The sequence below is a fragment of the Nicotiana sylvestris genome, chromosome 10 (assembly GCF_000393655.2).
Source record: "Nicotiana sylvestris chromosome 10, ASM39365v2, whole genome shotgun sequence".
NCBI lineage: Eukaryota > Viridiplantae > Streptophyta > Magnoliopsida > Solanales > Solanaceae > Nicotiana > Nicotiana sylvestris.
Genome location: NC_091066.1, coordinates 153,257,362 through 153,329,450, shown reverse-complemented (window position 1 = coordinate 153,329,450; position 72,089 = coordinate 153,257,362). Strand labels below are relative to the sequence as shown.

Here is a 72,089-nt window from a genome sequence, read left to right as displayed (position 1 = left end):
ATTCGCCTCTGTGGGCATCATCATCATCATATCGTACCCGGCCATCATCATCATCATATCGTACCCGGCCATAATAGGCTCGGTAGAATCGTACCCGGCCACGTGGAGCTCGGTAAAACCCAACTGATCAGTGGTTGCACAATAGGTGTCGTACCCGGCCAACTATAGCGTGGCTCGGTAGAGTAAAATAGATACATATATATAATGCATGCTCGACTCATGGAATCACATTCTAAACCTTTCGGAGTGACGTAAGGTCGGTATCCTCTGTACACGTTATTAGGACTAACTCTTCACTATGAACCTTATAAGAATCAGGAAGTACCAACAACATTGATAACATAAGAATAAGAGAAGCAACATTAACATCAATCGTTCCATAAGAGGGAAAACAATGTAAGTACTGCTAGCTTCTAAGAGTAGAGTATCTTGGAAGCTCGTTCATTACATTATGTACAATCAGAGTCGTGCAAAAGAAGGAAAGGGATAGCCTCACATACCTTGTATATACTGCCCCAATCTCAAGCTATGCAATTGTCAAAACTCCTTAGTCTACAATAAGAGAAACGATACTATCGTTATCATTTAAGCGTCATAACTATTATGTATCGACCACAACCTATTTTACGATGAAACGGACAACACCTCCCCTATATATATGACCTCACACCATTCAAAACAATCACCAAACAGCCCAAACAACATCAATAATAAACATATTGAGCCTCCCAAAATAGTCCACACACAGCCTAATCACTCCATACATACGACGACCACTGTAGTCGTGTCAAACAACCTGGAAATGTTACGAATAACTATCAGCCCATAACCCTACATATATATGGTGTTTATCCACACCCTTCCTCCTCCAAAACTCCACAATATAGTAGTAAAATACGCAGCCCAACAACAACGCAAAACAGTCCACAAAACAATAACATTACTACCAAGCCTTTCGATATATATCTCACAAGTTCTAGCTTCAATGGCTTAGCCGCAACTTGGATAATCTTAAATAAATATAGAGTAAGAGGTTCCTTACCTTTATACAGAAATAACAACTCCAATTTGACCTTAAATTTCCATGAAATATCCCTCCAATGCTGCCACAACAACAAAAAAGCGAAACTAGCGATCAATTAGTGTTTTTCGGCACTAGAATCACTTTAGAAGGCTTGAAATCACCTAGGATTGATATTAAGAACATGAGGGAGTATTTACAGAATATAAACCCTTTAAAACAACCTCCCACACGAGCTGGAACGACACAAAAATGAGCAACAACAAGAAGAACAAGAGACTTACTAGCGCCACGGAATTCCCGACACTTGATTTGTGTTGTTTGCCCTTTTTTGGGTCTTGAATCTTGAGAGAACCTTGAGAGGATGTTCCTAGGGTTCTAAGGTCTGAAAATAGTGAGAAGAAATGACTTAAAACGGGTTGGAGGCATCCTATATAGGTCCAAATATCTTAAACCGCCTTAGTGGGCCCCATAGAGAGGTGCTTGGCGCAGTCTCGCGAAAACGCGAATATCTCTCTACTCCGAGATCATATCGATGAACGGTTTAATGCGGTGGAAATTAGACTCATAGATATTTAATTTGGTTGGTATATCACCCCTTAATTCCTTGTAAATTATGAGAAAAGATTAGAAACATTTGACCTAATGTTTAAGTAAAATTATGAACCTAAGTTGCGACAACTTTTGTCGACTTTTGTTTCATAACTCGTTTGACTTCAAGACTTATGATACGGATATTATATGATTAAAATACCTTAATAAATGACCTCTTGAGTGTATTAAGCACCGCTAGATTACCTGAAAATACGAGTTACAACATCCTTGATTCGTTTAACTTCTAATACTGGTTAATCACCCTTATACACTCTTGTATCACTTAAGACCAATAGGATTGACTTCTTATCATCTCAAAGATAATTCCTTCTTGGATTTATGTTAACTAATATATGGCATGAACTAACACATGTGGATATGGGTTGTAACACCCTCCCCCCCTTAGGAACATTCGTCCTCGAATGTAAGGGTTTATGGGGAGTTTAAATCATCGTGGATTCCAATGGAAATTTCCGATCAATTTTCCCCTATAAAATGGTCACTAGCAAAACTTGCAAGTAATTAAGCCCAACATATGGCTTCACAAGGCTACACAAAGCATTATGCGTATTTACATTATCTACATATCACCATTTTGTATTAAGGAGGAGTATTCTCAAATTATTGCTTACCTCATAAAGCCGTTTCTTCTTCCAATGTATCCTGTCTTCCACCAGCATCCTTGTTATCTTCATTCTGGAATAAGTAAGGGTATTTAGACTTCATCTCCTCTTCTACTTCCCATGTCATTTCTTCCATATTTTTGTTCCTCCACAATACTTTGACGGAAGCTACATCTTTTGTTCTCAGCTTGCGGACTTGCCGATCTAATATCGCCACTGGCACTTCTTCATATGATAGGTCCTCTGTAACTTGTACATCTTTGATAGGGATGACTCGAGAAGGGTCTCCAATACATTTTCTCAACATAGATACATGGAATACCGGGTGGACAAATTCCAATTCGGATGGCAATTCTAACTCATAAGCAACCTGTCCAATCCGTCGAAGAATTTTATACGGCCCGATATACCTTGGACTCAGCTTACCTTTCTTCCCAAAACGCATAATACCCTTCATTGGTGAGATCCTCAGGAAAACCCAATCACCAACCTCAAACTCTAGATCACGACGTCGGACATCAGAATAAGATTTTTGCCTGCTTTGTGCCGTCCTCAATCGCTCCTGTATCACTTTCACCTTCTCAATAGCTTGGTGAATCAAATCTGGCCCATATAATTCTGTTTCACCGACTTCGAACCATCCAACTGGTGATCTACATCTCCTCCCGTATAGTGCCTCGTATGGGGCCATTTTAATACTGGAATGGTAGCTATTGTTATAGGCGAATTCTATGAGTGGAAGATGATCATCCCAATTCCCCTTAAAATCTAGAACACATGCTCGTAGCATATCTTCCAGTGTCTGAATGGTACGTTCAGCCTGTCCGTCAGTCTGCGGATGAAATGCAGTGCTGAGATTTACCTGTGTGCCTAAACCCTTCTGGAAAGACCTCCAAAAGTTAGCCGTAAATTGAGCTCCTCGGTCTGATATAATAGATATGGGCACACCATGAAGCCTAACAATCTCCTTGATATACAACTTTGCATAATCTTCAGCCGTGTAAGTTGTCTTCACTGGCAGAAAATGGGCACATTTTGTAAGTCGATCAATTATCACCCAGATGGAGTCAAACTTATGATAAGAGCGAGGTAATCCAATAATGAAGTCCATATTAATCACCTCCCACTTCCAGGTCGGAATCTCTATATTTTGAAGCAATCCACCGGGTTTCTGATGTTCTATCTTTACTTGTTGACAATTGGGACACTGGGCTACAAATTCTGCAATAGACTTCTTCATATTATCCCACCAATATTGCTCCTTGACATCATGATACATCTTTGTCGAGCCGGGATGGATGGAATATCGGGATTGATGAATCTCATTCATAATCTTCTCTCGCAACCCTGCCACATTAGGCACACACAATCGGCTCTGGTATCTCAGTGCCCCGTCTTTTCCGATCCCAAAAGCCATACTTTTACATTGTTGAATGCTTTCTCTTAATCGTACTAAGATAGGATCTTCATATTGTCGTGCTTTTACCTCGGCTACCAAAGATGATTCTGATGTATTCTGTACAGTAACACCTCCGTCATCAGAGTCTAATAATATGATTCTCATATTGGCTAGCTGATGAAGCTCTTTAATCAACCCCCATCTACCTGCCTCAATATGTACTAAGCTTCCCATTGATTTACGGCTGAGAGCGTCTGCCACAACATTGGCTTTACCGGGATGATACAATATCTCGACGTCGTAGTCTTTCAATAATTCAAGCCACCTACGCTGCCTCAAATTCAACTCTTTCTGCTTGAAGATGTATTGTAAACTCTTGTGATCTGTGTAGATGTCAACATGGACGCCGTATAAGTAGTGCCGCCATATCTTCAAAGCATATATTACTGCAGCCAATTCCAAATCATGGGTTGGATAATTCTTTTCATGCTTCTTCAATTGTCTTGATGCATAAGCAATCACATTCCCACGCTGCATCAATACGCACCCCAAACCTATACCTGAGGCATCACAATATACCACATAACCTTCTGTTCCTTCAGGAAGAGTGAGCACTGGTGCAGATGTCAATCGATTCTTCAGCTCCTGAAAACTACGTTCACAAGTGTCAGACCACTGGAATTTGGTAGCTTTTTGTGTTAACTTAGTCAATGGTGATGATATAGAGGAAAATCCTTCTACAAACCGCCTATAATATCCTGCTAGCCCTAGGAAGCTGCGGACTTCTGATGGTGTTGTAGGTCTCGGCCAATTCTTTACTGCATCGATCTTCTGAGTGTCGACACTAATACCCTCATCAGATATCACATGGCCAAGGAATGCTACTGAGTTCAGCCAGAATTCACATTTGGAGAGCTTAGCATATAACTTACGATCCTGAAGCGTCTGTAATACTATCCGCAAGTGGCCCGCATGTTCCGCCTCCGAACGAGAATACACTAGAATGTCATCAATGAATACAATCACGAACACATCAAGATAGGGCCTGAATATAGTATTCATGAGATCCATAAAAGCTGCTGGGGCATTTGTTAGCCCGAACGACATCACCAAGAACTCAAAGTGCCCATATCTTGTCCGGAAGGCCGTCTTTGGAATATCCTTCTCCCTAACCCTCACCTGATGATACCCTGAACGTAAATCAATCTTAGAGAAATACTTGGCACCCTGGAGTTGGTCAAACAGGTCATCAATTCTTGGAAGTGGATACTTGTTCTTTATAGTAGACTTATTCAACTGTCGATAGTCGATACACATCCGTAACGACCCGTCTTTCTTCCGCACGAATAGGACTGGTGCACCCCAAGGTGAAGTGCTAGGCCTAATAAAGCCCTTATCCAGCAAGTCCTTCAACTGCACCTTCAACTCTCGCAACTCTGCCGGGGCCATTCTGTATGGAGGAATAGAGATCGGTTGAGTGTCAGGCAACACATCAATGCTAAACTCAATCTCCCTTTCAGGAGGAAGGCCTGGGAGTTCATCTGGGAAAACATCTGGGAATTCGTTGACCACAGGGATTGATTGTAAAGTAGGCGGTTTCGCCTCCGCATCCCTAACGCGAACGAGATGATAAATGTAACCTTTTGAGATCATTTTCCTTGCCTTAAGATAGGAAATAAACCTACCTTTCGGTGTAGCAATGTTCCCTTTCCATTCAATGACGGGTTCACCCGGAAATTGGAACCTAACCATCTTCGTACGACAGTCAACATTTGCATAGCATGAGGCCAACCAGTCCATTCCCATTATCACATCAAAATCAACCATTTCTAACTCAAATAAATTTGCCGAGGTTTGACGACTACAAATCATCACAGTGCAACCTCTATATACCCTTCTAGCAATCACAGAATCTCCTATCGGAGTAGATACCGCGAGGGGTTTACTTATCAATTCAGGTTCAATGCCAAACTTATTAGCCACAAAGGGTGTAACATATGATAATGTAGATCCCGGATCAATCAGCGCATATACATCATAAGAAAACACAGATATAATACCTGTAACAACATCTGGAGACGACTCGAGATCCTGTCGACCTACTAGAGCATAGGTTCGATTTTGAGCACCACTCGAACTCGGCACTGCACCTCTACCCCTACCACGACCTGTCGACTGCTGAAAACCCCGTGCTGGAGGTCGAACTGATGAGGAAGAACCAGACACAGATCCAGTCGGCTGAGCCATACCATCACCTCCTCTATTAGGACAATCCCGCATCATATGGCCAGGCTGCCCGCACGAATAGCATGCATCAGAACCTCGACGACACAGTCCAAAGTGGGCCTTGCCGCACTGATCACAATGTGGTGTTGGGGGTCTCATCTGACTAGTATCCCTGTGATGTTGCGAGCCAGATGCCCGCGAACTCTGACCTGGACCAGAATAGGATCGATCATATCGAGGCCTCTGAAACTGTGGAGGAGCACTAGCTACAGGTGGCGCCGAACTCCTCGAAAACTGTGGCCTGATGCGGCCTCTGAAGTCATCAGAATACCCTGCAAATCTCGCCCTCTTATGCTGGCCTCTATCCTGCTCCCTAACTGCCCTCTGCTGGCGCTTACGATCCTCTAGGGTCTGGGCATAAGCTTGAATACGGGAAATATCCATGCCCTCCACCAAGGAGGCTGTCGTACACTCATTTATCAGATGTGGTCCCAACCCATTCACGAACATATGCACCCTATCACTCATCTCGGCCACCATATGGGGAGCATACCTTGCCAAAGAATCAAACTGCATATTGTACTCTCGCACACTCATATTACCTTGTCTAAGGTTCAAGAACTTATCAGCTCTAGCTCGTCGTATCTCAACTGGCAAGTAGTGACGAAGAAAGGCCTCAGAAAATTCCTTCCACACAGCTGGAGGAGGGTTCGGACCCCTGGATCTCTCCCAACTATCATACCAGAGAACCGCTAAATCCCGTAGCCGATAAGAAGCCAACTCTACTGCCTCTGTATCACTAACATGCATAACCCGAAGTGTACGATGAACCTGGTCAATAAAAGTCTGTGGGTCCTCCTTGGGGTCTGATCCGGTAAACACTGGAGGGTCTAAATTAATAAAATCACGAACTCTTGTACTAACTGGTTTCTCAGCAGCACCTGTATTCTGCCTCTGAGCCTGAGCAGCTACCAAGCTAGTCAATAACTGCAAAGCACTCCGCATATCCTGGTCTGGAGTGCCAGACGGAGGAACTGGAGGCGCTGGGTGCCTTCTAATATCCTCTGGAGGAGATGGAGTAGATGAGGTATGAGAGGGCATCTCACTTTGAGCCTCACTTTGTCCTGCTCTGACTTGGGGCACCTGACTGGTACCCTCTCCCGCTGCTGTATCAAGCCGTCTACTAATCGTTTGCTTCCTAGTCGAAGGCATCACTGAAAAAAACAAGGTGAATATTAGAGACGAACACTTACGACTCAACTCTACGCACGATCTAGATTCAGGAAGAAGGTAACAACCCTAGATGTCATGTAGCCTCCTGATTATAAATGTGGCGCGCTACACATCCATAATCAAGACTCTACTAGACACGGCTCATAGACAACCCCTAGGACAGACTTGCTCTGATACCAAGTTTGTCACGACCCAAACTGAAGGGCCATGACTAGCACCCGACCACACTTGCCGAGCACCAACGTACATTTCATCTAACCTTCATTATTATCTTTTAGGGCTGACGAGATCAATATAAATGGTAGACCTAGATCATGGACAACCAGCAATAAAATATGACGGCATGAACATACATAGCAGGGGATGACCAGACAATCAAGAAACTACATATAAGGTATGAGCTACCATGCTACTATGAAAGACTATACAACAAAAACTAGCCGACAAGGCATACCAAACTATACATGAGCCGACACCTGTCTATGAGCCTCTAAAAGAACATAAGTGTTGCAACATAGCCGGAACAGGGCCCCGACATACCCATAATGTCTATAACAAAAATTGCATACCAAGACCAAGGCAAGTCCGGAGAAGGGATCTCGCCAATCACCGCTGAACTGGACAGTCTACTGTGGTGGGGGAGCTGCACCTGCCTGTCTATCAGGACCTGCAGCACGACATGCAGCGTCCACAAATAAAAGGACGTCAGTACGAATAAAGTACTGAGTATGTAAGGCAAGGAACCATAAATACGATCAGTAATGTAAGCAAGGATAGAGAATATACAACCTGTAACATCTTAGTACCTCTGAGGGCTACTTACATGAAATGCATGATACATATGTATAAATACATAAACCTTTAAAGCATTCGCCTCTGTGGGCATCATCATCATCATATCGTACCCGGCCATAATAGGCTCGGTAGAATCGTACCCGGCCACGTGGAGCTCGGTAAAACCCAACTGATCAGTGGTTGCACAATAGGTGTCGTACCCGGCCAACTATAGCGTGGCTCGGTAGAGTAAAATAGATACATATATATAATGCATGCTCGACTCATGGAATCACATTCTAAACCTTTCGGAGTGACGTAAGGTCGGTATCCTCTGTACACGTTATTAGGACTAACTCTTCACTATGAACCTTATAAGAATCAAGAAGTACCAACAACATTGATAACATAAGAATAAGAGAAGCAATATTAACATCAATCGTTCCATAAGAGGGAAAACAATGTAAGTACTGCTAGCTTCTAAGAGTAGAGTATCTTGGAAGCTCGTTCATTACATTATGTACAATCGGAGTCGTGCAAAAGAAGGAAAGGGATAGCCTCACATACCTTGTATATACTTCCCCAATCTCAAGCTATGCAATTGTCAAAACTCCTTAGTCTACAATAAGAGAAACGATACTATCGTTATCATTTAAGCGTCATAACTATTATGTATCGACCACAACCTATTTTACGATGAAACGGACAGCACCTCCCCTATATATATGACCTCACACCATTCAAAACAGTCACCAAACAGCCCAAACAACATCAATAATAAACATATTGAGCCTCCCAAAATAGTCCACACACAGCCTAATCACTCCATACATACGACGACCACCGTAGTCGTGTCAAACAACCTGGAAATGTTACGAATAACTATCAGCCCATAACCCTACATATATATGGTGTTTCTCCACACCCTTCCTCCTCCAAAACTCCACAATATAGTAGTAAAATACGCAGCCCAACAACAACGCAAAACAGTCCACAAAACAATAACATTACTACCAAGCCTTTCGATATATATCTCACAAGTTCTAGCTTCAATGGCTTAGCCGCAACTTGGATAATCTTAAATAAATATAGAGTAAGAGGTTCCTTACCTTTATACAGAAATAACAACTCCAATTTGACCTTAAATTTCCATGAAATATCCCTCCAATGCTGCCACAACAACAAAAAAGCGAAACTAGCGATCAATTAGTGTTTTTCGGCACTAGAATCACTTTAGAAGGCTTGAAATCACCTAGGATTGATATTAAGAACATGAGGGAGTATTTACAGAACATAAACCCTTTAAAAAAACCTCCCACACGAGCTGGAACGACACAAAAATGAGCAACAACAAGAAGAACAAGAGACTTACTAGCGCCACGGAATTCCCGACACTTGATTTGTGTTGTTTGCCCTTTTTTGGGTCTTGAATCTTGAGAGAACCTTGAGAGGATGTTCCTAGGGTTCTAAGGTCTGAAAATAGTGAGAATAAATGACTTAAAACGGGTTGGAGGCATCCTATATAGGTCCAAATATCTTAAACCGCCTTAGTGGGCCCCATAGAGAGGTGCTTGGCGCAGTCTCGCGAAAACGCGAATATCTCTCTACTCCGAGATCGTATCGATGAACGGTTTAATGCGTTGGAAACTAGACTCATAGATATTTAATTTGGTGGGTAGATCACCCCGTAATTCCTTGTAAATTATGAGAAAAGATTAGAAACATTTGACCTAATGTTTAAGTAAAATTATGAACCTAAGTTGCGACAACTTTTGTCGACTTTTGTTTCATAACTCGTTTGACTTCAAGACTTATGATACGGATATTATATGATTAAAATACCTTAATAAATGACCTCTTGAGTGTATTAATCACCGCTAGATTACCTGAAAATACGAGTTACAACATCCTTGATTCGTTTAACTTCTAATACTGGTTAATCACCCTTATACACTCTTGTATCACTTAAGACCAATAGGATTGACTTCTTATCATCTCAAAGATAATTCCTTCTTGGATTTATTTTAACTAATATATGGCATGAACTAACACATGTGGATATGGGTTGTAACATGGAATCTAGAGGAAAAACGATATTTGAGGCTTGATTTTGGCCGTGGAATCGAGGTAAATGTTGTGGCTAACCTTAGCTTGAGGGATTAGGTATTGCTTGCCCTATTTGCTACTTGTTAGTTGTTGAGTACGGCGTATAAGTGTGGTGACGAGTACCTATATATTGTTGTCGGGTCATAGCATGCGAGTGAGTTCTATACTTGTGACAGTTGTGTTTCTTTATACGTATTATTCCCGCTTAAACTAGTTATTATACATGTTAACAAGTTTTACTATGTTGTTCATGGTTTAGGTATTGGATGAGTATTGGCTCAATTTGAGATTTCTATTGTGAAATTAAATGACGAGACAAAGTTGTTTGATTGTGATGCCCTTGTCGGGTTGTTATTGTTTCTGTTGTTGTTATGGTGAGGAAGAGTGATAAAGCATAAAGGGTGATGCCATGTACATTTATATTATTCATATGGTGAGGAAGAGTGATAAAGCATGAAGGGTGATGTCGTGCACATTTATATTATTCATATGGTGAGGAAGAGTGATAAAGCACGAAACGTGATGTCATGTACGTTTCTATCATTGATTGCATGGTGAGGATTGGGAGTAAAAGTACAAAGGGTGATGACGTGCAATTTCTATTTGCTGTGTTTATTGTTATTATTGTTTCAAAGTGTTTTAGTTGTTTAAATTACTTCATTGTTGTAATTCTTTATGTTGGAACCCCCAAAGCATATTGCCCCTTTCCATTCATTTCTGCTTAACTTTTATTATTGTATCCTGTTAGTATATTGATTAACTGCACAGGTTTATGATGTTTGTCGTGTCATATCCTCGTCACTATCTCGCCGAGGTTAGGTTCGGCACTTACCAGTACATGGGGTCGGTTGTACTGATACTACACTCTGCACTTTCTGTGCAAATCTCGGTGCTGGACCTTATGAGTAGAGTTTGGGTTGTTGCCTTCAGTCCACAAGAGACCCAAGGTAGATCTGCCGGCGTTCGCAGACCCTGGAGTCCCCTTCCCTCTATCCTAGATTTTCCTGTCTCTTTTCATTTCGAGAACAACCATATTTCCTTTAAACCAGTATTTGTAGAAATTCTTAGATGTTCGTGAAATTGTGACACCAGATCATTAGGGTAGACTTGTTTTAGAGTTTTGGATCTATTATAAAACTTCCGCACTTTATATCTGTTTAGCTGTAGCTATTATTTTCTTTACTGTTTGAGTTAATAATTAATGTATTAGATTCGTATCTTTTGGCTTGCCTAGCTTTCAAGAGTAGGTGTCATCACGATCCCGACGGTGGGAAATCGGGGTCGTGACATACCCGCTCGGTGGCATGATGCTCCATAATATCAAGACACATCAACGGGACAGAAGAGCAATAATCGAGAAAGCTAGCTATCAGCGTGTCGCTGTATGGCATCCAGATGAACTATTAAGTAACAACAGAAAACGTGAGTATACGCAACACATGTGAAGCTATGATAAGTAAACTTAGGTATACATTTACCTGTGCGCCCTCTAGCAAATCCAAGATATCCCTGCACAAGGGGAGATTATGTCGAGCCTCGTACTCACGCGTATATCCCTTCCGGAGAACCCACCTCTTAGCTAGAAGGAGCAACAGAGGTGGTACATCCGGAGCTAATGGTGGTAGAGGTGGTTGTAACCGCTCCCAGGCCCAAACCTAATATAAAAGGTTGACGTAAAATTTAAGATATATTTTTACTAGGTATATTAAAATTAATAGAGTATTCAAATATGTTATCACCTGTAGTAGCGGCAAAAAACCAGCACCGTCACGCTGGGTGTCCATGCTCGCCCGCCACATCTGCCTGTACAAGTAGGCAAGAACAACAACACTCCAGCTGTACTGGGGTAAATCATCTAGCCGCTCAAGATAATGAAGAAATCTCAAGCTGAATAGGTTTCTCGAAGTGTTCGGGAACAAGACCCCTCCAAACATAAAGGGTAACAGCAACCTCGTATATTGGTGAACATGATAATCCGGTGTATCGCTATTGATGTCAGGATGCAATATCTCCAAATAGTCTCGAATAGTCGTCAACGGAAAATGACTGGCCCCAGCCAGTGCATTCTCATCCTGTGGTCGGAAACTAGTGAGCTGATGCAGCATGTCCAGGTACTACGCACTTGTTATATCTCTCATGGCCTGCGACAGAGCAACGAGGTGTCCATCAACAGGCAACCCATATATAACCTCCACGTCTTGCAGTGTGATGGTGGCCTCGCCAATGGGCAAGTGGAATGTGTGTGTCTCCGGTCGCTACCGCTCTATCAGGGCCATGACTAAAGACCAATTGAGCTGCAACCGCCCGATCTCCAAAATCCTGTAAAAGCCCGTATCCTGCAGGCGTCTGACTACACGGGGATGGAGAACTTTGCCCTTCAGAAAGTCCCACATGCCGTCCACTCTCCTGAAACGGAGAGTCTGGGCCAGTAACTCTCCATCCCATATGTGGGCGGGCGTACGATCGCCCTGTAATAACAGTAACTCATCGTTGGAAGGTCTGGGATAAATAGGCGGCACCTCCATGTCATTTACTGTAAATTAAACAATATTAATTACATGTTAGTTTTATAATTTTATATGTTTGTTTGTAAATTAAATAACTAATTTTTATAATTATACAATATTTAATTATTATGTAGTCACATAAGGGTTCCAGACTCGATATTTGAGGCCCAGTAGCACCAAGATATCCTGAATTCTTGTATGTATTAGTTTTCTTATTTTATATGTTAGTTTTCTAATTTTTTTTATATGTTTATTTTTAAATTAAATAGTTAATTTTTATAATTATACAATATTTAAGTATTAAGTATTCACATATGGGTTCCATGCTCGATATTTGAGGCCCAATAGCACCAATATATCCTGAATTCTTGTATGTGTTAGTTTTTGGTTAATATTAGCCCGACTCGCATGGACTTTCGGTCTTTCTTAGTTGACAACTTTATTACAATTTTAAGTTCTCTAGTTACTCCTGCACAAGCAACATCAGTTATGGATCTGATTAAGGAGCGCTGGGAAGAATGGATCGGGGAGATGCCCTTGAAGATCACTTACCCAGCTCTGGAAGGACATGAGTGGAGAATTGTCACCGGATTTGATCCAATTTATTATTTACATCTTAGTTTTATAATTTTATATGTTTGTTTGGAAATTAAATAATACATTTTTTTAATTATACAATATTTAATTATTATGTATTCACATAAGGGTTCCAGACTTGATATTTGAGGCCCGGTAGCACCAAGATACCCTGAATTCTTGTATGTGTTAGTTTTATTATTTTACATGTTAGTTTTATAATTTTATATATTTGTTTGTAAATTAAATAAGCAAAATCTTTATAATTATACAATATTTAACTATTAAGTATTCATATATGAGTTCCAGGCTCGATATTTGAGGCCCAGTAGCACAAAGATATCCTCAATTCTTGTATGTGTTAGTTTTATTATTTTACATGTTAGTTTTATAATTTTATATGTTTGTTTGTAAATTAAATAATTAATTTTTATAATTATATAATATTTAATTATTAAATATTCACATATGGGTTCGAGGCTCGATATTTGCGGCCCAGCAACACCAAGATATCCAAAAAATATTGTTCTTTTCTCATGTTATTTTCTTACGATCGTTGACTATAATTGGACAGAGTTTGTGTTTGATTTATCAATTATTTTGACGTATTTTTAAGTATAAGAGATATTTAAACTATAGGGATACTACACAAAAAAAACACTATATTTCACTACCCTAAAAGAAAATAAATTTTACTACCCTAAAAGGGCACGATATTACTATTGTTTAAGCAAATAAATAATATAAACCAGATAAAAATAACAAATACATTTAATCACGAAACATTCACGAAAATACATATACAACAGTAAAAAAAAACTTATTAATATTTTTTTAACAAATAATAATGATTTCTCAATTTTTACATATTTTTTTAGCACACTAATAACTAAGTCCGGATAAAAATAGCATACCAGTTTAATCGCAAAAAATACACAAAACAACATAGAACATATTTAAAACAACTAATACGCATTTTTTATACGAGTTTCGACAAAAACTAAATCGGAATACCTCGATTTATGTTTTTTAGAAAGTTGAAGAATTGAAGATTTTAGTCTGAAACGAGCAACCACAACGAGAGAAGGCCTTAGCTAGGATGTGGGACCAACACTTTTTATTTTTTGTGGTAAGGGTGGGGTCCACTCGTGTGTTTTTAGGTCGTTAATTGGGGGGGGGGGCTTGATCGATTTTAAAATTGTGGGGGGGGGGGGAAGGGGAAGCTTTTGTTTGAACGTAAGGAAGGGAGGGGGTCGGGTATTTGAAGATAAAAAGCGTGGTTTATTAAGGCATTTTATATATAGCGCTTTATTAAATTATATGAACGTCTAATCAGCTTCAGGTAAAATGTATCTTGAAAATGCGTTTTATGTAAAATGCCGTTTTAAAACGCGCTTTACCTTAATGTCCAAAATGGACGTTTAAGTAAAGCGCTCTTCAAAATCGCGTTTTATATAGTTTGGTCACTTAATTATTTTTTCACTTATTTCGGTCTGTTGAGTCCAAAAAGACCACATTTAGGTTTTGGACTCCAGTCTGGTGCATTAAGCTCCCGCTATGCGCGGGATTCGGGGAAAGGCCGGACCACAAGGATCTATCGTACACAGCCTTACTCTGCATTTTTGCAAGAGGCTATTCCACGGCTGGAACCCGTAACCTCCTGGTCATATGACAACAACTTTACTAGTTACGCCAGATTCCCCTTCCACACAAATGTCTTATACTTCGCTTAGTAATCATATACAGAAAGAAAATATTGAATAATAAATAGAACATTGCAGTTTTGTGAAATGATTGGACTCTGGGATTAATATAGCAAGTGAAAATGCAAAAAGGAAAAGAGTATAAGTAGTTTATCAGTCTACTATGTTTTCTTCAAAGAAAGAATGAGATTAAGGAAAATTTAACGATCATTGTTGACATGAAGAAAGCTATAAATATGAAAGTCAAGATAGATAACGAAACTTTTGGATTCTTTTCCATTTTGGAGCTCATAATTATATATAAAGATTTTCTAAATATAGTCCTCGAAAATGACATGTAGATTCTATGCATGGTAAAACTTGTACATTATTTGAAAGAAAAACAAAGCGACCAAAAAAAACTAGTTAAAAATCAAACGAGGGAATGAACCCCAACAATATCTACCATAACACGTGAAGGAATGTTAAAAGCACAAGCGCATGTCATTCAAAACGAGACACTTAACTAAAGGTAAAATTGGCTAAATCATTAGCCTCCTTGTAAATATTAGAAATATAGATTATAGGCCACACAGTTCATAGCCAAGAGATGACAAATGCAATTCACAATATTACTAAGTCCGATGAGAGACAAACCTTCTAGATTGCAACATATAAACTACACTAGAGCTTGTTAATTAGTAATTAGAAATAATTACATTGCTTTATGATATTTGCAGTAAAAAATTTTAGTCCTTTAATTTGTGAATGTGAAAGTAACACTAGGTCGGTCCAATATTCTGATCAGAGAAAGACAGCTAAAAATAAACAAATAATAAGTGAGAGGTTGGTCGACAGAGAAATAATATGGAAAATGCAGCCATGAAGCAAGGAAAATATAATTAAAAAAAATACACCTCTATTTTATTTTACTCCCTTTGATTCATTATAAGTGAAGCTATTCTGAATATTATTATGTTGTCTTATAAATAGTACTATTTTTTTGAAATTAGCAAATATATAAAATTTATTTAAAGTATTTACGTCAAAATTAGCATTAAAAATTAAATACTTTGAGTTTCGTTTTTCGAACCTCTAATGTATATTGAGATCTAGGGATTTATACACACAAGAAATCTGAAAGTGTTATTTTTTTCTATTCAAATTGTAGATGTTATTCAATTTTAATATATCAATAACATGGAAATTTCAAATATATTAACAATAATCGAAAACTATGAATTTGATCGGAACATGGATGGAGGATTATATATCAAAGAGCTTTTCTAATGGATTATTTACGTGAAACCATGAAAAGGGTATTCCAATTTTCTTTTACATTTAAATTCCTACTATGGTTTTACAATTTATATTTACAGAATTTGTCATAATTAATTTCTTTTATAGAAAAAAGTCATTTTAGAGGTAACTTATCATCCACTAATAGTAAATGATAAATGATAAAAAAGGGTACTTAACTTATATTTTACTTTTAATTTGTTCTCGCTTTTGCCTCTCAAACACATCAACTGCAGACCAAATGAAAATGACCTTCCTAACATCAGAACATACGATATAGTGTTGTAAATTGACCTAACCATTTTTGTCATTTTCTTTTTCGAGACAAATATAAGCAAGCAAAAAGGGCATATTAATACCCAACTCAGGTACAGATTAATTTGACTGAAACATTCTTGAATAAGCTATTTATTTAATATCAAATTAAATGAATGAACCCTTTTCGTCAAAGATGAGCAACCTTTAATTAATTATAAATATAATTGGTAAGTAAACAATAAAAAAATTATATCAAAAGGCAAAGAATTGGATGTTTTTGGACAACCTTTTTGAAATCTAAGCCACCGACTTCTTTTGAATACACTTAAATAAAGCTTCTTTCCCATCTTCTATCCACCCAATTTATTATGTTTTCCAAGTAAAATCTTTGTCGTCCTTTTTGAAAAGGGAATAGAATAAAAATGACTTTCTATAGGATTGATCTAAAACTAAAAATGCTGAAAATATTCCCTGGTAGTGTATACATGGATCGGTTGGTTCGCTTTTTAACAAAATCAAACCAAACCAACTATATCGGTTTGGATTAGTTCGGTTTTATCGGATTTTTCAGGTTTTCAGGTTTTTTTTTTTGCATAAATATTATTTCAATCTTACTTTGTTAAAGTTATAGATATAGTTTTGATAAGTGAATATATGTTTAGTAAATATTGAAAAAATTGACAAACATAAAATCTATTAAAATATTCTAATGGGAGAACTTTTTTATTAACACATGACAGTTATTTTCGTAGTCGCATAACAATAATTTTTCGTTAATAACGCTTTCAAGGTTAACACATGATAGTGTCCCAAATATATCTACATTTTTTTAAAGAAACTTCAATATAAAGTCTTAAATATATATATATGGATTTTTTTATTCAATACCAAACCAAATCAAATCAAACCTAGTCGGATTTTTTAATCGGTTTAGTTTGATTTTTAAATTTGGTGCGGTTTTCCAGTTCGATTTGAACATCCCTATTCACAAGTATATATGTATTGAAAATTAATCATATGTCCGTAGAAAATACAAAAAACTTCTAATGCTTAGCAAAACTAATCTTTTACAATATTAGTTTTAGAATATTATAAATGAAGCGACATAAAGGGGCGGATCTAGTGTAACGGCTACGGGTTCATGTGAATTCAGTCATTTTTACTTAAACTCTATATTTGTAAGAAAAGTTCATTAAATTATAAAAATATTTAGCTTGGAACCTAATTCTTTGGTCCAATTATCATTGTATATTAACTTAAAATCGTTATAAAAACTCATAAACTTAGCTAGCGTTTGGCTATAGATTCCAAATTTATTTTGAAAAATCTGATTTGGGCGAAGTTTGGTCTGAAGATGAAAATGTGTTTGGACATACATTTTCAAAACATATTTTCCAACTTTATTTTGGAAAAACATGTATATAATTTCCAAGTTTTGGGATTTTGGCCCAAAATCAACAATTGGGGTGATTTTGGGATTTGAGATTTGGGATTTTGCCAAAATATGGGCAAAATTTATGGCCAAACATGAGTTTTGAAAATAAATCCCAAATTTATTTTGGCAAAACTCACGACCAAACGGGGCCTTAAAATTCTGAATTTGGCTCTTGCGACATGAATAATGAGGACTCGTATCCGACTCTCAACTTAGATGCAATTGAGGTTCACTTGTTATTGTAGTTATTGTTATTGTTGTAATTTCTTATTTAATTTAATAAATAAGTTGCTCTTTTTTTCTAATTATTCTTTTTAGTGCTTTATAAAAGTCTTGTTTTGTCATGTATTTGTTTTTCCTTTAATTTAAGATAGTCAAGATTACTCAGTTATCCTTAGTTTTAGCGTGACAATAGAGCCAATTTAGTGCAAAAGACGTCAAAACAAATTTGGTTATATTAAAAAAATTCATAAATCAAATAATAAACGAACAAAGAGAGATATATTAATCATCTTTATGTTCCAACTATTTCCTGAGTTTCCAATAACGGATGATGTATATAAGTTCGTTCATTAGAGAACATCTGATGAAAAAAGAAGATATTACACAAATTTAAAAGTTAATTTCTCATTCTTTTGAGCAAGAAGCACAAGGCAAAGGGAAAAAAAAAACTACTCAAACAATATAGTGGTCACAAATGATTTTTTCATTCCTTAGTATTTTTTCCCAAAGAAGAGTGATTTCATCATTAAGAAAAATGGAACAAGAAGAAGAGACAACGCTTGGTAACATTTGAATCATGTAGCACTTTTCAGTGAGGTCGTAGTAGGATGGATAAGATCCCTTCACCCTTAATCAGAGGTTTCGGATTTGAGTTATGAGTTTGAATAAAATCCCGACAGAATAGATTTTCGTCATTTAATGGACCTTACGTGATGCAAATTCAAATTATTTGAAGCTTGGATGTGAATATCAAAAATTGCTTAAGAAACCAAAAAAAGAAAAAAAGAATCTTGCACCACTTGAATATTATGTAAAACTATAACCACTAAACTGCATATCAGTTTCAACCACATAAAGTCAGAAAACACGCAAATAAATGTTAAAAATAAATATTTTATTTTCTTCACTATTTTTCTTACGCGGTTGGTATATTCCTTTGCCTTTAGCATATATATCCAAAGGCCAAAGGGGGGGTGGGGGGGGGTGGACCCCTACACCCACTATATCCAGCAAATGACACCCTTAATTATTTGTCACTATTAATCATAATTAGAGAATCCCATATTCACATGTCTCATTTGTTTTGGACAACCAATGAGCGTGGGTAAATTTTGAGCAATACTACTACATTGATGTGTCCATAACTTTATTACATAAAATCACTTGAACAATTCCTTGTAACCAAGAATTCACTCAACATTTCCCTAGTATCATAAAAAAGTCTTTCTTGTTTTCTCCTACTAGTTTTATGTGATAAATATGCAAAGTAAGGGTATCTAACGGGTAGGCCGGGCCAGGATGGGTAGGGAAATATTGAAACCATACGAGTTACGAATCGAGCCGGTTATGAGTTAGGAGTTACCGAGCTTAACGGGTTCGGGTTCATCCGGGTAAAAAATGAACCGTAAGGGTTACGGGTACAGGGGATCGGGCCGGGTTAGTGTAATTTTTTTTTGTATTTTGTATAACTATTGTAAGTTATATTAATATAAAGTAAAAATATAAAGAATACAACGAAGATGAGAAAAAGTTGCACTTATAAATTGCAAGTGCTACATTTATTTCAAAATTACAAATTAAAGTTTGCATATAACAAGTAAATTAACGAAAAAAGAGTAAAACTAAATTTTCATGCATAATAATACTTCAAATTAATCTAACAAACTAAAACATTAAGCATAAATACGTCTAATAATTTTAAAATAGCACAAATTGTCTCAAATCAACTTAAATACGAATTTCTGGAGGACGCTCAAGACAACTTTTCATATGCCTCCTTGAACACCCTGTGCCCAGACACTTTGGACGAAGATTTAAGACTCGACCACAGTTCTTGCACTTTACTTTGTGAACTTCTTCATTTTTTTCTACCACCTCAAAGTGTTCCCAAACATATGAGTGCACTCTAAAAGTACGGGGCATGATTTAACTTGAATTGAGAATTTGAGTTTGAGAAATGAGAGATGAGTGAAGAAATGAAGGGGGATGAGGGGTGTATTTATAGTTTTTCAAAGGGCTAAATTAGTAATTACAAAAGTGTTAAATTTAAAAAAAAATTGGCCCAAAAAGGGCTAACTGTGCAAAACAGTCGGTGGGCCGACGGTCAGAAAGTAGAAACACTAAAAAAAATAATTGAAAGTAGCCGTTATATCGGTCTGGGCTGGTCCGGGCCGGTTCACCGGTTCTACAGTAAATCGCGTTGACCGGGTTTGACTGGTCTAGTTAACCAGTTGCACGAAGGTGAACGGACCAACTCCCCTTACCCCATTAACCCAACCCACCCAACCCCCTTTGTATTGGTTCGGGCCGGTTCCGGTTTCAACCAGCCTGGGCCGTTCCGGAAACGGGTTGACCCGGCCCGTTAGACATCCTTAATGCAAAGTTGAATGACTTTGGGTGTGTTTGATACAAAGGAATATATTTTTTAGAAATATTTTCTAATTTTCTCATGTTTAATGGGTTGACTTAAATATTTTAAAAAAATACTTTTCTTATAAAACTTAATTCCTCCGATTGGAGAAAATAACTTTCCTATCAAGAGGAGAAAAAATATTTTTCAAAACTCTTTTTAACCCTTCCCCACTCCCACTCCCACCCGCACCCGCACCCCCACCTCCACCGACACCCCTACATCCTACACCATCCTACCTCGCCCCCATGCCTCGCCCTAACCTTGCCTCTACCACCCTCGCCCGTTGACCCCGACCAACCACCTTCCCTCCTCCCCTCTCCTTACTCATTTCATCTTCTATAATGTTTGTCTAAATTTATAATTTTCAAAAAATATTTTCTGCTACCTAATAAAACATAAAAAATAAATAAAAAATTACTTATTTTAAAACAATATATTTTCAAGAAAAATATTTTCCTTCGTACATAACTCACCCTTTACATAACTTTATTCTTCAATTTCTTCATTCATTTGCATATGCCTTTTTGAAGCCCATAAGTCATTTCATTCTTATCGGCCCAATATTTTGAAACACAGACAGGCCCAATTTACAACAAATCCAGCCCAAAACAATATGCAATAAAACCCATAGATCTATGTTACACCAAATTACCCCTCAACTTTTAGATAATAACGACAACACCCCTTATAACCTTTCTCTCTTCCCAACAGCATTTCCCAGTAACATCCTTAAACCCTAGCAAAAATATTCCCCCGAAAACTTACACTTACAATGACACTTCTCACTCGATCACGACCGTTGATCAGAACTTTAACAAACTACAGATCAATCACCACCGTTCCTTTCCTCTCACAAGAACCTCAACTCGCCGGAATTCCGCCGGAAGTCAACACTACCCCATTACCCCCAAACCCATCCTCCGGCAGCCCACTTTACAATGAAAACTGGCGGTCCCCGTTTGCATCCACCGCACCCTCCTCCTCCTCAGTCGTCCCACTATCATTCCTCCGCCAATCACCAGCTGCACGCGTTCAGGCAATTTCACAAACACATGATGTGCAAGGTTTAATGAACCTTTTTGCTGATTGGATGACAACACAGCGGTGGGAGGATATGAAGCAGCTTTTTGAGCTTTGGATTAGATCTTTGGATCGAAATGGGAAGCCCAATAAGCCTGATGCTAATCTATTTAATCATTATTTGAGGGCTAATTTGATGATGGGTGCTACTGCTGATGATTTGTTGGGATTAGCTAGTCAAATGGAGGAATATGGGCTTGTTGCTAATACAGCGTCTCATAATTTGATCTTGAAAGCTATGTATCAATCTGGGGAACCATTGTCTTGGGTTGATAAAGCTGTCAAATTGCTCGAAAGGTTCGTATTTGATATAATTTCGTATCTTTGAATATTTGACTATGATTCAACATAACCATTTACAATTTGAATAGAAGAAAAGGAAAAAAGGTCTGTAAAGTGATGATATGTTTTATTTTAAAATTTGTTACATGTAAAAGTAAAGATCTTTTGGCCGATTTGACATAAACCTAAAATGAAGTTATGATGAGCCACGAAACCAATTGAACCGGATTTAAGCTGTATGTACTAAAGTGTAGTTCTTTACTACTGTTATTGGCATTTGAAGTAGTTGACTTTTGTTGTAGCAGGTTACTTCCCTCATTTTCTGAGTTTAGTATTTACCTTTTAAAAAACAATCTAATATTACAATCCACGCATATAATAACCTCAGTTTATAAAGATTAAACCTTTGTTGCAATTGTGGAGATCCCTTTTTCTTTTTTTAGTGTTCATTTATATTAAATTGCAATCTCAACCTTTGTTATAATTTTCAAAGGTGGAGATTAGGAAGTTGAAATTTTTGGTACCTGTATATTCACAGATGGAAAAGACGTGGAATTTTTGAGTCATGTATATGTACCTAAAGATAATATTTTGCAGAGAACGTCTTTTATAAGTATATTTTGCAGAGAACAATTGTGACCCTTTTAGCTCAGTGATAGGCAGTGTTATCAAAGGCCAAAAACGCAAAAAGCTCTAAGGTTCGTTGAGGCTTTAAGCACAAAGTGCAAATAAAGCACAAACTTTAATGAAGAAAGGTGCAAATGGAGAAAAAACTACAAATGTGTGTGTAGTCCAAGACTAATATTATAAGCATGAAACTAAATATATGGACAAAGAAATTAAAAAAAATTATGATAAAGTGAAATATCAAGTATTTAGTGTTGCCTCTTTAGGATTATTGTTATCAAATGCGAAAAGCACAAAACAGCTCTAAGGTCTGTTGGGGCTTTAAGCGCAAAGCGCAAATAAAGCGTGGGCTTTAATGAAAAAAGACGCAACTGGAGAAAAAATAAAAATATGTATATGTAGTCCAAGACTAATAATTATAAGCATGAATAACAAATATATGGACAAAGAAATTGAAAAAAAAATTACAATAAAGTGAAATTCAAGTGTTTAATGTCACTTTTTTAGGATTACACTCATTAGCGAGGAAAAGTATGCCTTAGAGACTTGATGCGACACTAAAGCGCCCACAAAGCGAGGCGAAGCGCTCAACATGTTTTGAGCCTCACTTAAGGGCTTAAGCGCGCCTTTGATAACACTGTTCATGATTACATTCATTGACAATGAAAAGTATGCCTTAGCGAATTAATGAAAACAATGAAGCATCCGCTAATCAAGGCGAAATGCTCAACATGTTTTGCGCCTCGTTTCTAGGCTTAAGCGATGAAGACAATTGTGACCATATCACGTGTGCCAGGACTATGTTATGGTATTTTTCTTTTAGGTTTTCATGGTAAAGGTATTTGCCTATGGGAGTAGCTTTGTGATCTTATTTTTTGTTCATTGGATGAAGGATAGAGACGTAAGTTAGTCTAGTGCAAAACAATATCTTTATGCAACTGATAAGAGTCATGAGGGTACTCGATAGGGTCTCACACAACAATAAGTCGAGATAAAATACATGTTAACTCTTTTGGTCGATATTTTCACACATGGTGTCAAACATGTGCTACAACATTCTCTCCTTCCATGGAGCGTATGTCTTTATCTCATAGGATGATGTTGTACAAATGATATTCAAACCCCATAGGCATTAGAATTGAGTCCCTTGATCTTCTTAATAAAAATTGTACAAAAGTACGTACAAAAATTGCACGAAACTCGAATTGTTGAAATTTTAGGATTAAATTTGTGATAATTAAACCTTAAAATTTTATAATTCAATTACTTACAAAATAATCTCGGCAAATTCTAAAAAATTCCTAAGGTTTCGTGCAAAAATTATGCAAATTCAAACATGAGATAATGCAATAAAGTTTCAGTATTAACACATAAATAAAAGCTCTAAACATTATATATTGCACAAAAATCATGTAAAGGACTGAGAAAATAAGCCTATGAATCGTATACCAATGAAGGAATTATGTAAAAAACTTGTTTAGGAGACTTACAAGTTCCTTCTGGAGGAAAGATGATCTCTTGCAACCATGACTTGAATTACCCGTCATTGGGAATCCTCAACAAAGCGTATGAGCTTTCTATTTCCATAGCCGAAATGTCCTCTAGATTAAAATAGTATTTTTTTCTCTTCAAAAGCCTAGTCATCTATCTCTTAATGTAAAGAGCATATTTTCCCAGCACCCATAGTGGTGTATTTATAGGCAAATTTTTCAGGCAATTAATTAGGGTTTAGGTGGAAGATTACAATGGCCCAATAGGCTAATTAGCACCCCTTGTGGATGTACTAAGCCTAATAATACTTTTCAATGTTAGGATCAAAGTTCATTTTTTACTAAGGTTAGGATTTGTTAATCCAGTCAATCTTGCTATTAATTCATGTGATATTTTTAGCAATTTTGGTTTGAAACCTTAGGGCTTTTGTTTGTTCCTCTTGTTGGCGTTAGAAAATATTATTGGGCCTAGTTCCCCCATAAGGGATGTTGATTAGCTTATTGGTTATTAGCTAATCCTTCGCCTAAACCATAACTTGCCTATAAATACACCACTATGGATGTTGGAAAATAGGTTTCTTCCATTAAAAGATAGACTAGGGTTTTTGATGAAATACTCTTTGCATCTAAGGGGGTAATTAGGTCGTGAAACCAAGGGATTCATCTGTTTTGTGATGATCCCTAATAACTAGTATTTCAAGTTATATTTGCTAAGGATTTGCTTCTGCCACAAAAAATTTGTAAATTTTTTGACTAGTTTTTTACTTGAAATCCTTCGTTTGTATCATAACCTTAGTTTGTCTTTCGGTTGTTTACATGCTTTATATACAATACATGAATTTTAGGATTTTTATGTGTTGATCTCGAAACTGCATTGCATTATTTCATGTCTTCATTTGCTTAGTTTTTTCATGAAATCTTAGGGTTGCATTGCATTATTTCATGTCTCCATTTGCTTAGTTTTTTCATGAAATCTTAGGGTTATCATAGAGCTCATCGAGATCTTTACAACGATATACAGATCATAGTTTTCGGCCATGTGTTTGTGAGTTATTGAATTTGTAAGATTAGATTTGATCGGATTTTAAGGAAGACAATAAATCTAAATTGATTCTACTTGGGTCGATGCCAGAGCGGTTAGTGAGGACGGACCGTATATTTGGTGGCATTATGTCTACGCTAGTTCAAATCGGGCTAAGCCCAATATTTCGCCAATCCACCATGGGATGATATAACCCTCTTTGTACTTCTAAAATATTCGATCAGGAGGTAAAAAAAAAGAATCAAATTTCTGCTAGATCTCGTATTTCCCTAGGGTTGAAATTCAATTGGTCAAACCACCGCCAAAAGAATCTATTCGGGTTGGTTAAGAAAAATATCATCATTTACTTTATCTTATGGATCAATATTTGAACGGTTTTGCTTGAATTTGATGATCCAATTGAATCCTAAAATAAATTTAGTACATAAACTCAGCGTTTTAATTGGAGATATTTGGTCAAAACTTATGAGTTTTGGCCAAAAAATAGCCCTACTCGTCATGAGAAATATTTGATGATTTTGTGAGCAATTAATGCTTGAAATTAATCCTAAAATATGTTTGAGACAAAATTTTGTGTTTTAACTAGATCAAAGTGGCAAAAAATGGAGAAAAATATAAATTGGGTCACGATGGATCCATTTCTAGGCAAATGGGTCGTGTTTGATCCACTGGGCGAAGAAGATGACAAGGCAAGTTGCTCGGCGATGCCCACTCGTGGTTGAGTATTTCATTGTTTTAAAATTATTTTTGGATATTGAAAAATAATTTTCTTGTAACTAATACTATTATGAAATAATGAATTCCGTCGTGATTATTTTCAGCGATATTTTTTCAAAATGAAAAATGAGGAACCTTTCCTAGTTGACGAGAGAAAGAAAGAAAATGAGCCTATTGATTCTGACATATTCCTTTGTTAGTGATTCATATTTCTATCTTAAGGAAGATAACAAAATTTTGAAGAAGCTCTTTTAAGAATGTTTCTCGCATCTTACTCTTTAACTGCAAGCTTAGCAACTGGAAGTTTTCCTCCGTCGGAAAGCATTCCTTCATGGATATGGGAGCTTACTTTGTTGTTGCTAGTTTAGTAAGCTAAGCAAGTCGTGTCCACCGAAAGTTGGTAACCTTTGTCACTGCCAACATTTGGTACTCTCTAGATAGCTTCAATAGTTCATTAAAAGCCGTAAATTAAGTATGATGCAGAGAACATATCTGTTTGTCTCTCTCTCAATGTCTCTCTATATATACGAAAAATAAATATCTTATTTCTTAAGTGAAGTTAGGTATTTATGATGATTTTCTCCTTGATTTGTTCTTAAAAAAATGAAAATTATTTTTTATTCCATTTATGTATATATTTGTGTATATACTGTCTATTTAATTGTGAAACAAAAATATTTGTTGAATACTTCTATTTGGTAACTTGTTTTCAAATCTAATGAGATATTCTATTGATTTATGAAAGCCAAGGTTGGGCCAGATAAGAAACCTAAAATGATGACCAACAAGGCGATAGAAAGTGTGAAAGAAATAAAACTATGACTAAACTGAAATGTTTCAATTGTGATAAAAAGGGTCGCTATGCGATCAAAAGGGTCATTATGCTAGTGATTGCACTAAGCCTAAGAAAGCATCTCACAATGAGTCGAATAAGATAGTTTGTGTTCCTTTAATCTGAATGTTAGCTATCCAGGTTAGCTTTCTCACGTAATCATAAGGATGATTTGAGAATTGACACGCTAGATTTGGTCATATGGGCCCACGGCATATACAAAGGCTAGCAAAAAAAGGTTTACCGGCTAAATTTAACATGTGAATGAGTCCGCTTATTAACATTGTCTAGGTGGAAAAGCTACAGGAAAACCATTTGGAAAAGGCATCAGGAGCGAATTTCCATTGCAATTAATTGATTCTGACATTTGCGGTCCTATGAATGTGAAAGCAAGGCATGGAGCTTCAAATCAAATTGTTTCTTGTTCTTGCCCGTGATGTCTCAGGGATATGTTTCTGGATTTAACTGGTCTTGCGAATTGCAACACATCCAGGCGCCATTGCAAAATCTCTCTCTTCTATATTTTGCCCGCCAAAATATGAAACATTTAAAGTTGCCAGAAGACGAGATGTTACTGCCTCTAAAATGAATTGAGTTAGCTGGTTTCAGTTTCTTTTTAAGTCAAGCTTCTGGTCAAGTGATCACTTTGTTATTTGGGTTTTTTCCCCTTTAATTTCTTGCTTAGAAGTAATGTCTGCCATATGTCTTTGCTCCGCTTTGTCGCTTTTAAGCTTCCTTTCTCTCGGCTTGGTTATTCCTCCATTCTCTTGCTTCTGTCGTTTGTGTTGGATAGTATGTTTACTAAGTGTTAAGGGCAACCTCATGGTGTTTATTGAGCGTGGTCTGATTGCTACAGCACACTGTGTATTTTCACCATGCATGTAAGTACTCTGTCATGCATTAATGCTATTTGATAGATTTCTTGTGTAATACTTATGCCAGGATGATTCAGACTGGAAAAGAGTATAAAGAAGCTTTGCCTGATGATGAGTCATATGACTTGGTTATTGGCTTACTGTTTAAAGCAGACCTTATTGATGATGCCTTGAAATATGTTGATTCAGCCTTGAAATCTGGGTATAAGCTGTCCATGAATGTATTTAATGAGTGTGTGCGAAGCTGTGTCTTCAACAACAGGCTGGATATATTGGTGTCGATAATAGAGAAATGCAAGGTATGTATGCCTTTGTTAAGATAATTCTTACCATGAAGCTTCACCTTTTTTAAAATATAATTTAGTCTCTGATGCCGGTTTTTGGATTTTGCCAGAAAACAGACCAGAACAAAGGCCTATTGCCGCCTTGGAACATGTGCACACACCTTGCTGATGTTGCACTACAGGCAGATAATAGTGAACTAGCTTTTTCTTCCTTGGAGTTCTTTGTGAAATGGGTTGTTAGAGGTGAGAGTGTGAGGCCCCCTGTTTCGCTCTCTGTTGATGAAGGACTGCTTGTGGCTGCACTTGGAACTGCTGGTAGAACCTACAATGCTAAACTCCTTAATGGTGCTTGGGAAGTCCTTAAGCGCTCACTACGACAAATGAGGGCCCCTAACCCTGAATCTTTCCTTGCGAAGATATATGCCCATGCTTCTTTGGGGCAATTGCAGAATGGTTTTGCTACTCTGCATGAGTTTGAAAAAGCTTATGGTAGTTCTAAAGAAGAGAGTGCAGAACTATTTTCTCCGTTTACCACCTTGAATCCACTGTCTGTTGCTTGTTGCAGGAATGGTTTTGTCACTTTGGACTCTGTATGTTCTTGCTCTTCCAGTATACCCTGCCTAATATTGGTTTGCGTCAAGTTTTATTAATCAAGTATTTCAACACGTGTGAAGTAGGTCTGAAAATTTCTGCTACTGATGTTTAAATGTTCATCCTGCTGCATTCTTCTTATTTTTTCAGCACTCTCCCCTTTTTCTTAGCTTCTTCTAAGACAAATGCTGAAATTAGGGAATAAATTGATCGTCTAATTCCCAACTAGGAACTTCGTCTAATTCCCAACTAGGAACTTTGCATATCTCACAGCTTAGCATTTTGCTGCACCTGCTTAAGTCAGTCAGATGTTCTCTATATGGCCTTGCACTTTGTATCGCCGCTGACTTCTAGAGATTTCAGGTTTACTATCAGCTGGAGAATTTGAGCCAAGCAGACCCCCCTTACAAGTCTGTTGCTGCCCTCAATTGTGTAATTCTAGGCTGTGCCAATATATGGGATATTGATCGTGCTTATCAGACATTTGCTGCAATTGAATCCTCTTTTGGATTAGTCCCAGATATCCATTCATACAATGCTCTGATATATGCATTTGCGAAACTTGGCAAGGTAAATAGAAATGAATGTAAGATCTGAATGCACAAAGTATAGACCAAGACTTCCGTTTATCTTTTTTCTTTCCTGGCCTAATGACAAAACTTTGTGATGTTAAACCTAGAGGTCATTTACTTGGTCCTATTATTGGTTCATCAGCTAAACATTTGACTGGGAAAAATCTGTGAAGGTCATTATAACAATCAAAAATAATAATCTGTGAAGGTTATTATAACAATCAAAAATAATAATCTGTTAAGGTCATTATAACAATCAAAAATAGTAATCTGTGAAGGTCATTATCCCAAGTTCTGTTATAATAAAACGGGAACTACATTCTTTCATTTGTATGGTGATAGAATCCTCTGCTTTAAGATGTACGAATAATGGGAGTGCACATTTGCATGCGATGTATGATTATATGAATATTGACGAAGTATCTTTTCTTGTTGCAGAGAGATGAAGCAACAAAGGTCTATGAGCACTTCATGGATTTAGGCGTGAAGCCAAATGAAATGACATATTCTCTACTTGTTGATGCTCATCTTATTAAGCGTGAACCAAAAGCTGCAATTTCAGTAGTTGATGAGATGGTAAAAGCTTTCACTCTCCCAGACCCCTGCAATCGTCAGTGAAGAAAATGAGCCCGCTTTTCATTTTGGCTAACAAATTATGCTATTGTTTCATGTGCAGGTGCATGCACAGTATAAACCTTCCAAGGAGATGCTGAAAAAGATCCGAAGGCGATGTACTCGAGAGATGGATTATGAGTCTGATGATCGAGTCGAGGACTTGGCCAAAAAGTTTAACATCCGACTGGGCACAGAGAATCGACGGAACATGCTCTTTGATCTTCAATACAGCACGGAATACGCTGGTTAGATGGTGCTGAGGTGAATCAGAGATTGCATGCATAGTCGACACTGTTTCTCGGCCCTTTGCTGAAGAAACTTGCTGGGATTTGAATGTTGGACTCTTTTTCCTCTTCTTCTAGCTTGCCTCTGGTAGTGGAACACCTGAGTGCTGATGTTGGTGTTTCACAAAGTTTAGTAGTGTTGCATCTCATACGCGTTGGGCGATCCTTTAAGCAGTGGCTGTAAATTATTTAGCTCTGGTTAGGATTAAGCTGTGGAGGATGGTGTCTGCTTAGAAGGTTCTTGTTTTAACATATTTATGCATTCTTTTTCCACCCCTTAGGAAGCGTAAAGACCGGCAATTTTGCTAATGCAATGAGATATCCAGCTCATTGTGAATAAACTGTAGGCACTCTTCATGCTGAAGCAGTTTGCATCAAATACATTTTCTGCTATATTCTATCTGATTTTGATTACCATATTTGGTTTTTTAACTTTTGCAGCTACATTTTTTTTAGATAGTTCTCTTACCATTCTAGCCACAGAAACGGAGAAGTTTTTGTAATACCAGAAGACAGATTTCTCCATTCAATGTGAAAATAGCACGGGCTAGCTAACTTTCGGATTGATAATTAAAAAATAGCCAGCGTTTGCAAAGTTGTTGCAAAAATAATTTTCAACATAATATGCTAGATTATGGAACTCCTATGTATAAACTTCCAACATATTATGTTGGAACTCCGGTATATGGAAAGTTATACCCTAGCTGAAATTCTGAAAGTTCTAGCATAGCATAATATGTTGGATTATGGAAGTCCAACATATTATGTTGGAACTCTAGCACATTATGTTGGAATCTCATATAAAGAATTTGAACTCCGGCATATTATGTTGGATTTTTTCCGGATTTTAAGGGTGTTTATGTTCAAATTTTATCTTAACATGAAAAATTGGTTGAATTTAGATAACTTTTGAAACCGTGGTTATTTTTCAATTGTTGGTTGTAAATATGGCTATTTTTTATTTTTTCCCCCATTCTATATCAACTTTCTGTCAGTTTTGGCTGTGGTAATGTGCCTATTTCTCTGAACATATGTTTGCATGTGATGTATTTGCGCTATACCTGTTTATCGGACGGGCTGGGACGGGTTGAACTGGAACGGGTTGAACGGAAAAAAAACCAGCTCGTCCGTTTTTGGACCAGGTTGGTTAACGGGCTGGGGGCAGGTTGAACTTTTTTGGGTTATTTAGGGCCCGTCCGGGTTCGGGCTTAACGGGCTACTGTATTTTTTTTATAAAAAATTAAATTTTATTTTTCTTATTCAATGTTATTGATACTTAAGTATTTGCAAACTTTTAAGGCTTAGAATTAAACTTTGAAGTTTAAAGTTTAAAGTTTTAAATTTGAAATTTGTATTTTAAAATTATAAAATTGAAATTAGAAAGTAAGTGGCTACAAAAAATTATTTAATAAGACCAATAGGCAATATGTAAGGAACAAACTCCGAAGACTTTCATTTTATATGTTTAATACTTCAAATTAATTTGCAAGTTCTTTTTTTATTTTTTTATTTTTTGAACTTGCAAATTAAAAGTTTACAACAACTATAAAAAATAAGAAATAGTACATCACATAGTTTGCATTATTTTTGTAAGTTCTTCCATGTCAACATGAGGTTCTAGGTTTCCGGTATTGGTTGAATCGAAACTATAAACCATTATATCTCCAATTTCTTGGTCCTCCTCTTCGTCTACCTCAGCACGCCCTTGATTTCCAAATACAGCCCACAACAATCCTCAATGACAACACAACCTCAAAGAGGTGTTGTTCTTCACTAGAACTAAGTTTTGAAGCACACTAGAATTTCCAAAGCGTTGCTGCCAATGAATGACGGGTATCTCCTAACTGCTGCCTTGCTTGGATAAATGCGCTCTCTGATGCGACTGTTGAAATCGACACATTTAGCACGTCTCGAGCCATGGCCGAAAGAACAAGAAATTGATTTGAGTTTCTTTTCTACCAACCCAGCGGTGAAAATCCTTTGTGAGGGGCTCTGGTGATTTTTGCAAGTAGAATTGGAGTTCATCAATATTCCTGCTACTGGTTTGTTGATGCTCTCCTCGTGTAGACCTAATCAGATATTATCTTAAACACCATCATCATCATCCATAGTTGTTCCAGATGTTGAAGGATTACTTGAAGGAATATTTGCATCTACAACCGAAGAAAAATCAACAATGTTAGCATAATAATTATATAAAGTTTGTAAATGTTTGTTTAGATCAGAAATACATGTGTCAATATCAGGAGTTTCAGTTGGTCCAATATCCATATAAGTATATAAAGCTCTAATTAATTGGCGACACTTTATCATTTTGATAGTAGGGTTTAAAATACCACCAATTAGGTAAATATGAGGAATTGGGTAGAAATTATTTTTAAATTTATCTAGCATAGATTCAACAACAGAAGCATATCCTTCTTTCTTCTTCAAATTATGTAGTAAAAGAGAAATTTCAGCAGTATGAACTAAACCATTTGCAATAGTAGGATAATAAGCTCCAGAAAACTCAAGTGTAACCACATAATTTTTTTGTAAAAATTGTACAACATCATGAATGACATCCCAAGTTCTAGGTTAACAAACGGCTAGGATTAGTACAATGAGAATTAGTGACTTCAGTTATAGGCATTCTATATTTATAACAACATCTTAAGAATAAATAAGTATAATTCCACCTGGTAACTATTTCTTCATGTATGAGTTTTGGTTTTAGTCCATAGTGTACACATTTTTCTTAAATGCATTTAATCTAACACTTCTATTATTTCCTTGAATTACACCAACAGCTCTCCTAACTAAAGTAATTTCATCTATAAATAATTCAAGGCCACTCTTCACAATCAAGTTATAAATATGGCATGCACATCTAACATGAAATATTCCAGGAAGTGGTGGGTGTAGATGCAATTTTAATATTGTAATAGTAGCATTGTTGTTAGAAGCATTATCAAATGACATACACAACTTTTTCTGCAAGATTATAAAATATAGCAACTTCATGGATAGTATTACTTATAAATGACCAGTATGACTTTGGTCTTCATCATATTTAAAAGCAATAATACATTTTTGCATACAAAAATTATCATCTATCCAATGGCATGTAACAGTCAAATAATCATTTTCATTTATAGCACGACCAATATCAGAAGTAAGAGAAACTCTACAAGGAAGACTTGCGAACAAATAACGTATATATGTCTGATATTGTCCAAAAAGCCTAAAGATATCAGCTCTACAAGTACTTCTAGGAATATCTTTAAACATATGGTTATAAATTCTTTGAATATAAGTAACAAGATACGGTGAAGAAGCAAAACTAAAAGCTAAACAACCTAAAACAATCATTTTAGCTAATTCCTCCCGATCTTTCTTAATATCATATTTACCAAATAACCCCCAGTACTCGAGTTAAGTTTTTGTTGCCCAGATTCCTCATCTACTCCCCAATCAAGAGGGTGTTTCTCTTCCATATGCCTATGAAGTTGACCCGTTTCCCCTCCCTTACCGAGCTCATGTTTATAATGTTCATTACAAATTTTACATTTTACATAATTTTTTTGATCTTGTATTCTTTCAAAAAACATCCAACACTTACTTCTTAATCGCCGATTCTTCTTAATAGAGAGATGAGGCCTACTTGTTACACCCCTAATATTTTGAGTTTGACTAGCATTACCGGGTATAGGTGGTGGTGTTTCAAGATTATCAGGTGATTGAATATCATCTAAACCAAAATATTCTTGCATTCGCTCATAATCTACATTTAAATTTTCAGGTGAACTTTCAGAAATATGTGTAAAGCTACTAGAAGAATCAACACCACCTCTTGATCTTTTGGAAGTTTTCTTACTACCACCTTACTAGTTTGTATGAGTCCAACAAACAGTAGAGTATCTGGTCTTCTACAAGATTTTGCTGAGAATGCTAATATAACAGTATGTAAATAAGGCTGAGGAATTTTACCTGGAAAAATCCCACACAACCTGTAGGCTTTTAACTTCACTAAGTTGTAAGAACCTATTACAAGCCACTTTGCAATGACTCCATTACAAAGGATTTACTCAACTAACTTGTGGTACTTTTACCACAAGCCACTTTGTGTCTTCCTAGTTACAAAGGCTTTTACTAACTTGTGATACTCTCACCACAAGCCACTTTGTAACTCTACAATTACAAAGACTTTTGCTTATGACTAAATCTAGTCACAACATAAACTCAAGGAGTTTACGGATTTACAAGAGGATTCCTAATCAAACGCTTCCAGCTAAACAGTTTAGGAGATACAATAAGTACGATCACAAAGTTACAACTCAACTAGGACAACAATAAGCTATCTTTTAGGAACTGGTCCATAGTTACGTTCAACTTTGTTCTTCAAGCTTGTGAGGATTGATTTCTCTGTTTTGGCAAGAAGCTTGAATGAGAAACTGAAACCTTCAAGTGATGTTTTGTATAAACTCATTGTAGGTACATCGTGATCACATCACTTGAAATGATGTGAGCACTTTATTTGGTTAGAGAATGAGTGGGTGTTGGAGACAGTGCAGTGCGGTAGAAACAGTGCCGCCAATCACTTCATTTCCAGCTGTGACCAATTGACTTGTACTGTGATGAGGGAACCATACTGGTATCACATCCTTGTTTGGGTTCCTAGTTCCTGAAGCTGTAGCAGTTAACCTTTAGTTTGGAATTCGTTAAGCTTGCAGTATAGTCCAAGTAGGTCAGGTTCCCTATCTGGTTCTTAACAGTAAGTTTGTTAGATCATCAAAACATAAGGCAAGAATATTTAAAACCTATCACACCTCTACTAGTGCACGCTTTTTTTGGCTGATCTAAGTAAATCCATTATGTAAATTAAATTAATAATTCTAAATAATAAAATAAATGTACACCAAATAAGAGAAAAAGATGGAACGAGTGTACCAAGATTTCGAGTGTCGCACTAATTTTGATATCAAAAATCAAACTTCAATTGATAGACCGAAACTTGATAATTGATACTTGATAGTACTTGATACCACACTTCACTTGAATACTTGATATTTGATAATAATAATTTTGTAATGGCTAAGCTAAATAATTGATGAAACTTGAAATAATAAATAATTGAGAATTTAAGAACAATAATATCAAGAGAGAATTGAGAGAGAACTAGAGTAGTAAGAGAGTGAATTGTGAGAAAAAATAAAGAAGAAGGGGGATATTTACAGGTTTTAAAAGGTTAAAAAATGTAAATTTTCAATTATTAGGGGTGGGAGGACTATATTTTTAATGGGGGAGCCATTTCTGTAAAATCTGGCCGTTCCTCAACGGTCATTTTTCAATTTGACCGTTGGCTACGGTCCAAATAATTAAAAATTTTTTTTTTTAACGGTAATCGGGCTGATAACGGGTTGCAGCCCGTTAACGGGTCGCGGGTTTAGCGGGTAGGGTGCACCATTATCCAAAACCTGTTCGTCCAAAACCCGCCCCCGATCAATCCATTCCAGCCCGCACAATAAGCAACAATAACAAACTGAACCGGGCTGACCCGGATTAAAGCGGGTTGAAAACAGGTTAGTCCGGCCCGATTAGCACCTATAATTTGCAGGACAGCCAAGGCTAAGGGGTAAAGTTTCTTACACTTATCCAAGGTTGCCTAAACATACTTAACTTACTGATTTTTTTCCTTTTTCCTTTTGAGCATACGTATTTTTGACCCTCAGAGTCTGATTCCTTTAACTGTTGACTTCATGGCCAATTCTTGGACTGACACTTTTTTGAAAGTGACCGAATTTCTTGCAGAAATAGACCTATAGGCACTCTAGGTTTCTTCCTGAATCTGCAAAAGGTGCAAGCATCCTTGAGTCCATGTTTTCTTAAATAAACTTAAGTACATGTTAATTATTTTTTTTAGCCATGATGTTCGAGCCAATCTACACATATCCCAACTATTATAGTGGATATGTCCTACTTTTACCTGCATATGCATCGAGTAACTCCGCCCACTATAGTATTTTGGGAAGTTATGTTGTTCACGTAGCTGAAGATACTCTACTTATGGCTTCCGGACGGGTGGCAACAAAGTCAGATCTAGGATTTAACTTTATGGTTCAAATTTGAAATTTTGTCATATCTCATCTAATTTAATGGGTTCAAAATTTATTATTTGCACATATTTAATGATTTTATGGATAGAGATACAAGGTATGAACGAAAGCTACAATTCAGTTGAACCCATAGCTTCTACGCTGCATATGCCTCTGGGTGGCAGGTTCTATGTGAAAACTGGAAATAACAGGGTATCCCCTCTCTGAAGAAAAATTAATTGGAGTTATAATTGGAACAAAAAAATGCAAATACTTACCTAATTTTACAAAATAGATATATTTATATCCTCTTATGACTGATCAAATAATTCCTTTAATTTAGAAATATTAGTTTCTTTGACGTAAAAATTTTGTGCATTCTACAGCCCAAATTTTTTCCAATTCAAAACGGGAAAAAATAAATAAGAAATAGCCTAATATAACTGCTAATTGACAATTAGCTACCGTTTCAAAAGTAATTAAAATTTAGCCATTTTTTCGGATAAAAATAAAATTTGAACAAAAATACGCTTAAGAAATTCGGAAAAACTACAGTATAATATGCTCAAGTTCGAATTTTTTATACGAACATAATGCGTTAGAGTTCCAACATTATATATTGAAAGTTTATAAGTACTCCATAATTCAGTATATTATGCTGGAACTTTTCATATTTCAACTAACATATTTTTATGTAGATATTACTTTGACGTAAAATAATAATTATTTTTTAATAATTTTATAAATATTGGCTATTTTCTAATTATCAGTCAAAAAACGGGCTAGGCCATGCTATTTTGACATTCAAAACCCCCAAAAAACCAGCCCAGTAGATTCTTGATTCTAAAATCAAACTGAGAATAACGAGCTTTTCTCAACAAAAATTGATCAAAACCCCTTTCAAGAAACAAAAGATTACATCAAAATCAAATCTGTTCATGCATCATTCTGTGATAAATTCCCCAAACCCATAAAACCCAAAAAGCGAAGAACAAAAATAAAAAAAACTTTATGGGGCAAAACACAGGCGCAAGTGGGAAAGGCAAGAAAGAAGAGGAAATGAAAAAGGAAACAGTAGAAGAAGAAGAAGAAGAGGAAGTAGAAGAAGGTGGGGAAGAAGAAGGAGAACATGATGAACAAGATGGCATGTCTGTACATTCTCCTTGTAAACCTCCCTCTTCTGCCCTTCGTAAGGTATCCCTTTTCTTCATTGTTTTTTTTTATTATTCTTTGCTGTGACATGTTGTGTATGTATCATGTGTATGTTATGTTTTAGATTATATAATTTATTAATTGTAAACTAGTTGGAGTCAACTATATAAATTATTTTTTGTATGATGGTAGTGTCCTGGCCAGCTCGTGCGTACCTTGATTATTACACCAGGTTCTAGGTACCTGCACCTCCCAGTGCAAATACCGGATAACTCTGTCTATCAAGGCTTGAGGCTGTGTGAAGGAATTAGCTTGTATTTTTTAAGTCCACTGGGATTTGAAAATGAGGTCTCTTGGTTTCTCCTCCCACTTTATTGACCATTAGATCAAACCCTTCGCTCCGCTCTATGAATCATTTATGTTCATTTTGCTCCATTTGTGTCTCTTTCATTTCGATACTCAGTAATTAAGATGATATAGGTACCATTTTCTCGATTATGACATGTTGTGTTTGTATCATTTGCATGTTGATGTGTTAGATTATAGAATTTATCAATTATTTTGTTTCTTCTCTGAGCATGTTTACTTTCGAGCTATAGGAGCAATCACAGGTGGAATTAGAGATAAGATTGTTGGAGGCTCTTGAAATCTATCCCCCTGCCAAATTGAGAGGTATAATTTGTCATTTTTTATCTGTCATTACACATTTTGTATGTATCCTCTTTAATTAATTGCCTTATGTCTTGGTGCGTTTTTGTTATTAAAGCTGAAGGGTGGCAACTTTATCATAGTTTGTCTAGTTCAGAAGTAAAATGTGCTGGATAAGAACTCGTGGTATAATCTGGAACGTGTTGAAATTCTGTGGTAATTGAAGTGCTTTGATTACTATAGTTTGAAGAAATTTAACGCATTGCGCACCTTAATGCACAATTTCACTGTTCTACTTAGAGCTCTGCTTATGTAGTAAATAATAATGTATTATGCCGTGGCAAAATAGACCTTCTTTCTTTGATTTTAAAGCAAGATTTTTGGGAAGTAACAATTCCATTGAGTTTGCTTTCGGGAAACTTGTTGGTCGTGGATTAGTTCGTTATATGCCACCAGCAGCCTCAACTCAAAGGCGCATGTTGATCTCTTTGGTTGAGATTGCATCCATTTAATCTTATTCAACTAGAATACATGGGAAGGGCTTCCTCTACTAGTGGCTCGGCTTGGTCTCGCTCTCTTCTCGCACTATTCCTCCCCATTAAAAAGAGCAGTTGAGAATCTCAAGGAGGTTAAAAATCGATGCTTCCGGCATTTGAAATATGCCGGGATTGAAGATGACACAATATTCCCGCCGTGAATAGCAATATACGAATTGTTATGCAGTGGATAACAGATGAACTACCTAGCCTTAAGGATGTTTTTGTCTTTAAATAATTTTATCCACGTGATTCTAATTCACGTGTTCTTATTCTACATTATGGCCCGCATAAATAATAAATTATTCCAACAAAAAGACATGTGGATATTAAACTTAATAGCGAAAACTAAACCCTATATTACTTATGAGGATATCATTTTTTATGAACTAATGACGCATTAGTTATACTCATATTATCTTTTCTTATGCGCCCCAACCAAACTTCGTCATACTTTATGCGGAGATTGGTTTGCTAATTTGGCCAACCAAACGATGCCTAAGTATATGTAGCGTGATATTAAAGAGAGTAGTAGTCACCCCCTTTTTTCGTAATAGTATAGCACTTTCTGGGTGCTATTCTGTTAATAAAATTTTACCTTACTCAAAAAAAAATATATGAAGCATGCCTGTGTATAAATGGAGCTAGATATAACTGGAGATAGGTAGATTATAAATAAAGTAACATAAAATAATTGGAGCTAGGTAGGAAAATTCTCTACATGCTCGCATAAAGACGGAGCTGCATAGTTGTTTTCAAAGCTTAATTTGACTGAAGCGTTTGACTTTGTAGTATCATACTTTGATCTAATATCTGGCTGGATTATATACTTGGATATCATCTTAGTGTTTCCTGATGTTGCAAGATTCTTAGTAATTATTGCTCTATATCTAGGCTGTACAAAATTAATTGCTTTCATGCTATTTAGCTGCGAGATTACGCCTTCTGCAACAAAGAGCGATTTAGCTAAGTAGGAATATCTTTTAATTTAATTATCACTGTCGCAATAATTGATACTATATCTATTAAAATATAACCGTCGAAATCGTAAAATGTAGTGACAGAGAAGAAAAAGTAGCTGTAATCATAAGAATATTCTTGGAATTCTTTTTTTAAGTTTCTGAAGGGCAAAAGAATGGAAGCTGTGGAAAGGGCAGAGTAGCTTGCATTAAATTTTGCTTTCTGCTTTTAACATGTTCACCTTGATTCTTATTGCAGGCATACATCGTCATTTTGTCCTTTACGGCTTGACAGAATATCTGCGTAGAAGGTTACTAGGCTACTTTTTGTCCTTTTCTTTTATTAACTCTCTTCATTTATGGTTGTTAATGAACTTAGGTCATGCCGCACTCTCAGAAAAGAAATAAGAAAAATGAGGCACGTGTGAAATTAACGTACTTACACCCCCCCCCAACCCCAACCCCCACCCTCACCCCCCAAAACCCCACACACACACGTGCACACACACACACACACATGTAGATAGAGAGTGTGAGGCGTTTGATTTAAACTTTTTGTGACTGTATCTTTTGTCTTTCAACATTGAATTTACTGTCACAGCTTCAATAGGCAATTTGCTCCTGATGATGTTTTGAAGCTGCTGGATCGCTTCTACAACTTGGAAATGGTGGTATGTATTATTGGTTTGCTTTCTATTTGACTTCAATCATTATAACTTTTCCGTTATTCAGTATTTGACTTTGAAAGGTTGCTCACTGGAGCAGGAGAATTACATATATATAAAGCCATTCTTCCTGCTCTATGATTAGCAGGATCAAAATGGACGCACTGAGCCACATATTCGCACACTGTTCTTTAAGTAGTAATTTGAGTTTCTTAGAGGTAGCGTCTTCTTAATATATCATAGTTGGTCTAGTTTTCTCAAAGAGACTTATAGCCTGTTTGGCCAAGCTTCTAAAATCAGCTTATTTTGAGAAGTACTTCTCAAAAAAGTGCTTTTGGTGAGAGGCGGTTTGTGTTTGGCTAATTAATTTGAAAAGCACTTTTGAGCAGTGTTTGGCCAAGCTTTTGAAAATTGCTTCTAAGTGTATTTTTCTCAAAAGTGCTTTTGGAGAGAAGCTACTTTTTTCTGCTTCTCAAAAACTACTTCTGCTTCTCCCCAAAAGCACTTTTATTCCTTCCAAAAGCTTGGCCAAACACCTCAATTTTTGGCCAAACAAGCTATTAGATTAGGACATTGAAAGCGACATCAAGGAGACAGATCTCTTCAATTTGTTGCTAAATTCTGGCCCTATACAGCAGACGTTCTATTGATATTTGAGCAGGAAAGAAAGAGATTGAAATACTTCAAAGAGAATTTGTTTGACTGCATTATTTACCTTAGGAGTTATGTAGTGAACATTTTGAATAAGCTGCTTATATTACTATATTTTTCAATTTATATATCATAGGACCTTCAGACTCTAACGGAAACAACCTCTCTGCCTGCCGAGGGTAGGGGTAAGGTCACCCTTCCCTCCCAAGACCCCTCTTGTGGGAATCCACTGAGTTTTTTTTTTTTTTATTGTTGTTGTTGTTGTATATATCATAGGACCTTCAATATAGGCTTAGTTATCTCTGTTTCGTAGGCTAGAATCTTGTTTTTGTGGGGCAAATTCTTCTTGGAGTTACGAGCGATGAGTGCTCTTATTCTGATGTCCGTTAACTAATTTCAGAAACCAGATGATGAGGATGCAGAAATCCTAAATCAAGAGGAAGAATTTTCGTTGCCAGAGAGTTATTTCTCGAAGGAAGAATCTTGAACGAGTTTGAAATCGATATGGATTTTGGACTTCACCTCTGGCAATTCTTGTATAGTAGTATCAGAATGGTTAAGTTCTTTTTGTTTTTGTTGCCATAATCAATCTGGTTACTCTTTTCTTGAATCTTCTTAAATTGGCAAATTCTAAACCTTACTGAAATTTTTGTATGCATGCTGAGAATTGATTTCAGCTTTCCTGATACAGACAGTTGATCTTTTTACATATTTTCTCTTTGAGACTCCATCCCCCCCCCCCCCCCCCACACACACACACACACAAAAAACCTTCTTTCTGTACTTGGAGATGTTGCGAAGCATCAAAATTCCCCATGCTAAGAGATTTTCTGGATAAATGTGATCACTTAAGGAGTCTGACTGATCAAGATTACTGAATAAATCAGTATGTAATTAGTTTATTCTATTGCATAATGCAAAAATGTACAATGGCTAGAAAGCTTATATTTACTAGTATAAAACAGTGTTAGTTCAGACATCGTTCCTTTTCCTAACATGCTTAAATAGCTTCATGTTCATGTGGCACAATTTCGAGTGTCCCAAAGGGATGACTTAGGGGTTGAAGAGCGTGGAATTACGAGGGAACCAAGGTCTGAGCAACTGACTTTCATGGTTTTCATGTGGTTATTATATGTATTATTTTCTCGATTATGTATTCACCAATATCTTGGCCCTCTGAACTAGGAGCATCGTGTTTGCTTTGAAGCAACTGTATGGTACTGGCATTTTCAGTAGAGACGAAACTATTGTACTGGTTCTAATGGAGGTAATAAATATTTGAAAAATTAGTCAAGTTACGCACAAACTAATCAGACACCACCGTTATTATTCCCCAAAAAAAAAGGAAAGAGAGAATGAAATTCAAGTAGCAAGGCTTGATCTGAAAGATCTACAAATGGTTGATCTCGAATATCTTTAGATTGTTGAACGCTTGAAGTCCTCACGAAAGTACAGTGGGAATGCATTCATATTAACAGGTAGATAAAACTGGAAAACCAAAACTGTGAATCAAGAATGTTTCAGAGGAAAACAACTGCTCTGATTTTTCAGTCAACAAAATCGGGAGTTTGTGTGAGTGTATGCGTGTCTAAAGAAACGGTAAAGTTGTTTCTGTGTGACCTAGAGGTCACGGATTCGAGTCGTGGAAGTAGCCACTAGTACTTGCATTAGAGGCTATCTGCATCACACTCCATTGGGGTGCGGCCATTCCCCGGACCCTGCGTGAATGCGAGATACTTTCTGCATCGGGCTGCCCTTTTTCGCTTTTATTTTCTTGTTATCTTGCTGATGTTATAGTCTGTTGCTACTGCTTCTTTTTACAACTTTCCTTGTGCCAAGTGTCTATCAGAAACAGTCTCTCTACCTTCTTAAGGTAGGGGTAAGGTACACTACCCTCCCCATACTCGTGGAATTACATTGGGTTTGTTATTGTTGTTCTATTCTAAAGAAACAGTCAACTACTAAGAGAATAATTAGAATGATATGTATCAAAATATTTTGCATTCATTTCCTTTCGATCTAATGAAAGTAAGAATCCATAATCTCAAGTTCATTATCTTGCTCCTTGAAAAAAGCAAGCATATAAAAAAGGCTCAAATCCATTATAAAAATATTAATTAATACAAAACATGCCCGCAGTTTAGATGGTAACTCTTCCACAATTAACAACAAGAGTAATTCAACAACAAAAAAAGCAAGGAATAAGTCTCAAAACTAGTTAAAAACAGCAGCTGATCATTCAATGAATTGCATCTTCTTCTGATGAGGCCATTGCAAAATTATGCAAGCAGTTGTATCTTGCAAAGATGGGAAAACAAATCTGTTGTAATTTCTTGCGCGTATCGACTATTGCTTAGCTTTTGATGGCTCCTGTAATGATGCCAAGAAAAATAGAAATTTATGTTAGTAGAGTCAAAATGATGTAAACTTTAAAAATGGAAATAGGTCTAGTTAATAACTCACTTCAGTTTCAGCAGCTTTGGCATCTGCAGATTTTGGTTCAGCAACTTTTGGTTCATCAGCCTTCACATTCTCTTCACCTGTACAAAAAGTCATCTTTAGTATTGCTTCCAAAAGAGTTCTATGCACTGACAGCGTAAACGATATTTACTAAATCAGGTCATTAATGAGGTAATTACAAGAAAATCTATGTGTTACGCATCAAAAAATAACTTAATGAAAATGGTACTTACCATGCAATAAAGAGGCTAAACTACCCTGATAGTGTGAAAGATATGTACACTGTCAGTATATATAACTTATATCTTTCTTGCATTCGAAGGTGGGTTCTGAATTATAGGACAACAATCTCAAATGCTAGTAACTGAGTTATAAATTTTTTTTTTTCCATATTTAGTGAATTTCTTGCTATACATATAAGAGTTGGCCTAAAGTTACTAGATTCTGCTTAAACCATATCTTAAAGCCTACATCCACCCCAGTTTGCATTACCATACTTTCATGATTACAGTAGAAATAGTTTTATATCACATAGACCTCAAAGAATTTGAAAATGTTTGACGTGTGAGTTGCCGAGAGTCCAGCGGAAACAACATCCTTGCCCTCTCAAGGTAGAGGTAAGGTCTGTGTACACACTACCCTTCCCAGACCCCACTTGTAGGAATTTACTGAGTTTGTCGTTGTTGTTGTATGAAGTGTGAGTTATGCTTGATATAGTATGACGTTTATAGAGTTTAGAGATACTTCAATGTTATTGGACTACATTCTATATCACTTATTTGGATAATAGAATTACCTCCATCTTCAGGCAAATCAGAGGTCCATAGTGTGAGATTGTCTCTCAACAGCTGCATGATTAAGGTACTGTCCTTGTATGATTCTTCACTTAAAGTGTCTAACTCAGCTATTGCCTCGTCAAAAGCTTGTTTAGCCAAATGACAAGCCCTGCAAAATTGAATTGTCAATCTACATCATCTAAAGGGTCTGGCCCTTCCCCCTTCCCCGGACCCCGCGCATAGCGGGAGCTTGGTATACCGGGCTACCCTAATCTACATCTTATCATATCATATATTTACAAGAATAAACAAAATTGGTTATGAAGTGCTACCTTTCGGGGGAGTTCATGATCTCATAGTAGAAAACAGAGAAGTTCAAAGCAAGACCAAGCCGGATCGGATGTGTTGAAGAAAGATCAGTGTTTGCAGTGGCAGTAGCAGCCTAAAAGGGATGCAAAATCAAGTGCTGATCTAAGTAATGTGCATCGATTGCTGGTCTAAGTAATGTGCATCGATTAATCGACTAATCGTGCAGTTTCAGAACAGAAGAAGAATTAACTTGCCTCATAGCCCTTCAATGATTGTTCAGCAGCCTCTTTCCTTTCAGAATCAGTCTTGAACTCAGCAAGATAACGGTAATAGTCACCTTTCCTGCACCACAGAGAGAAATATAAGAACCTAAATCTATCAGAAATCTACTGAAAACTGAAAGAATTCGGTTTGGACCAGCTGCTAAGGACATGAAGAATCTCATATCCTTCTTATGGAGGGCCCGAGACATCAGTGAGATACCATTCTTGAACAATTAGAATTCTAACCTTGTGTCGGGAACGACAGGCCAAGGGGCAATCTCGGTTAGACATTTACATAGGGCGTATAGGTGGGGAGCTAGCACTGACAATACGGGTCTGGCCGAACCCAGTAACTTTGGTTCAAACCCTGTATTTGTCTTAAGCAATCCACTTAATGGGTGCAAAAAATACTAGAATTTCGAAATCATAAACTTTAAACCCTGTCTTCGCCTCTGCTTAGGCCTCCCAAAAGGTATCAGAAGCGTGTGCAAAAGGTTACTCAAGCCGAACAAAGATTGGCCCTCGAGTGCTAAAATGATCAAAATAAAAAGGATAGAACTACCTACTCATTATTCGGAAGTGAATCATAGAACACCAAAAATTGTGGTATCTTATGGACCTAACATAGGTCACATACCTCGCGACATAAGATTGAAATATCCAAACCTTCTTCTTCGGAGTGGAAAAGGACGTGGCTAAAACATTTAAAGATCGGCCTAGCCGCTCATAGGGACATATCTATCAGGATAGAGGATAGTCTAGGTTGATTTATAGATAGATCTCTCTCCATATAGATCGGTATCTTAGAAGGGGTTTACTCGGGCCAAAGGGAGATTGACCCTCGAGTGCAAAGGCAGAAGGGAGCTTAATTTCAAAACTCATCCGTTGAGAAAGTTATAGAACTGTTATAGGTTTGACTTACATTTTGTAATAGAAGACAGTAGCTTCACCGGTACCAGCAGATGGAATAAGGTGTTTGTCAATGATTTCAAGAATGTCAGAGCAAATCTTAGAGAGCTCTTCCTCAACCTTTTGACGATAGCCTTTTATCAGCTTGACATTGTGCTCGTTCCCTTTCGATTCTTCTTTCTGTTCAATGGAAGACATAATTCGCCACGAAGCTCTTCGAGCTCCAATGACATTCTTGTAACCAACAGAAAGCAAGTTCCTTTCTTCCACTGTCAATTCCACATCAAGTTTTGCAACTTTCTTCATACTCTCAACCATTTCTGTGATATCAAACCAATGTAAAGTCAAGATTCATACATTCCATTTAAGAGATCAGATAAGATGAGGAGAAGCGCTCAACATGTTTTGAGCCTCGCTTTAGGGCTTAAGCGCGCCTTTGATAACATTGAATGAATATTTCAATCTTTAGCCACAAGCATTATTCCAAATTGATGAGAATTTCAACCTTTAGCCAGAAGCATAATTCCAATGAAAAGGCAAGAAACTCTATTCCATTAAATGTTCACTGTGTTCCACATTTTATATTTGGATTATATAACCTCAAACAACCACTATTGATCAATGTGTACCAACAAAAAGAAGGTGCAATACATTTATTAACCATGAAATAAGGGATTAATTTTGTGTAAAAGACAGATGCCATGCACCTATTGCTTTGATGCATGTACCACGAGCAATGGCCGATCTAGAGTATTATTACCCGTTCTTGGAACACAGTAACTTTTGCTTAAACGTTATATTTCTATTAAGAAATAATCCATAAACTTTAAATTCTGGATCCGCCTCTGACCACGAGTGAATAAATATTCTTTTGCTCGCATGCACATGTACCTCTTATACTCCATTTCCCAACTATTTTACATAGAAAATACCAATAAAAAGATGCAAATGAATCTAGCATATAAACAATAGGTGCATGTACAATACGTATATACAAAACTTAAAAGAAAATATAAAGTCTTAAAATGCCAATATTATACTGGGTTTGTTGTTGTTGTTAAAATGCCAATATTAGCAACTAGTACTACGCTTTAAATCAAGAATCCGTCTAAGGTACAAAAAATATTAGTGCAAGTATAGATAACAAAGCAAACTGAATTAAAGAAAGAATTGAAGAGGGAAAGAAATGAAACCATCATAACGCTCAGCTTGTTCAGCGAGTTTGGCCATGTAAACATGAGTTTCTCTCTCTTTTTGGGACGCCATTTTCAATTCTAACAATCAAGAAAAAGCTAGGATGAAAAGGAATATGATAGAGATTGTTAAATGGTGAAATGCCAAACTAAAATAGAGTAGAATATTTCAAGTTTACAAATGAGAGAGAGATGAAATTTTTTTGGGGAGTTAAGAAGGAAAGGAAGAGCGTGAGGAAAGGGAAGATTAATGAATAAGGATGAATGAGAGAGTTGTGGGAGGATTGACTAAATCTCCATCTTTGGATCATTACTATTTACTACTACACCATTGATAGTAAAATTGGTAGACCGTGAAAATCGTAACTTAAAAGGGATAGAATTTAATTTTTGGATTTAACTTGTAGTATACATTAACGGTGTGAAAACAATATTTTCACTAGCATTATATATTTTAGTATAAGTAACGAATATGATTATCGCCTGTTATGAGGTTACCATTAAAATTTTGTCCGTATAGTTTAGTGGATTAAATTTCGCCTTTAAATATAATTAAAAAATATTTTTTTTTACAAATAAATTTAGCTCATCGGAATAGCCGATACAGAATTAAATAACGGTCTCAAAAAGGCCAATTAATTCTTGTTTCCTAAAGGGAGTGATGACTTTCACTTTTGTAACATCTCAATTTTTTTTCCTTCATTCAGCAAGTTGGTAACTAACATAATTTCTTCTAAGGCATGATACCATGATATTTAGACATGTAATCATGGTTCCCAACTATCACATACTAATATTTTTAGTTCCTTCGTTTTTATTATTTTCGTTTTGTGGTTTTATTTTATTTCTATAAACATTTTTTTGTTTCAACAAGATTCGTATATTCCTCAATCTTCATGATTTAGCTCTAACATTTTACATGTACCATAGTTCATTATCTGTACAGATAATCGGGATATAGTCTAGAAAAAGTAATTAAGTGGCAGATTAAGGGATTTTGGGAGGATTGATAAATTTTTTAGACACAAAAAATATCTTATTAGTTACGCCAAGCAAGGAATCACAATTTCTACATCTAAAGGTTAAAAATTCTCACTGAAAAAAATTGGTATGAAAATTTTTGGGACGACACAAATAGTCTTTTGTGGTGATCGGGTGACCCTATTTGCAGCCACGAATTATTTGTATTTAAAATTTAGAAAGTAGTAAACACATTTGTAATATGATTTTTCTCCAGATGCATACCTTGTATTTTAACATCATATACTTAGCCTCCTTATACAATGACAATTATACTAATTACTAGTTTGATGATATTTTCGCTTTCGGTAAAGAGCCAAATATACCCTTGTACCATGAAAAAAGGTTTAAATATACTCTTTGTTATACTTCGGGTTCAAATATACCCTTGCCGTAATACTATTGGTTCAAATATACCATTCTTCTGTTAAGTTTGTTCAAGATGGACATCCAATCATGCACGGCACTGATATTTGATGAGATGGATGCCACATGACATGCCATCTTTGCGCCCCTAATCTATATATAAAAGACTAAAATTTGAAATACAATATTTTTCGTGTAGCGGTAATAGTGGCAATAGTGGTGGAAGAGAAAGAAATTTTAGTGGTAAAAAAAAAATATAAGGGAGGGGTGAAATGATTTAGGGGCGATGAGGTGGCAAACCATGTGCCATCCAACTCGTCAAATATCTGTGTCACATCGGATTGGATGTTTATTTTGGACAAACTTAACGGAAAAGGGGTATATTTGAACAAATAGTATAGCGACATGAGTATATATGAACTCAAAATATAACAAGGAATATATTTAAAACTTTTCTAATAATACAACAGTATATTTGGTCATTTTCCGTTTCACTTTACTAGTATTACGACCCGTGCGCGATGCACGGACATTACTAAAGAATATTAATCTTATCAAAGTATAATCTAATTTACTTGAGCATGTTAGATTATGGTTTCAACTAAATCATAATTATCGTCTTACCTATCCAATAATAAAAATTCACTGGAACTAAATTAAATGAATCATATAATTATCGAATAACTTTTGAATAATACTCAAATATCGTAATTATATAGGTTGTGCTATAAATAATATGAAAATTAACATGATCCAAAACAAATAAGCTAATAGATATTGTCTTAAAATTCCCAGTAGCTTTCTCGATCTTCAAAATTAAAAATTAAATTTTCTCTCTATATTATTTTTAACATAATATTTAATAATAATTTCAATCGTTATTAAAATTACCTATATTATAAATTTGTTATATTTCTAAAATTTTAATGAGTTGCTTGAAATTTCTTAATTTAAACTTTTGTCATCCTAATATAAAAAGATTTCTCATCCCAAATTCAAAGTATTCCAACACTTATTTTAAGTTGATTTTTAATATCATGTCAAAATGTGATTTAGTTTATTTGAGTAAATTAAATCATATTGGTTTTTTCAAATTCTAACTATCAGCTTATTTGCTAATTCAACCTATGAGACTCTTTCATAACTACTTAATATACAAGGTTAAATTATGTTGATTGATTACCACAATTATTTAAGTAAATATACCACTATTATATATATATATATATGATAAATTACATTCAATATTTCATTTTTATTTTGTATTTGTAATGCTTTAGCAACTCTTTTAGGAGATATAGTTGAATGTAATCTTCTTCTTAGAAGTGAGAGACCCAGACATCCGGTGCCTTAATTGTTGGCTCTTTAAATTTTTTAAAATAGGGTCATTCAACATATTGAACTATTACTACTTCTATCAACACGCGCAAAAAAATTAAATAATAATACATTCTAGAAAAACTAAAGAACTATAAACACATATAGAACTATATCTAATTAATAATACATTTTCACCCTTCTTGTATGCATTCCCGATTTTCAGTATACAGAGATTTCAATTTCAACAATGATTAAATCCACCTCTTGTGGTTTTCTTTAGGGAATATCCAGGACGATTTCGTTATGGATGAAACTATTTCATCTTGCAACATAACCAATATTTGAATTTTTCTACTACTATTTTCAAGTTAGACCGTATAAAAATTAGACAAACTACATAGGAGACCAACTGTATATAGGATTTTTATTTTAGATTCAAAATATTAGCCACGCATTTAAAAATTGGGAGTTATCTAGAGCTTGGATAAGACTTTGATCTTTTTTTTTTTTTTCAAAAGGTATAACAGTACAGTTAAAGTTTATTTTTTTTTCAATCCCCAAACTTAGAAGTCACGTAATTGTTCGCTCCTTTGAAATATGTACTAATTTGTTTTCAAAGCATACAGGGAAAGCAGTTTTTCTCTTAATTTTTTTAATTATATTTCGTTCAAAATTCTAAAATAGGAAGTATCTTTTTTGAAAATTCTTACATATTAGATTTACAATTGTTACATTTATGGATTATCTATGCGTAGTAGGAAGAATTATATTATGCATGAGAAACCGCAAATGAGCAATTGTAAGGACTGTAATTTATTAATAAATAGATAGATAATAGTTTTAAAACTAATATAAACTTCTCAACACGTATAACAAATGGATAAATATTATTGTTGTAAATTAGGAGCAAACCGTGTATGTTGCTTGACTATATCTTAGGTGTTTTATATTTTTTATATTTCAACCTCTTTTTTGTTTTGGTAGATTTAAATATTATATTTTTGGACACCAACTCAGTTATAACTAATGAAATATTTGACTTATCAAGAAGAATGACTTGTAAATCCAGACATATCAAGAGTTGTCTGATAATAGCTAACTATCAACCACAAATAAAAATAGAAATTATATGCTAAGAGGTGAGCCAAACATGGGGAAAAAAGAAGAAGCGGCATTACCAATTGTCCAACATTCGATAGAAGACTGCGAATATATCTTGCACCTCTTTGCTCGGTACAAAATCTCAGAGTAAATTTATGAGTTACAGATAAAGAGAGGAATACTTTTGAGTTTTCTAAAAGGATGATTGGAAAAGTTTTGGAACCAATCACTCGCTAATCACAAAGCGAAACATTCTCAGAGTTTCAATATGAATAAATTAAAAAACTTACCCTAAAAAACGTGGGAGGAACTGATGTTAACTGAATTGACAGGTTTACATATTTTGAACCTATTTTCTATTCTAATCAGGTTTAATTAATAAATTAAAAAAACTGCCATTTGATATTAAGTGTTTATTGAATTAGCAGGTTTCAATTTTTTCAACCTGAACTTTTCATGGTAACTTTTTTTAAACTTGTCTTATATTTTAAATTATTTTAGAATCTCCAAATTTATTGTTGAACAACTTCCCAATTAGAATTGATATTTTTTTATTTTTTAAATTTTCGTTTTTTATTATAAACTAATTTTAAAATTCAAACTTTCCAGGAGCTTTGTCCTAAAAATGTACATTTGTCATGTTATGGTTATGCCACTTGACTTAATATGGTGGCTTTGCCTCTCCTTTTATTATATGTATAAAATATAAATAATATAATATAAATATAATAATAATATATAGACATAGATATAGATTTTTTTATTTCGATATTTATTATAAAATAAATTAAAAGTTCCAACTTTGTTGGAGCTTTGTCCTAAAAATTTACACTTATTGTTTTATGGTTATACCGCCCTTGGCATCATATAATTATTTACTTCTCTTTATATATATATAATACACACACACTACAATATTAAAAAGAAACTACTCCACAATTTGAATCAAAAGTTTTTTGTTTCTTTATTTTCGTTTTTTTTATGTTAAAATAATTTTAAAACTCAACTTAAAACTACTCCCCAATTTGAATTGGTAATTTTTTATTTTTTTAATATCATTTTTTATTTTAAAATTATTTTGAAACTCCAACTTGAAACTACTCCCAACCAATTTGAATGGTAGTTATTTTTTTATATATTTATATTTTCGTTTTTTATTATAGTTAATTATAAATATATATATATATATATATATATATATATATATATATATAGCTGGTAGTTTTTTATTTTTTATTTTTTTTGTTTTTTTATAGATATTTAAATTTAAAAATAATAACCAATAACTAATTAGTAACTAATTATGCCATGTGGCTTTTTTTAGGCTGCCACTTGGCTTAAGGAGATGACTTTGTCCTAAAAATCTACACTTGTTGTTTTATGGTTATACCGCACTTGGCATCATATAATTATTTACATCTCTTTATATATATAATACACACACTACAATATTAGAAAGAAACTACTCCACAATTTGAATCAAGAGTTTTTTATTTCTTTATTTTTGTTTTTTATTTTAAAATAATTTTAAAACTCCAACCCAATTTGAATTGGTAATTTTTTATTTTTTTAATATCATTTTTATTTTAAAATTATTTTGAAACTCCAACTTGAAACTACTCCCACCCAATTTGAATGGTAGTTATTTATATTTTCGTTTTTATTATAGTTAATTATATATATATATATATATATATATATATATATATATATATATATATATCTATATATATATTATAGTTGGTAGTTTTTTATTTTTTATTTTTTTGTTTTTTATAGATATTTAAATTTAAAAGTAATAACTAATTAGTAACTAGTTATGCCATGTGACTTTTTTTAGGCTGCCACTTGGCTTAAGGAGATGGCTTTGTCCTCTCCTTTTAATAATATATAGATTTTAAAACTCCAACCCAATTTGAATTGGTAATTTTTTATTTTTTTAATATCATTTTTATTTTAAAATTATTTTGAAACTCCAACTTGAAACTACTCCCACCCAATTTGAATGGTAGTTATTTATATTTTCATTTTTTATTATAGTTAATTATATATATATATATATATATATATATATATATATATATATATATATATATATATAGTTGGTAGTTTTTTATTTTTTATTTTTTTTGTTTTTTATAGATATTTAAATTTAAAAGTAATAACTAATTAGTAACTAATTATGCCATGTGACTTTTTTTTAGGCTGCCACTTGGCTTAAGGAGATGACTTTGTCCTCTCCTTTTAATAATATATAGATATAGATATAGATAGATTTTTTTGTCTTTTATAGATATTTAAATTTTAAAATAATAACTAATTAGTAACTAATTATGCCATGTGACTTTTTTTTAGGCTGCCACTTGGCTTAAGGAGATGGTTTTGTCCTCTCCTTTTAATAATATATAGATTTTTATAGATATTTAAATTTAAAAATAATAACTAATTAGTAACTAATTATGCCATGTGACTTTTTTTAGGCTGCCACTTAGCTTAAGGAGATGACTTTGTCCTTTCCTTTTAATAATATATAGATATAAATATATAGATATAGATAAGGGAATTAATTTTGAAGTGTTTCGTTTTTGAAGAAATTTAAGGTATACCCGTCACTATAAATATATTAAAATAAAATAACTAAAAGCCAAGATAAAATTACAAATAAAGAGTTCTTTTATGAAACTTAAGAAAGAAATTTGACATTTTTAATGAAAATTTTGATTCACCCTATTGATTAAAAAGAAAAATTAACACTTATTAATAATCTTTAAAAAAGTGACCACAAATGATTTTAAAAGATGCATACCAAATCCCTAAATTCAAGAGGAAGAAAAAACTAAATCCCTAAATTAACCAAACAACAAATGCTTTTGGCTTTTCTCCTTATTCCGCCATTGAAGCCAAACCCAAAACCCCAAATTTTTTTGGGTTATTCCAAATTCACTCTGCCATTGAAAGATCCTAAGGTTGAGATTTACTCTGGCCGTGCTTGCTGTTCAAAGGTCACATTGCCTTTAATTCTATATCTAGTCATTAGTGCTAATATTGGTGAATTGGTATTTGAATTTGCATATATCAGGTTAGTGAAATGAAAAATGTTTTATTTTGCAGATTTTGATGATCAGAAAGACTGATTGATTGTAAATTAGGAGATTTTCTCTTAACATTTTTGAAATGGAGAAAGGGAGCTATTGCCTCTCTGCCATGTCAGCGTCAAATCTCGTACTTCTCTTCACCATTGGTGTGGTCACAATAGTTATGATTCGAATTATGTATATTGTATATCGGAGAAGCAAACCGCTCAATCCAAAATCACCACAACCTCTCAGTGCCCTTATTGTTTTGGGCTCAGGTCTGATTTTCCAGCATTTCATTACTACCTCTGTTTCAATTTATGTGATGTTGTTTGGCGCAATGCGGAGTTTAAAAAAAAAGAAAGACTTTTGGAAGGTGCGATCTTAAAAGCTTAGAGGATAAAAGCTTTTGTTGTTGTTCTCTCAATTTGTGTGGCTAGAAAAGTTTGTTGGGTAATATGGGTAAAATTGGAAGTTTAAGGTTAAATTGTTTTCAAATATAGAAATATTTCATTCTTTTGGAAAGGACTAATAAGTAAATTGTGTCGCATAAATTGAAACGGCGGGAGTATCTTTTTAGGTTTTGCTGTCTTTTGCTCATCCCATTGTTTTAATTTTTTGAAACTTTGATTTTAATACAGGTGGTCACACAGCAGAAATGCTAAATTTATTAAATGTGCTTCAAATGGAAAGGTTTAAGCCAAGATTTTATATAGCTGCTGCTACAGATAATATGAGTCTCCAAAAGGCACGCGTGTATGAGGATTCCTTGCTTGATAAGGTATGTTACAATGGCTAAATTCAGTTTGTCGTTATATTCCGTTTGTGTTGTTTTGCTGGGTCAACTTGAATGGTACCATCATGACAGCCTATTACAATAAAAACGCAACCTGATGGTGGAATATAATATATGTTTTGCTTGTTTCTCTGACCAAGGAATTAAAAAGGTTTTTGCATTAGGGGGCAAATGACTAGGAGACATTTCCTAGAGTAGTAGTTTGGCAGACAATAATTTGCTTAATTTAATGAATCTAAAAATCGCCAGTTACTGAATTTTTTGTTCGGTAACAGATATAGTCAAAAAACTTTGTTGCCAATGGTGTAAATTAGGAAATAATGACTGCTTGAGGTACAGTCAATCTCCTCAAAATGATTAGTACTTGAATGGTTTCGAAACTTCATGTGTTCCGTACATGCTTTTTAAGCCAACTTACAACTTTTTTTTGTTTTTGTTTTTGGATAAAGTAAGCGATTTCAATAGAAGGCATCAAGAAGATGTGAGAACTACATGATTTAACATTTGAGCTTACAAAAAGTTATCCCGGCCCCTATATGTAACTGACTAAGCCAGATCAAAAGAGCTGATGAAATCCAAAAGATGGTCAATACTACTAACAGGGTACAATCCAGACCACCAAAACAAGTTAGCAATACACATATCCTTTAAAGAGCCTATAAGAGTTGAGTTTCCATCAAAATATCTCCTGTTTCTCTTTGTTCAAATGCACCAAACTATACATGCAGGGCCCATCGTCTAGATCTTCTTAATGGCTTTACCAACTCTCCATAAACTCCAGCTCTTATAAGCATCCTTTACCGTGTAAGTGCTGATCCATTTGAGACCCAAAAAAAATAAATCGTATAGCTGTAGCCACCTCACAGTGTAGGAGCAAGTGACAGGTACTTTCAGCTTCCTTTTGGCACATGTAGCATCTATTAGGTAATGGGAAGTTCCTTTTCATCATATTATCCTGAGTGCGACATGCCTCATATGTCCAAGAGAAACAAATTAAATGGAATCACTGAAGTCTTGGTTTGTTTGAGGCTGCAAAAAAAAAAGGGCAGCCTGGTGCACTAAGCTCCGGCTATGCGCGGGGTCCGAGGAAGCTCATTCTCTCTACTTTAACAAAACCATCATGGAATGTGAGATTTACTTCGTAGCTGGGAACAAATCTTAAGATATTACAGGGAAACCCCATAAACTCAGAAACTTCTGCAATGGATCTGTCTGCAATTAAACAATGCATCGGAAGCTGAAGGAGACATCTACGGGAAATGAATGATCACAAATTCCTAGCTAGCTTCATTTTTAGGAATTCATAGCTAGCTATCATTTCTAGCAATTCTAGCTATCGCTTCTAGGAATTCATAGATATCATTTCGAGAGATTCCTAGCTAGCTATCATTTCAAGGAATGCATAGCTAGCTATCGTTTCTAGCAATTCCTAGCTATCATTTCTAGGAATTAATAGCTGGCTATCTCGAGTTCTTATCATTTGTAGGAATTAATAGATATCGTTTCTAGGAGTTAATAGCTATCATTTCTAGAAATTTGTAGCTATCATTTTTAGGAATTCATGGCTATCATTCCAAGGAATCCGTAGCTATCATTCCTAGGGATCTGTGGCTATATTCCTAGGAATTCCTAGCTATCATTCCTAGGAATCCCTTGCAATCATTTCTTGGAATTCCTATTAATGATAGCTGGAAATTCATAACTATAATTTCTAGGAATTCGTAGATGTCATTTTTAGCAATTTATTACTAGAGTCCGGAACCTTTTTATTGTCTTTTTGGACAAATGTGACGTTAATAAGTGTAAAAAAAAGTTACTTTTTTATATATAATGCCTAAATTCTCCGCGCTATAGTTTAACGATAACTTTTGCCGTTAATGTATAGCGCGGAGAATAAGCGCTCTATACCTTTTGGCGTTGGAAATCTGTGCGCTATACTCTGACGACTTGACTACCAGGTATAACGTTTGGAATTAAAACGGTATACATATATAGCGCCTGAAATTAAAACGCTATACCTGTTTATGGGCTCACCAATAAGTTAACTGACATAACAATAATTCAAATGTGTATAGCGCACATTCAAAGAGCCGCTATACATCAAAAATTTTAGCCCCCCGGGCTAGCCATTTCCTATATAAAGGGGTTAGGATTTTAGGAAAATCCATTCACAAAACATTCTAACTCCCGTTCAAACTTTTCTTCTTGTTAACTTCTCAAGCATTTTTTCATAATGTCTGAAGAGCGTAGAATAAGAGTTTCATTATGTTGGGGAGGGGGGTGAGGTTGTGATGGAGAATAACTCTGCGAGGTACAGTTTATCTCCACAGTGTCATGTTAAATTACCACTTACAATGGAGTATGATAAATTGATATTGTTGTTATGCAAAAAAATGAGTGTGAGGAAACGTTCAGTGATACTTAAAGTAACCGGAATATATCTGTATTCCGTCACTCCGCAAGGGGTTGCTTTTTACTCGGAGTTAAACATCGACGATGATGAAACTTTGAGGGATGTTCTGAGGACTCCGGATGAATACCGGGAATTTCTTGTAATCAAAATGTTGGATATGTACGTCAAGGTCGAAGACGTTCCCAACAATGAGGTTGCCGGACAGGTTCCGAATAGCCCCCAGTCATCGGATGGTTATTCTAGAACAGTTTTTGCCGGACAGGTTCCGGATGAAAGAGTTTTCCTTGATCTAAACTTATCACCGCCTGCTTTACATAATACACAAGACGAGTGGTAAACTTCAATTTTCCTTTGTGTTACGATGTACATTTTTGTTGTATTGAATCTGTATTAACGCTCATACATTTAACAGGGGTACCAGCCGGATATGAATTTTACAAATTATGAATCCAAGCATAGTTCTGCCCACAATATGTGTTTAGGTACTTCGCAACACTATATTGTTGATCAACATAGTTGGTGATACCTAAACCAACTTTTTGAAAGCACTTGATGGCATGTGAGCAAGGCATGTGGTAGACGGATCATTTCCCACAAGAGCATAACCTTGTAGATTCATTTACAGTATGTACATTATTCCCCGATTTTGATGGATAGCGGTGCGAACTTCAAAAACATTTCTTTCGTTATCATACTGCAAAAATGAATGCCAATGTGCTCGTCGTCTGTATTTCCCAAATCTCTTCATCGGCACTGTCATAAATTCAACACCCCTTTCCATCAATGACGTTGCAGCTGCAGACCTTTCAACAAACCTCTCCGCTATCTGCTTGAACGACATCCGCACCATGGCTGTGACAGGCAATCCTCTTGCCGACTTCAATAACCCGTTGAAAGACTCTGACACATTTGTATTCAGAGTTCCCCATCGTCTGCCACCATCTGCATGCAAAGTCCACTTTTCAGGGTCATGTCGCATTAACCAACGATAGGCTGCCTCCTCTTCTTGCCTGATATATTCTATGTGCCTCCGGAATTTATGCTGTTGGTGGTCTGTTACTGCAATCCACATCAAATCATGCAGATACTTATTGGGATATGCCTTCTGGAAATTGGCTTTAAAGTGCCTCACACAGTAACAGTGGTAGGCATAAGGTTCTTGCCATGCATGCAAGTTCTCCACAGAACTTAAGATATCACCGTGCCGATCAGATATTAGACAAATACCGGAACGCTATTTGACAACGTGCTCTTTCAAGTGGTTCAAAAACAGCGTCCACGTCTCTTGGCTTTCATTGGCACAAATAGCAAAAGCTAGAGGAAATATCTGTCCATTAGCATCTACTGCCACGGCTATCAACAACTTGATATCGTACTTTCCATTGACATGAGTGTCGTCTATGGATATTATGGGCCGAGAATGCAAAAAACCATCAATTGCTGGTTTAAACGCCCAGAACACGTAATTGAATATATATTCTGGTTTACCCGGACTCCGCTCAAGCTTCCATTCAACAATCGTCATTCGATGTGTGGAATAAGGACAAGAGAAATCAAGTCAATATCCAAGTTGAAGTGATTCCCGTTGAATGTGTCCACTTCGTATGTGTGGGTGGGAATGTATTTACCCACTTTCCACAGGCCTGTCTTCTTCTTGCTCACACACAACATCCAATGACATAGCCAAAACCACCTGCGACAAACAACCTTGTATACAACCGGACTTAACTCCCATACTATCATCTCACGACACTCTTTTACGTTGTGCATTTTACAAGCCCTGCTTACGCGCGCTTTATCTAGAAAAAGCATGCCCTTTGCCAGCACCGTTGGTCTAGACTCATCCCACATTGCTGTTCGAAGTTCATCAAAATCCCTTGTGAGAGCTTCCACATCCGACATGCTTGGCAAGTTATCAAGGTAAGGAATCCCCCTTGAATGAAACGACACTAGGGACTCGTACACTCTTCGTCTAGGGGCGGGGGAGCATACTCTCTCGTCAAATCAGGTCCTTCCTTCTCATCTTCCTCATCACCATCCTCACGAGGAAAGGGTGTCTCGTCTCCAGATTCATCAACATTGTTTTCGTAATCACTCTTCTCTTCCTCACTCTGTGCATCTGCCAGATCCCGATTTAATATGTCGTCTTCGGGCAATTGAGTGAGTACATGTGGTTCAACTTGCTCGTTTTCACTGCACAATCAACAAAATAATAAGCTACTGAATTTAATAAATACTTTCCATATAGCTGTATCACTTCACTTACAAGTCGTAATGTGATGAAATTCCATGATTGACATTATCATTTAGGTGATGACTACTGGATGGATCACCATGATCCAACACACCAAAACTATGCTTGGGTTCATAATTTGTAAAATTCATATCCAGCCGGTACCCTTGTTAAATGTATGAGCGTTAATACAAATTCAATACAACAAAATGTACATCGTAACTGTGAGAAGGCACGGGAGCAAATATGATATATATTGATATATTGTATGTGATGCAATACAAGGGTTGCTATTTATAGCTACTCTATACAAAGGGGATACTACTCCTATTCCAATGTGGGACAATTACATAGCTATCTCTAACACTCCCCTCAAGCCGGAGCATATAAATCATATGTACCGAGCTTGTTACATATATAATCAATGCGAGGACTAGTGAGGGACTTGGTGAAAATATCTGCAAGTTGATCATTCGATCTCACAAACTTCGTAGTAATATCTCCTGAGAGTATCTTTTCTCTGACGAAGTGACAATCAATCTCAATGTGTTTAGTTCTCTCATGAAACACCGGATTTGATGCAATATGAAGTGCAGCTTGATTATCGCACACAAGTTCCATCCGACTGATTTCACCAAATTTCAACTCCTTGAGCAATTGTTTGGTCCAGACTAGTTCACATGTTGCCATAGCCATTGCTCGGTATTCTGCTTCTGCACTAGACCGAGCAACTACATTCTGTTTCTTACTTTTCCAGGACACCAAATTTCCTCCTACTAAAACACAATATCCAGACGTAGAACGTCTATCAGAAGGTGATCCTGCCCAATCAGCATCCGAGTACCCAACGATCTGCTCATGACCTCGATCCTCAAACAGTAATCCTTTACCTGGAGCCGATTTTATATACCGGATAATGCGGACAACTGCATCCCAATGACTATCACAGGGAGAATTCATAAACTGACTTACAACACTCACAGGATAAGAAATGTCGGGCCTAGTCACTGTGAGATAATTTAATTTACCAACCAGCCGCCTATAGCTTGCAGGATCGCTAAGCGGCTCCCCTGTCCAGGCAGAAGTTTAGAATTCGGATCCATCGGCGTGTCAACAGGTCTGCAACCTGTCATCCCTATTTCCTCAAGAATGTCTAACACATATTTCCTTTGAGAAATAACAATACCTGAGCGAGATTGAGCAACCTCAATACCTAGAAAGTACTTCAATCTGCCTAGATCCTTAGTTTGAAAGTGCTGGAAGAGATGCTGCTTCAGATTAGTAATACCATCCTGATCATTGCCCGTAATAACAATATCATCAACATAGACTACCAGATAAATACATAGACTTGAAGCAGAGTGGCAATAAAACACAGAGTGATCAGCTTCACTACGAGTCATGCCAAACTCCTGGATAACCGTGCTGAACTTACCAAACCAGGCTCGAGGAGACTGCTTTAGACCATAAAGTGACCGACGCAAGCGACATACAAGGCCACGAGACTCCCCCTGAGCAATAAAACCAGGTGGTTGCTCCATATAAACCTCATCCTCAAGATCACCATGAAGAAAGGCATTCTTAATGTCCAACTGATAGAGGGGCCAATGACGAACTGCAGCCATGGATAGAAAAAGGCGAACTGATGCCACTTTAGCCACTGGAGAGAAGGTATCACTGTAATCTAGCCCAAATATTTGAGTGTATCCTTTGGCAACAAGACGTGCCTTAAGTCGATCAATCTGGCCATCGGGACCAACTTTGACTGCATAAACCCAACGACAACCAACGGTAGATTTACCTGAAGGAAGAGGAACAAGCTCCCATGTACCACTTGTATGTAAAGCAGACATCTCGTCACTCATAGCCTGTCGCCATCCTGGATGAGACAATGCTTCACCTGTAGACTTAGGGATGGAAACCGAGGACAATGAAGATATAAAAGCATAATGGGGAGATGACAGACGATGATAACTCAAACCAACATAATGAGGATTAGGGTTTAGTGTGGTCCGTATACCTTTTCGAAGTGCAATCGGTGTACTAGGAGCAGGATCCGCAGTAGGAGCCGTGTCAGGTGCAGGACGAGAACCAGATGGGCCTGATGTAGGGCGCGAACGACGATGATAAGTCAAGAGTGGTGTTCCTGTGGCTGGGGAACTAGGAGGGATAACACTGGACTCCTCAAAAGTTGGTATGGGTGAAACCTCTGTGGTTGAAGGTGGAGGAGGATTACTAAACTCCTCAAAGGTCGGTATAGGTAAGACCTCAGATATGTCATGGTGGTCAGCAGAAGTGACATCAGTTGTGAAGAAAGGTTTAGACTCGAAAAATGTGACGTCAGCTGACATAAGGTACCTATGAAGATCAGGTGAATAACAACGATATCCCTTCTGAACACGAGAATAACCAAGGAAGACACACTTGAGAGCACGAGGAGCTAACTTATCTTTCCCCGGGGCTAAGTTATGAACAAAACATGTGCTCCCAAAAACCCGAGGTGGAAGAGGGTATAAGGCTGACTGGGGAAACAATATTGAATGTGGAATCTGACCCTTGATGGGAGATGAAGGCATCCTATTAATCAAATAACAAGCTGTGAGAACTGCATCGCCCCAAAAACGCAGCGGAACACGAGACTCAATTAGAAGTGTGCGAGCAGTCTCAATAAGGTGCCTATTCTTTCTTTCTGCAACCCCATTTTGCTGAGGGGTATAAGGACAAGATGTCTGATGAATAATTCCATGAGAAGACATAAACTGCTGAAACTGAGAAGATACATATTCTAAGGCATTATCACTGCGAAAAATGCGGATAGAGACACCAAATTGGTTTTTGATTTCAGCACAAAAACTCTGGAATATAGAGAATAACTCAGAACGATCTTTCATTAAGAAAAGCCAAGTACATCTTGAGTAATCATCAATAAAGCTAACAAAATAACGAAATCCCAAGGTTGAACTGACTCTACTAGGACCCCATATATCAGAATGAACCAAGGAGAAAACAGACTCTGCATGACTCTCAACACTACGCGTAAAGGAAGCTCGGGTATGTTTCCCAAGCTGACACGACTCACAATCTAATCTAGACAAACTGGATAAACTAGGCACCATCTTTTGAAGTTTGGATAAACTCGGATGTCCTAAACGTCTGTGGATTAGATCTGGAGGATCTGTAACTAGACATGTTGTGGAAGGACTGAGCGAGTTAAGGTAGTAAAGACCTTCTGATTCACGACCTGTACCAATTGTCCGTCCCGTACTGCGGTCCTGCATAATAAAAGAATCATCAATAAAATATATACCACAATTGAGGGCACGAGTCAAACGACTAACAGATGCAAGACTAAAAGGACAACCAGGAACATAAAGAACGGAATCTAGGGTGATAGAAGACAATGGGTTGGCTTGTCCAACTCCTTGTGCCTTAGTTTGACATCCATTGGCTAAAGTAACAGTAGGAAGAGACTGTGAATATACAATATTCGACAAAAGTGATTTATTACCAGAGATATGATCAGAAGCGCCTGAGTCCATGACCCATGGTCCAAGAGTACTAGACTGGGAAACACAAGCAAAAGAATTACCAGCAATAGGAGTGTCAGTCTGGGCAACTGAGGCTACTTGTGGAGATGTTTGCTTACTTGCTCGATACTGAAGGAGCTCATTATATTCTTCTTTAGATACAGAAAAGCCCTGGTTACCTGTAGTCTCGCTCTGAGCAACGTAGACATTTTTGGGTGGACGACCATTTAAGGAATAACACATTTCGCGAGTGTGTCCAAGTTTGTGACAATAAGAACACTTGGGTCTAGATCTCCCAAAACGACCGCCTCGTCTATTCTCCATAGCTTGAGATGCCCGAACATCCACTGTCTGGGATGCAAGAATAGAGGAATCAAGTATCTGTGATAAAATCACTGGGTGACTTGGTGCTGCAGTAAGGCGAAGTAATCGAGAGAATAATTCATCAACTGTAGGGACAGTCGGACTCGCCAAAATCTGGTCTCGTACTGAATCAAGATCATGAGGAAGTCCAGCGAGTGTAAGAACTAGAAACATTTTCTGTCGCTGCTCTTGTTGTTTTGACACACTAGCAGAAACTGGCATCAATGTCTCAAATTCCTCCATGACTGCCTGTACCTGACCCAAGTAAGTAGACATATCTAATTCTTGCTTCTTTAAGTTTGTCATCCGTGATATCACATCATAGAAGCGAGATATATCATTAGTGTATAACGTACGAGCCTTTGCCCAAACCAAATAACATGTCTGGAATGGCCGAAACAAAGGCATCAACTTAGAATCAATAGAACGCCACAAGATGCTACATAATTGAGCATCAATTTTTGCCCAAAGCGCTATCGCCTTTTCATCTCCTTCGCTAGACTGTTTAATCAGATGATCTTGCACACCTTGACCTTTACACCACAACTCGACAGATGAAGCCCAAGCTAAGTAGTTTGAACCTCCCATTAAAGGTTCCGAGGTAATCATAACATTAGAGTTTCCAGAACTCATGCTTTTAGACCCAAAAACATCAATTCCCAAAGACATCTTGTAAATTATTACCAAATAAGAGAAATAATCAACTGTAATCCACTGAAAATAGAGTAAGGAACACTGAACCAGAATAGTAAACTACTGTAGCAGTTGGAAAGTTACTGTTGCAGCCGGAAAATATTCAAAGTGGTCGGAATGAAATAAAAACAGTAGGGGTAGGATCGGAATTACCAGAAGACCCAACTGTTCTGAAGGAACTTTTTCAAAAAATGGCCGGAAGTCCACTTTTTTTTTTTGGATCACTAATCACGCCGGAAAAATAAAAAAGTGGTCGGAATTTGGTGTAACCTGGATGGGTAGGCTCGGAATTGCAAGGAAAACAATCTGTCCTGAAGAGTCGTCGTCAAAAAATGGCCGGAAGGTGGCCCACGCAACGTTGGAACTTCGCCGGAAAATTTTCTTTGGACAACTACAGTACCGCCGGAGATTTTCACTGGGATTTGGTCGCCGGACAGTGACTACTCTTGTGGTAGTGTTGGATTTTGTGCACAACACTGACCGAGACAAAACAGACGCAAAACAACTTTGAAAGTCGCCGAAAAAAAGGTTTCCGGTGACTGATTTTACTTCCCGGAATCGCTGGAATTTATGCACAGCGATAAATTTCTCACAATAGCTCTGATACCATGTGAGAAGGCACGAGAGAAAATATGATATATATTGATATATTGTATGTGATGCAATACAAGAGGTACTATTTATAGCTACTCTATACAAAAGGGATACTACTCCTATTCCAATGTGGGACAATTACATAGCTATCTCTAACAGTAACACAAAGGAAAATTGAAGTTTACCACTCGTCTTGTGAATTATGTAAAACAGGCGGTGTTAAGTTTAGATCTGGGAAAACTCTTTCATCCGGAACCTGTCCGGAAAAAACTGCTCCGGAATAACCACCCGATGACTGTGGGTTATCCGGAACCTGTCAGCAACCTCATTGTTGGGAACGTCTTCGACCTTGACGTACATATCCAACATTTTGATTACAAGAAATTCCCGGTATTCATCCGGAGTCCTCAGAAAATCCCTCAAAGTTTCATCATCGTCGATGTTTAACTCCGAGTAAAAAGCAACCCCTTGCGGAGTGACGGAATACGGATATATTCCGGTTACTTTAAGTATCACTGAACGTTTCCTCACACTCATTTTTTTGCATAACAACGATATCAATTTATCGTACTCCATTGTAAGTGGTAATTTAACATGACACTGTGGAGATAAACTGTACCTCACAGAGTTATTCTCCGTCACAACCTCACCCCCCCCAATATAATGAAACTCTTATTCTACGCTCTTTAGATATTATGAAAAAATGTTTGAGAATTTAACAACAAGAAAAGTTTGAACGTGAATTAGAATTTTTTGTGAATGGATTTTCCTAAAATCCTAACCCCTTTATATAGGAAATGGCTAGCCCAGGAGGCTGAAATTTTTGATGTATAGCGCTCTTTGAATGTGCGCTATACATATTTGAATTATTGTTATGTCATTTAACTTATTGGTAGGCCCATAAATAGGTATAACGTTTTAATTTCAGACGCTATATATGTATATCGTTTTAATTCCAAACGCTATACCTGGCAGTCAAGTCGTCAGAGTATAGCACACAGATTTCCAACGCCAAAAGGTATAGCGCGCTTATTCTCCGCAATATACATTAACGGCAAAAGTTACCGTTAAGCTATAGCGCGGAGAATTTAGGCATTATATATAGAAAAGTAACTTTTTTTTACACTTATTAACGTCACATTTGTCCAAAAAGACAATAAAAAGGTTCCGGACTCCTTTATTACTATTATTTCTTGGAATTCGTTACTATCATCTCATATATTGGATTTGAGGATTTTTATAAGATCAGTTGGAAAATTTGAAGACGGTTCGGACATCCTGATGGTATCTCAGTTTTTTTGGGACTTGCAACACCTTGTTGGTAGATTTAAAAATAAAACTTTGTTGATGATATTTCGAGAGCACCACTTTAGGGCTTGCTAGCAAAAAAAAAATGTTCATTTTATAGCGCAACAAAGAATAAACAAGATGAATAGGTGTGTATTAATTGGTGTATTTCTGAAAACTACATTCGTTCTTGAATTTTTGTCAGTATTATCAACATTTATTTAATACATGATGTGTTTATTCATCATTGAAATTGGGTACGAAAGTAGTGTGTTAGCGGCAAGTGTTGGTTATAACAGACATGTCTTTTCAAGAAGATAAAGTAGTTGAGTAGAAATTCACCACATTGAATAAATTTAAAATGGTTGAGAAAAATTTATTTATCTTTCTTTGTGAAATTTCATAAAATTGAATTTTGAGTACCCCATTAGCTCAAGTGGCAAAGGTGGTGGATTTGTGTCTTAGGTCACAGGTTCAAGCCCCCACACCATGCAAAGCAAAGCTTGGTATATAAGTGGAGAAGGGTAGAGGGGTGGGCCCATTATCCACCGAGTTTCGAAGGCTGCGATTGGTCCAAAGGATCGGCCCCAGACGGATTTCTCGGTCATCATAAAAAAAATAATCTATTTTGGCACGTTTTTTGAAATTAATTACCTATCAATTTTTTTTTGTACTTCATTGTGATTAATATGATGCGGATGGACAAGAAAATTTGATAATGCAAACTGCAAGAAAATTAAACAAAAAATAGAAATCTTTTGAAGGAAAAAAGCACACCAAAATAAAGTAAACCAATAAAAATGGCTATCAATCGACAAAATATATGATCTTTAGTTACAAAATGACCGAATGTCAATACAATATACACTAGATGCGACCATTTTGTAACTAATGACCGTATATTTTGTTGATTAACATCCATTTTGTATTGATACTTCATTTTGGTGTGTTTTTTGTAACTATTGGACCTAGCATTCCTTGAAATGATACAGATTAGAATATTCGAACTAATAAGGAATGCATGCAGCTTTTCCTAAATATACCAATTAATACACTCATGTGCTTGTTTACCCCAGACCCCACTTGTGGGACCGCACTGGGCTATTGTTGTTGCATGTGCTTGTTTACCCTTTGTTGCATTATAAAAGAAAGGTCTTTGCTAACAAGTTGTTAAGTGTGATTGTTCTCGAAATATAAGCCAACAAAGTGCTATCCTCTAAACCTACCAACAAAATCTTGTAAGTCCCTTCTCTTTCAACTCTTCCAACAGATCTTTTAGATATTATCATTGAAAAGGTCCAGGTGGTGGACAGAGGAGAAGGTCGTTAAACAGAATTTCTTCACTGCAAGTCTTTATTAGTGATGTTCATTTTTGCAATATATTACATGAAAGTTATTTTAATTTTTTGTGGCCATCCATATATACGAGATTAAGTTACGAAAGTACATATTATTGATTTAGTCAGAAAAGACATTATTGTTTTTGAAAACTAGTTAACATTATTGCAGTCAGTTTGGGAATTGAAATATAGTTCGTCCTGTTTAAGGTATACTTTCTTACGACTTTTAAACTTGTAAATATCATTTTTTTTTAAAATAAATCGATCTTCGTTTAGTTTCAGTTGGATATTAATCAGTCCCGAAAAGCAACACGTATATGCATATTAATTTTTACAGTGGTTCCTGCTTTTTTTAGAAAATTAACGTCTGAAAGAACACCTCATCTCAACTAGAGGATGCCACCTTGTGCAAATGTAACTAGCTGTACTATCTCTTCTCATCCTGAATAGCTTGTTTATTTCCAGCTGATGACGTTGAAGAATTTATCTTGTTAGAAAAAATGAATGGTGCATGTAGCACTATAGTGCTTTGGTTGGTGTTAGAAGTGAAGAGTAACAAGTTTTATGGGTTGATCCCACAGATAATAATATGCCTGTTGGTTATAGTTGCCCATAGAGATGAAGCAAAAGGGTGCCAAAAGAGAGCACCCAAATGATTTATTCACATTGATTAATGGTGATGCGTGTGCCTTCATTAGCTAGATGCTATATGTTTTGACATCCAAGTTGCTATCTCCCTCTCCATCTGCTCAATTATTTGTCCTTGCATCGCTGGCTTGAAGGATGATCCAAGTGTTAACCATAATCTAAATTCTTTATTGGCAAGGATCGCAAGTCAGGGGCTAAACAAGTGGAGAAAATTTGTGACATGAATAAGCTGAGTTTAGCATATGGATTTGATGTCTATGTGATGGCGAATTGAACTTTAGGTCCAACTCAATAGATTCTTTTCCCACTTCCATCTCATTTTTGTCCAAATAGGTGGACAAATACTTTTTGAAATCATAAAATAGTTTGCATTCTTTTTTCCTTCTTCTTTCGTGTTTCCAGTTTACAGGGAAGGGTAAGGTGAAAAAAGAACTACCTGACTCTGTTGTGTGCATCTAGAGCTATATCCTACATCTGTTTAGTTTCTCTTTCATGACCACATGGTCAGGTGGCGTACTTCCATTTTATGCCTATCTGGTAGGCTAAATACATTTTGCTTACACTTGTCAAAGTCTTTCTTTTATTGTTTGGTTTATCTATAGGAAAACGTTATCTCACTTATTGTCTCAATAATTTTGAGGCTGAAAAAGAGAAAAGTATGCATATGTGTGCAATCTTTTCCTTTTTATGCTAAAAACATTTAGCTATTACGTGCCTGCCCAGCTTTGTCCTATGGTATATGCATTTGTCCTTAGAGCTTAACAATGATCTCTCTTTTCTTATGTACTCTGGAATCATCAATTCCAGGTTAAGAGAAAAGTTCGTTTTCTTTTAGTACCTTACTTTCTACCACAACATATGCAACCTAGTAGGTTGTCTACTCTATCCTTCTCCCCCTCTAAATTTTTTGATGCTATTTTTTAGATAATGGAAGAGGGTTGCAGTAGGTTATTGGCCCTCGTAGAGATAGTGAACTTTGCAAATCTCTGAATGTTGAGCCTGAATACCGAGAATTCATGTAACCGAGCCAACTAGCTTTGGATTGAGGCATAGTTTATTGATTTGATTGATCCCTGATAATGTGTATATTAACAGGTTCACCTCTTAATCTAGGCAGGAGTAGATGCAGTAGGAAGGGCTGAATTCATGCAGATATATCGGAGTCGAGAAGTTGGTCAATCATATATTACCTCCATTGGGACGACATTGATTGCTATTGCACATGCATTGTGGTTGATGATCAAGATCAGACCCAAAGTGGTACCAGACAATCTTAGTTCATTTTACTTTCTCGGAAACCCCCTCTCCCAACGCGACTTTTCTGCATTTCCAGATTCTTTTTTCCTTTTAAGATCCTGTTTAACTGATTTATATATTTTTTGATATCCCAGATCTTGTGCAATGGCCCAGGAACGTGTGTTCCACTATGTGTAATTGCCTTCTTTTTTAAGGTTCGTATGTTGAGAGTGATATTTCTGTTTTTTGATTTATTTCGATTTGCTTCAGTATGAAAAAAAATTGCTTGTTAAACTGTTTGATCCCATTAAGTTTGAGGTTACACATGGATCATATCTGTTATATTCCTGATTTGGGATATCAGGCTTATAAAAGCTTGATTTCAGAATGAATCCCACTTAACTTTTATTTGTACAAAGGACATTAAATGTACATTAGTCATTGGACCATTTCTATATTCTCTTTTGGGGCTTCATGGTAGGTGTTAATGGTAACTCTATTTACCAAATTTCGAGCTTATTTTGTAATACTATCATACTCCAACCACCATTGGCCCTTCTTTCTCTACTAAAAAAATAATAAATAGAGAAAAATAAACAAGAACAAATAGATGAAAAGGGAGAGAAAACAGTTAATAAACTGAACAATGGATTAGAGATATCTCTGTCAGCTTGAATCATTGACCTTGATAGCTCGGTGAGGGGTGAATCAATCATTTCCATTACAGTAGGATTCAGTAAAGCTACTTGCATTTTTGTTTTACTTAGCTGACAATTTGAGATACTAATGAAACTTTATAGCTTCAGGTCTTGGGAATAAGGTGGTCATCTGTTTTCTATGTGGAGAGCATTGCAAGAGTCAGGAAACTTTCTCTGAGTGGTTTGCTTCTTTACAAGCTACACATGGTTGATCAGTTATTTGTCCAATGGCCCAAATTGAAAGAGAAACATCCTCGAGCTCATTATGTGGGTTGTCTTATGTAAATAGAGTAGTTCCCAAGGTGTACGTCTCATAGTCGACCTCCTTCGATGCTCTTGGAGGAACTTAATAGACTTGGTTTTCGTAACGGATGCCCTTCTTCTCTTAGATAGTAATTTTGCTGTCTTCGTGAGGTAAAAGTTGATAATTTTGAAGTTATATTCACTAACTTGAATATACTTGTCGCGTATAATTTAAAAGATCAGCAGGATTTTTTTGCTGTCGAAGTTGGTATTTCCTTTTAAGAATGTTTTAGAGAACAGTAACAAGGTAGTTGAGTTGATGAGTTTGATGTTCAATTGCAATTGCAATGCTGTGTCACTCTGTGTCTGTGTTTCAATCTACTCATGAGCATTACTTTTATTTAAGAATTTGGGTGTGTTTGGTAGGAAGGAAAACATTTTCCATAACTCTTCTCAACCTTCCCCACCCTCACCAGCCACCCCGCCCCCCTCTCCAAAAAAAGTTTTTTTTTTTTCAAATTTCAAATTTTTCGTTACCACCCACCCTACTACCCCCCAAAAAAATTTCTTTTTTACCTTAATTTTTTTTTTTGCAATTTCAAATTTCTGCTTTTTACGTTTTTCTGCGCCACCCACCACCTAACCCTCCCCCCACCCGCCCCCCCCCCCCCCCCGCACAATTTTTTTTTTTACTTTTTTTTGTAATTTAAATTCCTTTTTTTTTGTTGTTTTACTGGTTTAGAAATTATAAAGTTTACGGGTTTGAAATTCCACGGTTTTGAAAGTTTAGTAGTTCGAAAGTTTATGAAATTTGTGGGTCTGGAAGGTTGTTGGTTTGAGAGTTTATGACTTCATGTTTATTATATCTAAATTATTTATGAATACTCTTGAGAAATTATTTTTCTTAATTTGCGTACCAAACACCGGAAAATGAATAAGATTACTACTTGTTTTTTCAATAAAATATTGTTTTGGAAAACATTTTCCGCTATACCAAACACACCCTTTATCTTCATCAGAAGTTCGTTGATTTATGTTCAACCTTTTATTCGCAGATGTCACTATGCACTTATGCAGGTTTCCATACTAAGAAAATAGGGCTGATTTTTTCCCACTAGTACTCCACAAAATTATATAAACACCCATATTACCTTTATATTATTGCATTTAATTTCCTGGAACTACAGTCGAATCTCTCTATAATAGTCGCGTTCATTTCGATATTTTTTTATAAATTATAATGAAGTGCTGTTATACAGGACATATATTATAACATAACATAAAAATCGATCCCCAAAAAATTTGGCTTTTATAATAAATAGTTGTTAAATAGGAATTCTGTTATAGAGAGGTCTGACTGTATTAGATAGTCAAACCTCTATAACAGCCTCGTTCATTCTGATATTTTTTGGATGCTATAATGAAGTGCTGTTATAGTGGATATATTTTAACATAACAAAAAAAATCGATTCCGGGAAAAACTTGGCTTTTATAGTGGATGATTGTTATAGGGATGTTGTAGAGAAGTCTGACTCTCTCTCTCTTTCTCTCTCTCTTTATCTATATATGTGTGTGTGTGTGTGCGCGCGCGAGAAGGAAGTTCACATTACAGACATGGGCAGATTTAAGTTCATGCAAGCGGTGTCATCCGACACCGCTTCGCTGGAAATTTTTACAAAACTATACTCCTTCCGTTTCAGTTTATGTGAACCTATTTCCTTTTTGATATGTTCTAAAAAGAATGAACCATTTCTAAATTTGGAAACAATTTAGCTTAAACTTACAATTCTACCCTTAATGAAAAGATTTTATAGCCACACAAATACTTTAGGCCCCTTTTTGAGTTGTTTAGGACCATAAATTCCAAAAGTCTTTATTTTTTCTTAAACTCCGTGCCTAGTCAAACAAGTTCACATGAAATTAACCCCATGTTCCAGCTATTCAGCAAAATTTGTCTAGTGAAATTCCATGAAAATAAGTGGTGAAAAAATACATACAAACATGGCTCAGTAAAGAGCTTTTTGGAAAAAGTTCATAATAATAATACCAAAAATTATTCGCTTATATTTTTAAAAATAAATATATTAATGTTTTTGGGTGTTTTTTTATTAAGATGATCTTGTTTTAGTAATTTGTTCATAGGTTCACTTCTTAAAAATATCGACACCACTTACCTAATAACCTGTGTACGCCCCTGATTACAGAAGGAATAAATTTGTGCTCAACAATTGAAAGAACTTATTCAAAGAGTCCCTCTCACCTAAATAGCTTAGAGGCAGGTGAAAAAAAAACTTAAAGAGGCACTTGAACAAACAATAATTTAAAGACTAACTAAACACCCAAATAATCCAGTACTTAGACAAACACCAGAACAAAACAGAAATGCTGCTACTTCACAATTCACAAACCCTCCGATCGAGCAGGACGAACATCAGGAAATTTTTGTACAATACCAGAAGAAACACTTTCAATCAAAACTTGACAAGTAGGGCAGTGAACTGAAGTAGTAGGATTACGTTCAGGCGTGTTAATCTCCCAACAACATATTCAAATAACACCCTGTATGTATTGAATGTCCGCAGGGTTCAGCTATAATAAACCACTCACGGCGGAAGTGTGGATACTCACAGCAACCAGAAGGGTAATTCAGAAGCATCTCGCCGTTGTTTCCTAGAGGGATAACTGCAGGTGCCAATGGCAACTGCAGATTTGGTGGTTCTAAGCAAGTTGGAGGCGGCTACATGCTGTTGAAATAAATAAAGCCGGTTTCATCCTCTAATGGACGTTTAAAACACTACAGGTCAGTAATATTTTTAACGTCACGGTAGTAAAAGAGGCAGTCCACATGAACTGGATGTGCAAAACATTCCATTGGAAAGACAA

General features: G+C 36.1%; 4 protein-coding genes across 5 annotated transcripts; 3 read left to right on the top strand and 1 right to left on the bottom strand.

The window, feature by feature from the left end:
• The first annotated feature begins 21,066 nt into the window (after positions 1 to 21,066).
• On the top strand, positions 21,067 to 30,076 carry LOC104241179 (pentatricopeptide repeat-containing protein At1g26460, mitochondrial). The gene is made up of 6 exons (XM_009796094.2): positions 21,067 to 21,745; positions 27,381 to 27,612; positions 27,708 to 28,187; positions 28,552 to 28,758; positions 29,199 to 29,336; positions 29,437 to 30,076. Exons 1-6 carry the CDS (start codon positions 21,141 to 21,143, stop codon positions 29,623 to 29,625), a joined length of 1,851 nt encoding a protein of 616 aa, XP_009794396.1. The 5' UTR covers positions 21,067 to 21,140; the 3' UTR covers positions 29,626 to 30,076.
• Positions 30,077 to 36,557: 6,481 nt separating this feature from the next.
• On the top strand, positions 36,558 to 41,053 carry LOC104241180 (uncharacterized). Its single transcript, XM_009796095.2, has 5 exons — positions 36,558 to 36,927; positions 37,485 to 37,557; positions 39,288 to 39,339; positions 39,630 to 39,699; positions 40,745 to 41,053. The coding sequence occupies exons 1-5, from the start codon at positions 36,745 to 36,747 to the stop codon at positions 40,829 to 40,831; spliced, it is 465 nt and encodes a 154-aa protein (XP_009794397.1). The 5' UTR covers positions 36,558 to 36,744; the 3' UTR covers positions 40,832 to 41,053.
• Positions 41,054 to 42,427: 1,374 nt separating this feature from the next.
• On the bottom strand, positions 42,428 to 46,445 carry LOC104241181 (14-3-3-like protein GF14 iota). Its single transcript, XM_009796097.2, has 7 exons — positions 46,255 to 46,445; positions 45,075 to 45,381; positions 44,144 to 44,231; positions 43,913 to 44,022; positions 43,601 to 43,749; positions 42,808 to 42,884; positions 42,428 to 42,714 (listed from the first exon to the last, which is right to left on the bottom strand). Exons 1-7 carry the CDS (start codon positions 46,325 to 46,327, stop codon positions 42,691 to 42,693), a joined length of 828 nt encoding a protein of 275 aa, XP_009794399.1. The 5' UTR covers positions 46,328 to 46,445; the 3' UTR covers positions 42,428 to 42,690.
• A 6,418-nt stretch (positions 46,446 to 52,863) lies between these two features.
• LOC104223830 (uncharacterized) lies at positions 52,864 to 69,564 on the top strand. Of its 2 annotated transcripts, none has more exons than XM_070160791.1 (6): positions 52,864 to 53,063; positions 53,173 to 53,413; positions 53,777 to 53,916; positions 68,143 to 68,289; positions 68,421 to 68,480; positions 69,072 to 69,564. In XM_070160791.1, exons 2-6 carry the CDS (start codon positions 53,236 to 53,238, stop codon positions 69,246 to 69,248), a joined length of 702 nt encoding a protein of 233 aa, XP_070016892.1. In that variant the 5' UTR covers positions 52,864 to 53,063; positions 53,173 to 53,235; the 3' UTR covers positions 69,249 to 69,564. The 2 variants fall into 2 exon arrangements, with proteins under 2 accessions (XP_070016892.1, XP_070016891.1); XM_070160790.1 differs by having other exon boundaries at positions 52,874 to 53,063; positions 69,066 to 69,564.
• The last annotated feature ends 2,525 nt before the right edge of the window (positions 69,565 to 72,089 follow it).

Bases quoted from the DNA above. Each gene is read 5' to 3' on its own strand.
- LOC104241181 (XM_009796097.2), bottom strand. From the start codon at position 46,327: ATGGCGTCCCAAAAAGAGAGAGAAACTCATGTTTACATGGCCAAACTC. The intron at 45,382-46,254 runs GTTTCATTTCTT...TTGATATCACAG, and splicing joins ACAAGCTGAGCGTTATGATG to AAATGGTTGAGAGTATGAAG. The intron at 43,750-43,912 runs GTAGCACTTCAT...TCAATTTTGCAG, and splicing joins ATCATGAACTCCCCCGAAAG to GGCTTGTCATTTGGCTAAAC.
- LOC104241180 (XM_009796095.2), top strand. From the start codon at position 36,745: ATGGGGCAAAACACAGGCGCAAGTGGGAAAGGCAAGAAAGAAGAGGAA. The intron at 36,928-37,484 runs GTATCCCTTTTC...TTCGAGCTATAG, and splicing joins CCTCTTCTGCCCTTCGTAAG to GAGCAATCACAGGTGGAATT. The intron at 37,558-39,287 runs GTATAATTTGTC...TTCTTATTGCAG, and splicing joins TCCCCCTGCCAAATTGAGAG to GCATACATCGTCATTTTGTC.
- LOC104223830 (XM_070160790.1), top strand. From the start codon at position 53,236: ATGGAGAAAGGGAGCTATTGCCTCTCTGCCATGTCAGCGTCAAATCTC. The intron at 53,414-53,776 runs GTCTGATTTTCC...ATTTTAATACAG, and splicing joins CCTTATTGTTTTGGGCTCAG to GTGGTCACACAGCAGAAATG. The intron at 68,481-69,065 runs GTTCGTATGTTG...GAAACTTTATAG, and splicing joins TAATTGCCTTCTTTTTTAAG to CTTCAGGTCTTGGGAATAAG.
- LOC104241179 (XM_009796094.2), top strand. From the start codon at position 21,141: ATGACACTTCTCACTCGATCACGACCGTTGATCAGAACTTTAACAAAC. The intron at 21,746-27,380 runs GTTCGTATTTGA...TACTTATGCCAG, and splicing joins GCTGTCAAATTGCTCGAAAG to GATGATTCAGACTGGAAAAG. The intron at 29,337-29,436 runs GTAAAAGCTTTC...TTTCATGTGCAG, and splicing joins TTTCAGTAGTTGATGAGATG to GTGCATGCACAGTATAAACC.